This window comes from Coffea arabica, chromosome 6e, assembly GCF_036785885.1.
Source record: "Coffea arabica cultivar ET-39 chromosome 6e, Coffea Arabica ET-39 HiFi, whole genome shotgun sequence".
Lineage (NCBI taxonomy): Eukaryota > Viridiplantae > Streptophyta > Magnoliopsida > Gentianales > Rubiaceae > Coffea > Coffea arabica.
Window position 1 is genome coordinate 30,486,817 of NC_092321.1, and position 60,948 is coordinate 30,547,764.

Consider the following 60,948-nt stretch of genomic DNA (forward strand, 5'->3'; position numbering starts at 1 on the left):
CTTGCAAAGCTTGTCTCTCAATCCTTGTTGCCTCATTGTCCTTTCTGGCTTTCCTCACTAGTCATTGCTTCATAGGTAGTTCTAACTGTGCGTTGTCCTGTGCTGCTATGCCTCCAAAAGTAACTATTTGGTCTTCCTGCTAGGCTTGTAGGCATCTTCAGAATCTTACTTGCCTCATCTGCTTTGGAAGTCCTAAAAATGAGATTTTTTTTCCATCTGAAATTTGAGATCAGGTCTTCCACTTTGTTGAGTTTGCAATCCTGAGGCTTGGGCGTGGTTAGTTTTCCATCCCAACAATCCAGTATCCATGCATCCTCCCAAATTCTTGTACTCTTTCCATTGCCAATTTTCTTCCTTGCTCCCTTTTTGACCTCTTCTCTTGCTCTCATTAAACTTTGCCATATCCATGATGCATTCTTTTTCACCTTCCAGTTTAGGATTGAGTCCTTGGGGTAATATTTTGCTTTTAGGACTTTGCTTAGCATTAAGTTAGGACATGTCAGCAACCTCCACACCTATTTTCCTAGAAGGGCTTAATGAATTTTTGAAAGTCTCTGAATCCTCATCCTCTCTGCTCCTTCCCTATTGTTAACTTTTTCCATGAACACCAGTGGACTTTTCTTTTTCCATCCTCTTCCCCCTACCAGAAATTTGCCATCATTGAATTTATGTCCTTACATAGTCTTACTGGTAATTTGAAGCATGACATTGCATATGTAGGCATTGCCATAGTAATAGCTTTTAGGAGAATTTCTTTCCCTACCTGACTAAGCATTTTATTCCTCCAGCTGTTGACTATTCTTTGACAATTCTCTCTGATGAAGCCAAATATCTGCTCCTTTGTCCTTGTAATCACTATTGGCTGTCCTAAATATTTCCCTTGCTTCACTTCTTGAATGTTTTCTAGCCTTTTGCAGATATCTTGTCTCTTTTGCTAGTCCACATTCTTGCTGAAGATTATAGAAGATTTGTCCAAGTTAATCATTTGGCCTGACCCTTTTTCATACGTCTTTAGGATCCTCATAACCTCTTTTGCTTGTTTTGGTTTTGCTTTGCAGAAGATCAATGAGTCATCAGCAAAAAACAGATGAGTAACTGAGGGTCCATTTCTGACTAGTCTCATGCCATTCAGTTGCTGATTCCTTTTTGCTTGAGATAGTAGGTTTGAGAAACCTTCTGAAACTAGAAGAAATAAGTAAGGTGATAGGGGGTCGCCTTGTCTCATTCCCCTAATAGGAATAACATACCCTCTTGGCTCTCTATTGATGTTGAAAGAGTATGAAACTATTGAGATGCATGCAATGATCCATTTAATCCACTTCCCACAGAATCCCATTTTTGTCATTATTGCTTCCAGAAAGCTCCATTCCACCTTATCATAAGCCTTGGACATGTCTAGTTTTACAGCCTTAAAACCTTAAGATCCTTGCCTTTTATTTTTGAGGTAATGCATGTACTCATGAAACAATATGACATTATCTAAGATTTGTTTACCAGGCACAAAAGCTGTGTGACAGCCCCACCTTCCCCTAAGGCGAACCAAAGGGGTTAGCGGACTGCCTGCCCAGCTCTCGTCAAGACTAACGGTTCAGTTCAGAGCGATCTAATACGTTCCGGAACATACAAACGCGCGTAAACAAGTCAAAATCCCAAAATAAAAAAAAAATGAAATCGGAGCCGGTCATGAATAGTAACCGACTCGTCAGAACCCAACCAAATATCAAGCAAACATTCACATCTTGAAATTTAGCATTTACAAGCCAAAGTGGCATACAAAAGTATTCAAAAGTGGATACATGTCTGGTTTGCCAAATCAAAAGAGAAACGGTCCCAAAAGTACATTTAGGGTTTCAATAAATGAGCTATACAAAAGATATGTCCAACTAGCTCAATTCGGCAACCAATTATCAATTGCAGTCCAAGAGTATTTATTTTCCTGTAAGGAAAACAAAAGGAATAGGGTGAGCTTACGCCCAGTGAGATAATACCACTCAATCAGCAAAGTTCACATAAGCATAAAGCTTTTCATTTCAATTCATCAAAAGTAAGCAAAGACACACATTAATGGTGGAGATAAAAAGGATACGGGCGGCTCTCAAGAGCCCTTTTCCTCGTTTGCATTCTTGATCGAACCTCATTGACTCTCCGTCAATGTTTAAAAGTAACCAACCGTAGACTCCACTTTACTTCCATTCCTTCCACCCAACATACCCCTACCGGGCCCGAACTCCAAACACTTGCACTGTGGTATTACTCGAATATACCGGAACCGAGAGTCTCTCATAGTACAAGATTCCATATAACAGTCCCCAAGGTTCATTAATTGGCGCGATCAAGCCCTCGCCGGGTCGATTCAATCAATTACCAATGGGGTTGAGCTCAATGGTAACAATCATGGTCGTTGGATACTCGTCCAATCGACACCAAGTCAAGTACTTTTCATTTCATGTAACATTCCATGTAACATTCCAATAACATAAGAAATAAGTGAGAGTGATAAAGTACACCCTCACTTCAATCAATATCGATGGTGCAATAAACATTTAACTCATCAAGTTCAAGTATCAAAGCCATATAGTAACGCACAAGTGAGTAGTACACTCACCAAGCTTGAAAGTGATATTTCATGCACTTCCGTCAAAGGAACGTCGTGAACCACCGTCACGCCCTAACACACGCAAACAAGTACAATGAGACTCGATAACGAGTCATAAACCAAAGCCAAATATCACCAAAATAGGGTTCCCTAAGCATACATAAGCAATAGAGGAAACCAGAAAAATCCGGAAATGGAGTAAGTGTTAACCCGGAAAAAAACAGTTTTTGACGTCATTATGCGGTTTTGGTACCAATGGCACTACGATTATCGGATGAAGGTGAAAGACCCACTGTTTCGAAGCTATGAGATAGGGATACAATATTACAGAAGGCCACTCAGCCCAGTTTCGAGTTTAACTAGGTAAAAAATGCAAGATACTACACCAGAACCGCAAAAACAGGTTCACAGAATGTATTCTGGTGCAAACATCATAAATCAGGATACCTAAGTCCAAATCCAGAAATTCAAAAGCCATCCGAAAGCTAAGAAGTAGGGCTACAATTCATCAAAAGACCTCAACAACCAATTTGGAAGCATTCCCAACCAAAATAACCAATTACAGACGCAATTCTCAAATTCGGGTAAAACCAGGGCAGCAAGGGTAATTCCATCTTTTATCAAGCTACGCTACTCCGATTGACCTGAAATTTTGTAGGCATCTCTAAAATATCATTCCATACAACTTTCATGTTTTAACCCAAGGCCAATTCGGCCTCTAACTATAAGCTACAAAACCGGGCAGAATGTAATTCCCAAGAACCCTAATTTTCCAGTTTTCTTTCCAAAACAGAAATTGCTTGCAATTAACCACTTTTTCCACCTTCTAGCTTCCTTAAATACCATTTCCAATCATCATACATAACCACATAATCATATTCATATGAAAACAGAAAAATCCCCAAAAATTATAAAACTTCATCACTTCAACCAAAATCAAGATGTAATCCATAAAAGTGCATCTTATACTACCACCAATCATGATTTAAGCATCATTAGAGGGAGGAGAGGGGTCCTTCTCAACTTATCTTAGCAACACAAGAGGGAGAGCAACTAATTACTTGAGCCTTCCAAACAACTCCACAAAACAACTCACTATCACTCCCTTAAGAGTTTCTATGGAGCAAAAACAAGATTCAATGGTTGATTTGGTAGATTGGAGTAAGATTGAAGCCAAAAACTTGAAGAGTTTTCTTTCTTTTGTTGCTTGAAGAGGTCGGCCAAGATGAAGGAGAAAATGGTGAATTTTTGGTATTTTTTTTTGATTTATTTGGTCAATTGGTAAGAAAATGAATAGTGGTCATACAAGTCAATCCAACCAATGGTGACACTTGTCACCCTATTTAATGCAAGTCTATCACTTTGTTTCCTCTCACACCAATCCAAATTGCAACCTCTACTTATCTCTTAACACCCGGTAAATTAATTCCAGTATCCAAAACTTAACCTACTTAGCCGAATTTTTCCAAACTTTCCGCACTAGCGGGTCCCACGTCCGGTATACGCTCTTAATTTCTCAAAACCTAACCGATACTAGAAAAATCATCTAAAAACTATATTTACTCATAAAAATTATCTAGAAAATTTTCCGGATACAGAAAGTGCAAAAAACAAGCCATTGAATATAATAAACCCTAAAATGGAAAAATTACGGGCTCTCACAAGCTGCATGGTTTTTTCTAATGCACTTATCTAAGACAATTTTCAATCTATTTGCAAGGATTTTAGAGATGATCTTGTAAAGAACATTGCAAAGACTGATAGGCTTAAACTGTTTGACCTCAGTGGGGCTTTCAACTTTAGGGATTAGGAAGATGATTTGTGTGGTTAATAGCTCTCAAAATGATTCCTGAGTGAAAGAAACTTTTAATGGCATTGATGATGTCAGTTTTAACAATGTGCCAAATTTTTTTAAAAAACATGGGGGCCATTCCATCAGGATCAGGAGCTTGGTTTGCATTCATGGCTAGTAAGGTTTCTTTAATTTCTTTTTCGTCAATGGGTTTGGTGAGGTCATTATTCATTTGGTTTAAGATGGTACGTGGTACTCCTTCCAGAATCACATCTAGATGTCCTACTTGCTTACTATTCAACAGTTCTTTGAAATAGTTCCCTACCTCCTCAGCTATCTCCTCTTTAGTGTTTGCCCAAGACTTATCCTCTCTTAGTATTCTCTACAGCTTATTTCTTCTTCTCCTGCCTTTGACATTAGCATGGAAAATTTGTGTATTCTTGTGTCCCTTTTTCAACCATTGGATTCTTGACTTCTGACACCAGTAAAGTTCTTCCTCGCTATAAGCTTCTTTCAGTTGAAATTTTAGTTCCTGAATCTTTACTTTCTTATCTTGACAATCTATCTTCTTCACTCGTCTAGTTTCTTTTTGGTTGTATCTATCCTTTATCTAACATTTCCTTGGAAATTACTTTTCCATTTCAGGATAGCTGCCCTGCACTTTGCTACTTTTCTTGTTACTCTATACATATTTGATCCCTCCTGATCTTCTTCTTCCCAAGCGCTCTTTATTACCTGCTCCAATCCTTCATTTTTCATCCATCTCCTATCAAAAAAGAATCTTCTTTTCCTCTTTTCTAGTTGGGGGTTAGAGTCTATGAAAATCATGCTATGATCTGACCCAACATTATCTACATGCTTGATTTTAGTTCTATCAAAAACTTGGCTCCAGTCACTGTTTCCAAAGGCTTTTTCTAGTCTTTGTTTGATCTCTCCTTCATTAGACCAGTGATTTCTCCAGGTCCAGGGGTCATCCTCAAAGCCTAGGTCTATAATTGCATTCCTTTTTATGAAACCATTAAACTCTTTGAAGCTTCCTTCCTCTTTTCTTCTTCCCCCCAGTTTTTCTCATTTGAGGTGATGTCATTGAAGTCTCCTACAATTAACCATCTCATGCCCCATAGTTCCTTCCTTCTTTCAATCACTTTCCACTGGTTTCTCCTAGTTTGATCATCAATGCTAGCATATATCCCAATGAACCACCAGTCCATGAACTTTTCAAGATCCAGAATATGAACTTCCATAGTAAAAGATGTTGTTAACACCTCAGTCACTTTGAATTTATTGTTCCACATAACTGCCATACCTATAGAGCTGTTAAACGAACCGAACTGTTCGGTAACTTGGTTCGTTTTGACTCGTTCGTGTTTGTGAATTTAAACGAACTGAATTCGAACGAATTTTTTTGTTCGATTAATAATCGAGCGAACACGAGCATGTTCGCAAGTTTTAACGAACGTTCGCGAACACGAGTATGTTCGCGAGTTTTGACGAACGTTCGTGACCATGAACATAATTATCATTTGACAAATTTTAGGGTTAATTTTATGGCTGGACTTTTATATTTGGAGGGAAAATTGCTTTGTTTTATTTGTTGTTTTTATGTTAATGTTAGTTATATAGTTAATGAATAATAGAATTTAGTCACTTAGTGCTTTAATTGTTTTTTAGAATGATTAATAACGTGCATGGCATATTTAAGGCTTAAAATAATTTGGATTCGAGCATTTCGAGCATGTTCGCGAATGACTTGTTTATGTTAAATGAGCCGAACACGAACTCAAACTTGAATACGAACTTTGCTTAACGAGTCGAACACGAACATAGGTTTGGAGTTTGAAAATTAACGAACGAACACGAACGTTGTTCAAATTGCTTAACAAACAAAGCTCAAACATGAGATACTCGGTTCGATTTGGTTCGTTTACAGCTCTACATACCTCCCACCTTGTTCATAGATTCCACAATAACACATTCATCAAAATTCAGTTGTTTTCTTACTTTTTTCATAGCAGGTTTTCTGGTTTTCATTTCACATAGAAAAATCAGATTTGGAGAGAGGGGAATTGTCAAGGGGCTCCCTGCACCTTGACAATTCCACACTAGCCTCATTTATCCTTTGGAGACCAGTGCAGGTTGGTCTCCAACCCCTTTCCTATTGTTTCACATTCTCTTTGCACAGTCTCCACTCTTACTCTTTTATTAGTCCAGTCTCCCACCTCCACATCAACCATGTCATCATCCACAAGCTAAAATTTTCTTTTGCCAACTATGTCCACAAGGAATCCACTGTTTTGTATTTCTCTCAGTGGCTATCTAATGATGTGTGGGGATTTCAGCTATTTTTTGGATCTTCTTGTGTTTTTCTACTTATTCTTCTCCCCTTGCTCCTCTAGTCCTCCTTCTACTTGCATCTGATCCTCACACTCCTGTAACTTGTTATTTTGTTCCAACTTCCCTTCCTTTCCTTGACTGTTGATCCCCTCCATACCTTGCATTTCTGTCCCACTTGATCTTTTTTCCTCTTTTTCAATCAACTGCAGATGGCAGTTACTGGTCATGTCATCTTTTGTTTTTTCACTAACCATCTTAGTATTTCTCTCATTCCTGCCTTTATCACTTTTTTCTGAAGTACTAATATCTTCTCCCTTTTTGTTATTTTGTCCTGTTTTTGTCATCACCCTTCCACTAGGAATTTAAATTTGTTCCCCATCATTGCTTATTTGGAGATAAGTTTGAGGTTCTCTGTTCCCTCTGAACTTTTTGGGTTGACCCTTTGCCACTTCCTGCTCTAAGCCACGGTCCAAATTGATTATCCAATTGTCCTTTTTCCATGTGTACTATTTCCTTGCAATTCCTTTCATTATGTCTAATCGTACCACAATTGTAGCAAAAATCAGGACATCTTCCAAACTTAAAGCTCAACCATTTCATCTTTCCTTCTAGTTTGATAGTAGTTCCTCTCATCAAGGGCTAATAAGTATCCACCATAACCAATAACTTAATATGCCTGCCTTCCTTTCCCCCTCCTTGTGGCATAACTACCTCTCTAGTTCCCTAAAACACTAATGCTATTTTCTTTCCAACTTCCTTAGATATCCAGGGCACAGGGAGGTTCCATACTTGAATCCAAAGAGGGACAATATTGAATTCTGCCTCCTCCTCTTTTATACCTACAAACCATTGTCTCAACACCAGCATTTGGCTATCTATGAGCCATGGTTCTCCACTTAGAATCCTTTCTCTATCATCTTTCTTGGGGATGAAGAATTAGAATAGATTCACTCCTAGTTCCAATACCCTCAAACACTTTGGGTATCCCAAGCCAGTGTGACAAAATTTTTCATCCCCACAAAATTTATAACTTTTTCACCTTTTATTCTTCCCCCTAAGCTTTCCCCACATTCTTTAACACTGGTACCTACATCTCTAAAATCAATTTCTGCTCCATCCATCTCGTTGCTTGTTAGAGCAAATTTTTGTAAAATCTCAGTAAGCTCCTCAGCCATAGTTGCACCTATCAGTGATTACTAAGGGGAACCACATCCAAGAACAAGAGAAGGCTCTTAACGTCTCTAGGCTCAAAGCTTCAATAGGGGAATCTTAGAGTGCTAACAGTTGAAAAGGTAGATAAGCCCTACTAAGAGACAAACAATCTATAGGCGACAGAGAGATTCAAAGAAATGGAAAAGGAAAATCTAAGATTGAACAAAAACACAAATTAGGAAAGAAAATTTTTGTTTTTACCAGAGTAAACTCCAGCTCTTTTTTTTGGAATAAGGACAGTAGAGATCTAACTGTAATTGCTACTAAGAAAAAGGAAGTGTAAAAAACAAAACTAGAATAAAAGCGATTACTGCAATTACCAGGGTGGATCTTTTGGTAATATGTTTCTTTTACCTGTCTAGGCTAAAGCCAGAGTAAAACGGAGTTAATTGGAAGTCTTAGCTAGTTTATGTTTCCACCTTCTTGCCAGCTGGAGCTAATAGATGAAGAATCTTTGTCTTTGCCATTAATAAACCAATAAATCAAGTATGGACCATCAAGCTTTTGGTGCATAGATTCGATGCTTGTGGACTTCAGTGAGTTGGAAAGCTTTAGTTTTGAATGTTCTAGGTAGAAGCCAAATTTTCAGACAGAAAGTTTCAAAAACTCCCAAGGAAGGAGACAAGGCACAACTCCCAAGAGAGAGAAAATTTGAAACTCTCACGCAGGAGAGACCTGTCAAGAACATGTTGGCTCAGTTGGTAAGGTTGAACAATTTTCTCATAAAAAGTTATATATTTGAATTCTCCTATCAATGTGAGAGTTATGTTGATGGGTAATTTATTAGTATTCCTGTAAGTGACATATGGTCCTAGAAATATATATTGACCGTGCTCGTTACCAGAGTCAAAATCATCCAAAGTTTTTTTAACCCAAAAAAAAATCAATAAAATTTAAAAATAAAGAACATGATTAAAATGTAAAATTACATAAAGTATACTTTTTTGGAACAGGTCAAGTCTCAAAAATTATTCCAACATCTATTGACATTTTTAATAGTTAGTTACCTTGCCTTACAAATCAGAATTGGGGATAATACCAAAACCTCCCCCAAGATTTCTCTTAATATCACTTAATATTCCTGAAATTTAAAAAATATCACTTAACTCCCTCACTTTAGCTGTTTGTATTAAAAAATCTTTAAAAATCCTAAAATACCCTTTTGCTCATTTGCTAAATAAAAACACTCTTAAACCACTTTGTTTACTCCATTGAAAACCAGCACATAAAAAATAATTTTAAATATTACCACAACATTACAAAGCCACAGCTCCTAAAAATATAAATTTAAAAAATAAAAACATACTTGTAAAGAAATATGTTAGAACCAATTCAACATTATATGATCAAAACCAATTTTTTATGAACCATATTTTTTTACCACATCTTAGCCCATGATTGATGCCTTTAAGTTGTATTAAATTGCTACAAAAATCAAATCAAAATAACCAAAGACATCGTACCATATTTGTTGGTGTAGTGTATACCACTTATCGACAGACAGATAATTGGCCATATGGTACTGATAGGTATAATTTACAACTTATCGGTAGACAAGGTGATATTGATTAATCCAATTGGTAGGTTGAAACTTATGGGCTGCATCTATTTGAGGCCGATCAATAATCGAAATGGAAATAATTGGTTGTATCACAAGGAACTCATCAGCTGTGGTAGATGGAAATCACATAGAGGCTTGATTGGTAACCGATCTTCATAAATCAGCAACTAGGAATATATCAGCCACTGTGCTAGCTCAAGGTTGAGAAAGATGATAGGTGTGAGTGGCAAAGGTTACAGGAAAGTTCAACAATGATAGCTGATATTTACATACTCATCGGTGCATGCAAAGCTGTGCTAGCAAATGTTCATTGACATTGGTGCTGATACAAAAGGAGTTGATGTGGTCAATTAAGTATTGATAAAAATAGAGCCGATGAAGCTATTGGTAGAGGGAGTAAGTATGCATTAGCTAATGGCCCTACAAGTTAGGAAAGTGGTAGTTACATTATTCATAAAATATAGGAGCGGGTAGTTACCATTACCCATAATGGAGTTAAGGTGAATGACGTGGACTATGAAGATGGTGAGTTCAATAGAAGAAACTAGGGAACTTGCCATTATAAATATATGGAGAAGTGTCAGATTGAGAACACCACTTTCACTCCACAAAAATGACAAATTTGATGTTTCTTTCCTTTTAAAAGCTTTCTTAGAAGTCATAAGCTAGAGTTAGGATTTTCCAAGTTATTTTTCTAAAATCATTACGCTAAAAGTTCGGATTTCCGGAATTTTTATGCAATCATTCTGTTCTAACTTCATGTTTTTCCAGCAAATTGATGCTAGTCTTTGTACAAATCAATGAGTTTAGTTTGAAATTTATTCCCACTTTTAAGCAATCTTCATGAGTTCATCAGCATATTTTAGGTTTTCATAGTTCATCAGCTTTAGTCTACTCATCGATTAGCTTTTGATATCGGCTCTTGTTCTTTCTTCTTACCTTGTGATTAGTTATTCCTGCCACGAATTTTAAGTTTTTGAGGCTACTCAAGGCAAGATGAACAGCAATCATTTTAGGAGTCGAAAAGTCATTAATGCAATCTTATCTTCGCAAAACAGGCACGTTTATAAGTTTTTTCCTAGTTTTTCTCATACAAACTAGGTGGCACACCAACAAACATCATCCTATCGGCAATAGTTTGTTAGCCAAAAAAATCGACACAAACAGTAATCTACCACAATCATTCAAGAAAAAGAAAAAGATAAACAAAATTCAGTTTATAATAATTTACAAAAAATAAAAATTGCATAGTCATCCAAAAAAATGGACAAGATAGAATCTTGCAAAAAAGGGAAAGAGAAGAAAGTGACCATTATTTTTTTTTATTTTTTGAATTCCACTTATTTGATATATATGTTATGTATAAAGTGAGGGCTAATATAATCATTTTGCAATTATTAAAGAAGATATGTGATATTTTTGAAACTTCAAGGATGTTAAGTGCTATGAAGAGAAACCTTGTGGGAGGTTTTGGAAGTTATGATGTTATCGTATCAGAATTGACTATTGCATCTAAAATCTTGGATCATTATTGAAGAAAGGAAAGGAAATGAAATAGACGAAATGGTCAGTTTCGATGTTTGGGAAGCCACTGGAAAATGGAATTGTTCTCGATGAGGCCTTGGTTGCAAATCGCACTAGAGTAGAAGTTTTTATGCCTAACTTAGATAGTGGCTTAAATAGTGCAACGGTTCTTCTGTCCTACTCCATGTCCCACTCATTATCCTACTTCTTATTATATTGCCATTTTTTCTTTATAAACATTATATTTTAACTCTTTTTTGTTCCTTACTATTGAACAAGTACTAACACAATAAAAAAGAAATACAATAAGTCTAAACAAGTAGTATATAACAGAAAATCGCAAAATATGGCAGAAAATTCATAAAAATATCATTTTCCGTGTATCTTGATTTTTGAGTTTGTTAAATTTTGTGTATTACATAGTTAACAATGATTGAAACTTAAGGAAACAAAGAAAGAGTTAAAATATGGTATTTATAAAGGAAAAATAACAATATAGTGAAGAGTGGGACGGATAGTGAAATAGAAAGTGAGATTGAAAATCCTTTCGAATAGCTAGTAGCTTCAGCCAAGTTTTTTTTTTTCATGCACAATGAATCTTCTATTCCACATCCTCCTCCATTCTCTGTCCCACTTTTTATTATATTTCTATTTCATCTTTGTAAATATCATATTTTAATTCTTTTTTTCCATAGGTTCTAATAACTATTAACTAAGTAGTCTACAAAATTTGACAAACTCAAAAACTCAAACTAATAGAAAAATGTGATATTTTAATGAATTGTTTGCTATATTTTATCATTTTGTAATATATACTGCTTTTTGAGGCTATCGGTTTTATTTTTTATTGTGTTTATAGTAAGAAAATAAAAAATAATTAAAATATAATATTTATGAAAGACAAATAGTAATATACTAAAAAATGGAATAGAGAGTGCAACAGAGAGTGGAACAAAAGATCCATCACAAAATTATGCACTCAATAGCCAAAAGAATTGAGTTGGTAGCGATTTGTCAATTGAGTTAATTAGACAAGATAAATCCTGCAACGATCCATTCTCCATATAAATTTTAGGGTTAATTACATTGTCTTCATGAACTTGGCCTCTAGTAATACTTTGCCCCCATGAACTCTAAATATATACACATTAGCCCCTACATTGATAAAATGATGAACTTTGTATCCAAAATTTTGATAAAATGACATTAATGCCCATAAATAGTGGTTGTGGATATTGCTATATTTTAAGTTAGAATATAGAGCTCCTATTGGAAAAAAATATCGAGTCACATGACACAAAAAAGTAAAACATAAAAGATCGTGAAACACAAAAATGTTAAAAAAATTGTATTGGAGTTAAAATGTTATATAGATATCTCCAAAATTCTATGTTGTTCAGTGCTTCTCTTTTTTCCTATAAATTAAAAAGAATTGGTTTTAATATTTTTTGCTTATCTACAGTCTCACAACACTTTCACGAATCAATAAAATGTGAATTGGTGTTTTTATTCCATATTTGCATACTGTATTTACTAAAATGTTTGTGATTCTACAAACACGTTTTTCACTTTATTTTATTATTTAATCAATTTTTTATCCCACATAAATCACACAAAAAATATTGCACTAAAAAAAATTCTCAAATAATCTTTGTTCCAGATGTACTTATTAATTTTATTTCATCTAAAACTAAATACTATTATTAACATTGATATAAACACTTTGAGTTATGTAGATGATTTTTTTGCAAATATTTTAGTTTTCTCTATTATTGATAAAAGGTCAAATACATGATGTAGTTGTTTTCAAATGGATTTATCAATCATTAACAACAAGTCAGTTATCAGAATTACAATTGTTAGATATGTTCAAGAATTAGTGGGGTATTTTGATCATACAAAATATGCCTTTATCCTAGCTCTGTTAACAAGTTAACTTGATACAGAACAAGGAAAACCTGGTACTAAAAACTGTTGCTATAAAACAATAGGGCTACCCGAAATTTAATTAGGTTAAATAATTTGAATAATCAAAGTACTTTTAGTTGTATTTTTAATTTTTATTCATTATTTTAATGTATTTGTGTAAATAAATGATATGTGAAAAAAATGAATGAAAATTGGAAAAAATGTAGCATTGACTCGCAAAAGAGATCCGTGATCAAATCCCAAAAGTAGATCCCTCTCATGGATCCAAGTCTGAGAGCGACTGCCTCAGATTTGACCCTTGGTCTGTGGACCTCACTAATAGATCTGCGCGTGGGTCCTCATTGACGGCTAGTTGTGACTTTTGCTCGTTTTAGGGTTTTAGTGTATTTTTGTTTTCTATCTTAGTTTAACTTATTGTAGCATACAAATTGACATATCTAGGACCTTTTATATTCATTCTATTTTCAATTTTAATGAAATAAGCTCTTTGAGTGGTTGGGTTTTCCCATGTTTCTTGTGTGCACATAAGGTTAAGATCCATTGGATCTTGTATTTTTGGGATTCGTTCGTGTGACATTTCTTATATGAAAGGCATTTGTGTGACTCTTGCGCCATCTCACACTTCTGTATTGCATCATAACTATGAGGGATAAAGCGTATATATTTAGAGTTCAGGAGAGCAAAATTTTAGTAAGGGCCCAATTTATAGGGGATAAAGTGTAATTCACCCTAAATTTTATGCACACACCATATAATAGATGAGACTATAAATGAATTGAGCCTCAGTAAATGGAGTTAACAAATAGTTTGACCTCAATTTTTAATTCTCAACTCAAATTTGTATTTTAACAATTTAAGCACGCTTTAGGATTCAAGTAAATTTATCAAATCAAGTTTAAACTCCTAAATATATGTTTCATTAAGTCTCAAATATTCTATCCACAGTTAGGTGCAGGGTTTGAATCTTGGTTCTAACAATTGTAGGTAGGAAAAGTGCAGAGACATTGGGGAGGAGTGGGAGGTAGGTAAAAAATAAAATCAAATAATTTTGGGTAAATATGACAAACCTCCCTTCTCAGTTTTTGAAAAAGTTAGGAAAATATCGTCTTGTTTTAATAATAGTAAAAAAAGGCCTTTGTGTTCTTTATCCTCTATCCTCAATGATAAGTGCATGTGGGCAGATTATTTCCTCTTTATCTTTTTTTTTCATTCCTTATTTCTTCCTTAGGCCTCTAGTCATCTTTCCTAAAATATCCATGCCCCTTATTCTCTTGTAATACATTATAGAATCTGGCTTAAATATTAGTTTTGTTATTATCTTAGAAAAGCATAGCCTAACATGAGATGTATTACACCGCGATAGTTGTCAAGGCCAGAATACAAATGAAAACCTAAATGAACTAAGACAATACTTCTCTGAGTTTCTCTAATTGCTTAGAGCAATTGTTTTCTTATAGTAATTCCAAGACTGCTTTTTTAAAACAAATACTATTAAGAGGAGGTTACCAAGGTAAATTTAGTTGTGCACTTGTTTCATCAATCTACATACATGCTTAAACTTAAATTTACTGGTTTAAGTCTAATCTCACTCCATATTCGAGGTGACATACATTAATCAAAAAATATGGTAAAGATAAAATGATAGGATTTCTTGTTTCTTCTACGATTGGAAAGGGGATATGAGTAAACAAATGGAGATATTTATGCAATGTCAACTGATTTTGCTAAACTATGGCTAACAACTTTTAGTAAATGAAAAAGGCAAAAACTTGGGTAGACCTGGCCTATAGCCCCACCAGTAGACCAAGTGGTCTATATTGAGCCACATCATCAACTATAGTTTTCAATTCTAAATATATATTTCTCTATCATAAAAGCTGACCATGATTAAAAATTTCCAACTCCCAAAGTATTGAAGTTTTAATCTAACACCTCCATTATCATCCAGATTGAAGTCCACATGTACTCTCGATTCTGATCAAAGTTAGATGTCAAGTTTTAGGGTCCAAGACTTGCAAACTTGCGAGTGCCTAATAGAGTTTTGATTAAAGCCTCCCCTTCCCTTGAAGACTTGAAAGCATTTTTCCTCTTTAATGGCTTGGTCAGCATTAGCATTTTTTCCTCTTTTGAAGACTTGAAAGCATTTTTGCTCTTTAATGGTTTGATTGACATTAGCATTTTGGAAATTAACATTGTGTTACCAAACTCCAAAACAATCCATTTCAATTTCACTAGACCAACAAGTATGAAAATTATCATGTAAAAAAATTACAAATTTCACCAAGATTGGCACTAAAAAAAGCACTATTTACTGGGTAAGATCCAATGAAAAAAAATTAAAGATGTAGCTTGGAAATAAATGCAAAATTTGCCCAAACTAAATAATATAACCAAAAACCAAAAATAACTGGTGATGTCAAAAAAGAACAGCAAAGCATGGGTGGATGTAGGAGGAGTTGCAAACACGAGACAAGCAAGGCATAAAGCAGGATCGTTGGAATTGGAGAAGAAAGGAGAGATGAAGTTTTTTGGCCAAACATGAAAAATGGATTCGAGAAAAACCAATGGATTTTAGTCGCATTTGGGCAAAAGCATGAGGTAGAGGAGCTATGGTGTTGATGAAGAGAGAGAGAGAGAGAGAGAGAGAGAGAGAGAGAGAGAGAGGAGGCAATTGAGGTTCACAAATGGAGTTCACGTTGATGGGAGCCAAACCACATAGTGGAATGTGGATGAAGAACTAATATTTGAATTTTGAGATCCGACCAACATTAGAAATTTGAACTATTGTGGAATAGAAAAGAATTTCTTTTAACCATGGTTGGAATTTGGGATGGAGAAAGACACTTATGGAATTACATATCAAAAATCATGATACGATTTAAAGTAGACCAAAGGGTATATAGACCAGGTCTACCCAAGTTTTTGTTAAAGAGAAAGTAGGGACCTTTTGTTTGATTTTGCTAAACTATATACCACACATTCTCATTGTTTATCTTTTGTACAGTCGGAGCAGCTAGTAATACTATAAAGCAACTTAGTCAATCTTCTTCGATAAAATCACTAATAGGACTATTCAATAGTGACCACTGTTTCATCTAACTTACTCAGATTTAAGGATGCATGCACGCTAATAAAACCAATCATCTTAGGAGGGACTTCTAACTTCTGAAAGTTACATTCCTTTACCATCATGCTCTTAAAAAAGTACAACTACTTGGAAAAAAAGCCAAAGAACAAACACAATGTAGTACAAGTTGAGCCATGGAAGACCAAAAGCATGTAGCTTAGTTCCAGAGAGTCACAGGTCTCTGATTCCAACCTCAAATATATCTCCAAAGACTTCAATAGTTCTCATAAATAAAACATGGAAATCAGGGTTGACATAGGAAGCAAAATATGAGCAGCCTAGACCATATGGTTGAGCAAGCTTCTCCCACTTCTTTATTTGTCTCAAAAACTTGTACACAAAAACTAAAAGCAATTATACAATAATAATATATCTAAGTATAGATATATATGGTTTACATAGGTAATAGAGCATTTGGAAGAAAAATAGAGAGACAAAAATTTTAATTGTACATAATCCGACACAGATCATCAATTCTCTTTTAGTAAAAGAAAAGCAACATTTATCAATTTTTAAATATAACCTCTATTAAATAATAATTTTTTATTCCAATTTGGGCTAACGAGCTAAATTAATAATTTTGATAAAATAATGAGATAATAATTTTTTTTTTTTGAAAACCTTACCTAGCCCTTTGATTCTATTCATATCATAAATTAATAATTCACTAAAATTACATATATTATACTCACATAATAATTTATACATTTGATCAATTATTTATGAACAACTTGGGAAGCCATAGTTTAAAAATGAGATATATATAAGAAGATTTTGTGTTTGTTTAATATAAAAAGACTTCCTTATATAAATAATATTGTTAATTTGGTTCATTGTATGCATTTAACAAAATTGAAGTGGACATCTATCATTTAATATTCCTAACTCTTTTTGACATCTTGATGATAGAAAAATGATATCAGTTACGTACATTAATAGAATTAAATAATACTTGCAAATCAAATAGATATGAATTGGTTTATATCCGATAAACTTTTATCCTCCTTTTATTAATAGAATAATTCATATTCTTATAAAAATAAAATAAAACTTTAGTTGATTAAATGAGTGCTTCTTTGAATTGTAAGCACACTTGATAAATTAATAAATTATTAACTTATCGATTAATTAATACCTCTTTAAATTAATAGAATTTGTATGGTTCCAAAATTATTAATTTATAGAGGTTTTACTGTAATTTCTCAATATCCTGCATTACCATTGCAGTTATCATATCTTTCTCTAGGACTTCATTGATTCTGTTAAAGGCATTGAACAACAGAATGCAGACAGACTTAAAACAATAGCAAAAAGCAAATGAAGAAATATTCAATAGCAGATATGCTACTACTCAAAACATAAACATCAATATCTAGAAACCTCTAGAAATCAACATCAATAGAAACCCTAGAAAATTCCCACTAAACATCTTTTTTTTTTTTAAATTAAATTTTGGTCTTTTATTGGAAAAGAAAAATAAACACAGGAGGGGGACATGGACCTTACCTCCAAATAATACCAATAAGCAAATGCTAGAGAAGGAGTAGGGGAAGTATTCCCTTTACATCATTTGCTCTTACATTTTCTAATTGAAGGCAAGCCTATTTTATCTAACCGAAACGCTCCACGAGCTGTTATAGGGAGGTCTAAAAACTAAAGATACGTTGTATCGAAACCTTGATCACACCCCACGTTAGATAAACAATCAGCAACTTGATTAGTTTCTCGAAAGCAATGAGAAATTTCAACAAAATTAGACGATAACCTTAGAAGGTGCTTAACCTTTGTAAGAACACTCCATGGACAACTAGATATCTATTTTAGGATGTGAACAAGAACCAAAGAATCCACTTCAATGTGCAAGTTAATATAGCCACGAGAAAGACACAGCTTAACCCCAAAGAGAAGAGCATGCGTCTCAGCTTGAATGCTGGTTCCATTTCCATAAAATGAGGAAAAAGCGAGCAGGAAATTGCCTTCATCATCACGCAAAATCCCACCACCACCTGCCCTTCCTGGGTTACCTCTTGAGTAGCTATCAGTATTAAGCTTAAATACACCCAAAGGTGGCCGACACCACCTTACAATCTTAAATGAAGTTGTCCGATTAAGAGAAAAGAGCGAAGAATAAAACTGCATCCATGTTGAGGAAAGGAACGGGTGCTCAGGGAATTGCAACCTAAAGAGGTTTTTCACCTCTTCAAAAACAAACTCACAAATAGCAATGTGAGAAAGAATTTTCCCTTCGAAACGTGCTAAATTTCTGGATTTCCAAATATTCCAACAAATCAGAGAAGGTATAATAAAATGTACAAATGCAAGAAAACCATTCCTGCTTGCGCTATACCACCAACCCACAATATATGCACGAACCGAACAACCCAAATTCAGCACGCCTGAAGCAGAGCCAAAGAAATTCCAAACATATACCGCTACCTGTCCATTACAAAAAACATGGTCCATAGATTCAACATTTGCCTGAACACAACAGAAACACTTTGATGGTCCAGAAATTCCGAGTTTGCATATTGTCAAATCCAGTGGTAATCGATTTCTCAACAAGCGAAGGAGAAAAATAGACACCTTCAAAGGAAGTCGTGGATGCCAAATTTTTGTAAACATAAATGACCGTTGCATATGTGATCGCACCAGGTTAAACGCTGAGCATAGTGTGAAAGTTCCAAATTGAGAAGGAGCCCAAATCATCAAATCTTCCACTCCATGCTCAATTTGAGGGAGAGAGAGCGTTTGTATCTCATTGATGATAGATGAAGGGACCCACAAACTCAGTAACCGAAAATTCCACCCGCCATCAATAAAAAAATCAGACACTTTATGATCCGAAACACTCCCTAATCACAAAGCCAGAGGTCCTGATCCTAACCAATTATCGAACCAGAAATTGGAGCTCTCAGAATGAACAATGAAGGTGATATGTTGTTCAGCAATTTCCCGCACATGTAACATCCTGTGCCACGTATAAGAGGCCCCTGCCGAGTCAACAACCATACCGGGGTGCGCATTTGAACAATATTTGGCCATCAGAAAATTAGCCCAAAGAGACGCATTTGGTCGAAACCTCCACCATAACTTAATGGAAAAGGCATGAAAAACATCCTCGAGCGACCTAAAGCCAATCCCACCCTTCTCTTTTGGAACACATAGATCCTTTGAATGAATGCAATGATATTTTAAATCACCGTCTACTGAACCCAAAAAAAAATTAGCAAATAATCGCTCAAGATAAGCACAAACAGATTTTGGAGGTGACACAGTAGCTAGCAAATGCAATGGAATCGAGGACAGCACATTTTTAATAAGAACAATCTTACCTCCTAGCGTCAACAAACGATTTTCTCAAGAACTAATCCTAGCAGCCACTGTCGTGGCTAAATCCTAGAAATAGTTCTTCTTACGTCTCCCCATCATTAGAGGACAACCAAGATAGCGAGCAGGAAATTCCTTGGGAGAAAAACCCATTATAATCTGAATTAATGCCTTCCTACGCCGAGGAAGACGCGGGTGAACCATGAAACAACTTTTAGAAGCATTTATCCTCTACCCTGAAACACTTTCATACCTTTCCAACGTTTCCATTAAAAGCTTCAGGGATACTGCTGAGGCACTAGAAAAAATAAGAATATCATCTGCATACCCCAAGTGACTAACTAGAGGACACCCTCGAGGAGCCTTGAAACCATTAAATTGCGGATGCAGCAGAAGTTGATTCAAAAGCCGTGAAAGAACCTCTGCGCCAATAATAAACAAAGAAGGAGACAAAGGGTCCCCTTGACAAATGCCCCGAGACGATGGAAAAAAATCACATGGTACTCTATTAATCAAAACAAAAAACCATGGATGAGATATATGACGCCAAACCAGATCAATACATCTTTTGCCAAACCCAAAAGCACGTAACACATTGATCAAAAACATCCAAGAAACCCTATCATAAGCTTTAATCATATCCAATTTGAGAGCCACATTCCCTCCCCTATTCTTCTTACCAATACCCAGAATAATTTCTTGAGCAAGTAAGAAATTATCAGATATTAACCTCCCACGAACAAATCCACTTTGATTTGGAGATATAATTTGAGGGAGCAACGGAGACAACCTATCAGCCAGAAGCTTCGAAAATACCTTATTTATAAAATTGCATAGGCTAATTGGACGAAACTGAGAAAAATCCTTTGGGTTCTTCACCTTGGGAATTAAGGCCAGTAGTGTAGATGTCACTTGTTTCGGCAACTCAGCACCACAAAAAAAAACTAACAACAGCCTTATACAAATCTTGAGCAATTATATCCCAAGCAAAAGTGAAAAACTTTCCAGTATACCCATCAGGACCTGCCGCACTATCACCATCCATATCAGAAACCACTCGCCGCACCTCCTCCATTGTAGGAATTTCTTCTAATTTTGCATTATCAGCTGGCTGAATTAATTGTGGGATAATGGCAGATAAATCCCAACAAGATGTAGTCTCGGCAGCAAATAAGGAAGAAAAAAACCTGATAGCTTCATGCCCTATATTAGCTTCAGAGCATAACCAGCTCCTTGTCTCATCTTGGACTCGGTGAATAATTGACTGTAATCTCTTTTGCTTTATCACTGAATGAAAAAACTTAGTAATTTTATCTCCTAAATCTAACCAACGAACTCTTGCTTTTTGCTTCCAGAAGCTTTCTTCCACTAGCAAGCTCTGACGAAATTTCGCTTGGGCTCTTGTAAGGATTCCTGAGGTCCAACCGAGATATCCTCCTCCACCCATTTTTCAGCTATAAAGACCTCTTTTCAGCTATAAAGACCTCCTCCTCAGCCCTTTTCACATTATTAAAAATATTACCAAAACAATGTTTATTCCAAACTTTAATATCTGCCTTTAAACGTTTAAGTTTGGAACAAAGCACTTGAATAGGAGCACCAACACACTCTTGCTGCCAAGATGTTCTAATGACTTCCAAGAAGCCACAATGAGTAGTCCAAGCATTAAGAAAATGGAAAGGCTAAGGTTTATCATTCAAACGGGTAGTAAACGAAAGCAAAAGAGGCGAGTGATCTGAAGGATCCCTAACTAGATGAGTGACAGAAACCCCAAGACCCGCATCATAGCAAGAATTATTAATCAAAAGGCGATCCAAACGTTTCCAAATTCGCGCCCTTCCAAATCGATTATTACACCAAGTGAATGAAGATCCAGAAAAGCCAGCATCAAATAACTCAGCAAAAGACATGAAATCCAAAAAATCAACCGCCTCAGACAATCGAAAAGGCCGTCCCCCTTTTTTTTCCCCAGCATTTATCACCACATTAAAATCCCCACAAACCAACCATGGTCCTTGAAGAGACTTATCTCGCAACAACCCACTCCACAAATCCTTTCTCTCCTCAACCGTACACAGTGCATGAACAAAAGAGACAGAAAAAGGGACTGCATAGAAATTATGATGAACGAGAAAAGAAAAATGTTGTTCCCCCTCACCCACCAACAAAAGATGAAATGGAGCATTATAAAAAATCCAAAGAGAACCATACGTATTACACAGGACATGTTCAAAACCAAGCTTTAGCCGAAAGCTTTCAGCAAGGATGACATTAACATGAGCTTCACAAATCACTAGGAATTGAATACGTTGTTGAAAAATAATTTTCTTTAAACATCTAAAATGAGAAGGTTTAGACAAACCTCTTATATTCAAGAAAAGTGACTTAATCATCGGATAAAAGCTAGACAGAATCATGTGATTTGGTTGTAGAATAGCGTAGCTGCCTATCGGAAGGAGTAATAACCCGAGGTCCCTTGTGTTTGTTGCCAACCTGGAGTGAATCATCTTGAACACCCCGGCCAGCTTCAGGAATAGATGGCAAAACCACTGCCAAGACTGCTCGCGGAGAAAGATTACCCGCAGATGAAGGTAACTTGTCACGTACATCATCATCCAACCCCTCCTGCTGCTTATCAAGGTCAGGTTGAAAATCATCGATAGACTGAAATTCGGCAGCCATGACATCTGCTTGACCCACAGACGTAGGCTTAGGGGGTTCTACAGGCTGCTTTTCTTGCACCAGCAACACAGTATGTTGATGATTATTTTCTGTCTCATCACAAGCTAGAGGAGCGCTAGGATCCGCAGCCTTAGCAACTTCAAATGGCCGCTGAGCTGGCAACTCAGAAGACTCCTTGTCATTACCAGTATCAGCAACCTGCAACGTCGCAGCCACTGCTACCATTGCAGGTTGCTGTTCTTGAGGCGAAGAAATCACCGAGTGTGATATATTTTTCGAAACTAGAACCCAGCGTGTATCTATGTTTTGGCCACCATCCAAGCCTAATGTGTCTTTTCTTAAAGGTTGATTAGAAGCCTCCTCCAAAGGCTGAAGATCCTTTCCCACCTGCTGCAACGGATTTCCAGAATGCACATCCTTATTACAATCATTACTAGAGTACCCCAAATGCCAGCAGTTGGAGCAACATTGGGGCAAATTTTCAGCTTGCAACGGCTGCCAAAAACCATCATTAGAATTCTCAGTCCCAATCCAAACCCGAGAAGGTAATGGGCGGAGTAAATCTACTTCCACACAAACCTGTGCCACACTTGGCCTGGACATATTTGTAGTTGCAACATCTATAAACATTGGTTTCCCCAATGGATTCACAATGGAGAAAAGGGAATATTTATCGAATAGATGAATGGGCAAACACGGGAGAGAGAACCACACCGGAACCAATGAAGATTCTTTATTCACATGAAACGAGGTAGTCCACTTGAATACTCTCATAGGAAATTTACCAATGTACCAAATTCCCCTAGTCCAAAGGCGATGAAAATTTGATTCCGAATCACAGCGGATGAGAACATGTCGAGCATCCATGTGTCCAACAGAGCATGCATCCTTTAAATCAAGAGAAAGAATGAACTTTCTGATCTCCTCCAATTTAGGACGACCACGAGAGAATTTTCCAACCAAGGCCATACGAAAAGGAGAAGCTAACCTATTAATATCCTCAGGTGAAAAAAACACCACAACTTCTCCTTTATGAGTGGAGGGGGATTTAATGGAGATGGGAGATGAAAAGGAGGAGGGGCAAACAATTGAGCAAAAGACTTTTTTTCCCCCATTAAGAACTTAATATTCAATGAGGCATATTAACAAACATAAAGACGGCAAAACTAAAGCTCATACGGTTAATGAAATTGGATAGATAAGAATTCCCAAATATAACCAACAACCAAACGGTGGAAAGGGGACATGATTTTAGTTGGGTGTTGCTATAGTTGCTTCGAAGACATGCAAAGGCTCAAACACAAAAGGAGTCTGCTTAATATTCAATGAGGCATATTAACAAACATAAAGACGGCAAAACTAAAGCTTATACGGTTAATGAAATTGGAAAGATAAGAATTCCCAAATTTTACCAACAACCAGAAGATAAAACAAGGTATGAGAAGAAGAAGAAAGGGATCAATCAATACTAAGCATTTTATTTTCTTCTCATTTTTCAATTTCTTAAATTTAAAAATTATCCCACGATTAAGTACTTAAATCTCCTCTAGTAAATACTCCAATGAATGAGAAAAGAAACAATTTTATATTTTTCAGTTTCCAATTACAAGAGAGTATCCGAAAAGTTACAACATGCAAAATGCTTTTATGATACAAAAGATTGGGTGCACATTTCACTGGCCAAAGTGCATTGATGGTACTAAACATCAACATAATACAATTAACAACTAACTAGGTATCAGAAAATTCCCTCCTTCCCCAAGACATAACCACAGAACCTAAAATAACTCAACTAGTCTCCTTCTACTTCTTCACCTTCTTCTTCTTCTTAGATACCCGAAGTTTAGAACGCCTAAAAGTAACAAACGACAAAAATGTGACTGCTTCATGCAAATACTCTATGGAGGTCTTTTTTTTTTGTCAAATCTAATGAGGTCTCCTCAGTCGATTGGAGAATGAGCTTTGGGTTCCAATCTAGAAATCTCTACACCACTTGGCTCACCATTGTGACCACCTTGACTGAAGATGCCAAGAGACATTTGTGATTAACCAAATGCTTCATTGCTTCAAAATTTGCTTTGGTACATTCATAGAGACTTTGATTAGCAGCAGCTACTAGATCTAAAGTTGTAAACACCTTTAACAATGCTTGATGAGGGTTGTCAACGGATTGGGCCTAGGCTCAGACCCAACCCGAACTTGGTCCATTTTTCTGGATACAGAATAATTCATAGATCCATTTACTTGAATCGATCTTGGTCCATTTTATTTATAAACTAAACAGGCCAAATATGGATTTACATGTTCCAACCCGTTTTGGATCCAGATCTGGATAGTATAATTATTTTAATAAAAAATTATATGTTTCATTAAAATTTTTTACTAATCTACTTATTTTAAATTAAAAAAGATTTTCTATAAATCAAATGATTGTTAGAATTAATTTAGGGATAATTTCAAAAACCTCCCTTGAGGTTTCTAACTATTGCACTGGCTTCCCTTCAAGTTTAAAAAATTACACTAACCTCTCTTGAGGTTAATTATTTTGTAACATTTAGATCCAACCAATAATTCAAAAGTGAAATTAGGAGAGAGAAGATAACATGATTTCATCATTATCCCTCATCTACTATATTATTTAATTAATTTAATACTAACTCACACATTAAAGAAAAACACTAAAATGTGTTACTTATCATTAGAGATCAAATCATATATAGTATCAAAAAATAGTATATTATTTTATATTTTTCACTTAATACAAGATGCAAATTACTCTTTTCAATTACATACCCATTGTCAAATATGATCAACAATAAATAATCAAAAAATTGTAACTAAAATATTACAGAGAACAAACTTTAACATCATAAATATTCTTGTCAATATATTAACATTAGTTGTTGAGATTTTTATGGTATTAAAGTTCACTCCTTGTATTGTTTGACAATGGATTCATAACAGAGAAGACTAATTTGGATCTTACATTAAGTAAAATATTTAAAATGATATACTATTTTTAATGCCATATGTGATTTAAACCCTGATGATAAACAACAAATTCTAATATTTTCTTTAATGTTTGGGCTGGTATTAGATTAATTAAACAATTTAGTAGATGAGGGGCAATGGTGAAATCATATTATCTTCTCTCTCCTAATATCATTTTTTAATTGTTGATTTTATTTAGATGTTACAAGATAATGAATCTCAAGAAAGGTTAATGTAATTTTCAAAACTTGAAGAGAGATCAGTAAAATAGTCAAAAACCTCAGGAGAGGTTTATGAAATTATCCTATTAATTTAATTATATTGTTAATATTGCATTGATAAAATTTGTGTATAAATAAAAATTATCATACTCAATTAAATTTTTTTAAAAATGAATATACCCGACCCGGATTCGGATTCGACTAAATTTGGATCCAAACTTATATATTGAGACCTATGCAGATATGGATCCGAATCTAGATCCGAAATTACCAATCCAAGAATGGATTCGACCTGTTGACACCACTATGCTTGATGACTGAGTAGATCTTCAGACATTGGTAAACAAGGGTGTTTCCTCTCTACCACCATGGCTAGCTTTGCGAAAAGACGGAAAGGAGGGTTGGGAAAGTAGGGTTGGTGGCACTATCTCTATAAAACATTTTCTTTAGTATTGTCAATGATTTAGGGTTAGGATTATGCATTTGTAGGGAGGAAAGGCTAATGGAGGAGAGGTAAAATGGTAATAAACCTCATAGTTTGATCAAATTAAATTTAAACCCCACCTTTTGTAAATACACAACTAACAGATCTAGTAAAATGACAATGATGCCCTTTGTATAAAATTGAAAATAAAAACTAAACAAAATTATATATAGCATTTAGTTGCAAAAAAGAAAAGCCAAAGGAAAAAATAATAAATTATGAAATAAATAAGCACCATAATATGAATGTCCAAAAACAAAATGTGCATACAGCATAACCTGAAGGAAAAAGATGGCAAGAAAGAGGGACTAAATAAATTGAAAAGAAATTAAACAAATTAAACAAAAACCACCTTAAAAAAAATGTAAAAAAAATCTCAAGGAAAAAAAAGGAAAAGAACGATCGCCTCTACTGTCTAAGCCTCTATATTCCCTTTTTCCTTCCATTGCAGGCTCCAACTTCTTCTCCACCATCAACACCACTACCATGTTCTTCCTAATTCATTATAAAAGAAATTAGATAGTTTGCGAGTCGATGGTTACCCTACCAAAAACTTCAATCTCAAGACACTAGATTGCAAAAGCCATTTACAATAAAGAAACAAGCTGCATTCCATGGCCGATATTTCCCGAAACGAAAGATCAAGAAAAGAGATTTGGAGTAAGAATTCATATAAAAGATTGGGCTAATTTTAAAAACCTCAAGAGCTCTTGAGGTTCTGATAATTACACAAAAATACTTGCTAATATTTGTAATTATACAAACCTTCCCTTGATGGACAGGTTTGGTAACAAAACAAGTCCCTATCAGAAGAAGTGGTTTGAAAAGTGGGAAAAAAATGTTCTAACGCAAATTTTTATTCCAAATCTACCCTCAATGTATAAACAAAGAATAAAGTAACCAATTGCTGGTAAGAAGAAGACCAATTAAAATGGAAAAAAAATGCCAGAAAAATGAATCTCTCAGTCAACTAAGGAAACAATAAAATAATGCTCTTTTGACCGTAGGCTAAAAAGAACAGCTTGCATGGCAACGGGCCTTTGTGAAACTTGAGCAGCATAAAAGCCGGTGTAGTTGCAAACGACATTTGCATTTGCTATTGAATTGGTGACCAGCAAAGCCATTTGTAACAGTAACAAGTAGCATAACAAATGGGCACAGCCAGAAGCACAACAACTGAAGCAATTACACCAATCCAAAAGCTAAAAATGTTGAACCCAAGTTTATTAGATATATACATATTTATCCAAATTGTAAAATCCATTTGATCAATGGTTATGTTGACCTTGGTCGATCAATCCTTGGTTTTGATGATTAACAAACTAAAATGTAGATTTGGGCTAATGTTTTTATGTGAGCAATTTGTTAGAACAGATTCTTGTGGCACAAAAGAAGAAGCAAAAATAGGGCACTCATGTGGGACGTCCGAAAGGAAGCTATCGGACGTCCGAAAGGATGAAGAACATCAAGAAGGAAACTCTGTCGGACGCTCGTGAGGAAGCATCGGACGTCCGAGAAATTTCGCAAAGATTTGATGACTCTCTGACGACATTCGGACGCATGGTTCGGACGTCCGACAGGTGGTTTGGACGCAGGGTTCGGACGTTCGACAGGTGGTTCGGACGTCCGACAGGCCAACGGCTAGTTTTGACAGCATTTAATATTTGACCGTTGGAGAGCCTTTTGGAGCCATTTCTCACCTTTTATAAACACCCCAAAGCACAAGAAGACACAAGACTTTTGCCAACACAAAATACAAGCTTACAAGTGAGATTTTTGAGTAGAAAGATTCTTTGTTGGTTGTATAAGGGGTTGGGGAAGTTGGGTTGTGAGGTTGCTCAAGTGAAGGTTATTCTCTAGGAGGAGTAAAACCTTGGTGAAGGTGAACCTATCACTTGAAGTGGTAAAACCTTGGTGAAGGTTGCCTCATTTGTATAAAATAGTTCTTAATTGGGTGAGTGATCTTTCAAGTGTAGGCTGTTGAGGGTTAACTAGAATTGTTGTAAAACTCCTTGGCTCAACCAAAGTGTGTTTGGGGTGAGGAAGGAGTGAGCCTTCACTTGTACATCTTGGTTAGCATCGCCATCTATTGAAGAGGCTATTGGATTGATATTTGGTTTGCATTTCTTATCTTTTCTCTTTAATTAAGTTTTCTTTATTGTGCTTAAATTTGATATATCTTTGTGCATCATTGTGAAATTGTTTGTACTCATTGGGTTGCACTAGTCTATTGATAGACCACCTATTGAAATTTCTTTGTATGTTGGCATTTTTTAAGGGGGAGTTTTATTTGAACTTATTTGATCAAAGAAATCTTCATTTTGTTTGTCATCATCAAAAAGGGGGAGATTGTTGACCTTGGTCGATCAATCCTTGGTTTTGATGATTAACAAACTAAAATGTAGATTTGGGCTAATGTTTTTATGTGAGCAATTTGTTAGAACAGATTCTTGTGGCACAAAAGAAGAAGCAAAAACAGGGCACTCATGTGGGACGTCCGAAAGGAAGCTATCGGACGTCCGAAAGGATGAAGAACATCAAGAAGGAAACTCTGTCGGACGCTCGTGAGGAAGCATCGGACGTCCGAGAAATTTCGCAAAGATTTGATGACTTTCTGACGACATTCGGACGCATGGTTCGGACGTCCGACAGGTGGTTTGGACGCAGGGTTCGGACGTTCGACAGGTGGTTCGGACGTCCGACAGGCCAACGGCTAGTTTTGACAGCATTTAATATTTGACCGTTGGAGAGCCTTTTGGAGCCATTTCTCACCTTCTATAAACACCCCAAAGCACAAGAAGACACAAGACTTTTGCCAACACAAAATACAAGCTTACAAGTGAGATTTTTGAGTAGAAAGATTCTTTGTTGGTTGTATAAGGGGTTGGGGAAGTTGGGTTGTGAGGTTGCTCAAGTGAAGGTTATTCTCTAGGAGGAGTAAAACCTTGGTGAAGGTGAACCTATCACTTGAAGTGGTAAAACCTTGGTGAAGGTTGCCTCATTTGTATAAAATAGTTCTTAATTGGGTGAGTGATCTTTCAAGTGTAGGCTGTTGAGGGTTAACTAGAATTGTTGTAAAACTCCTTGGCTCAACCAAAGTGTGTTTGGGGTGAGGAAGGAGTGAGCCTTCACTTGTACATCTTGGTTAGCATCGCCATCTATTGAAGAGGCTATTGGATTGATATTTGGTTTGCATTTCTTATCTTTTCTCTTTAATTAAGTTTTCTTTATTGTGCTTAAATTTGATATATCTTTGTGCATCATTGTGAAATTGTTTGTACTCATTGGGTTGCACTAGGCCTTACAGGTTAGTTTAGTAAGAATCACCACCAAAAACTCAAGTCTTGTTAGTTATGTAGTGGCAAAACCACAAGGCAAATATATGGTGGATTTAGTGCAATATCGCTGTTACAATATGTAAACTAGAAGTAAGATATTTTATGAACAACAATGTCATAATAAGCAGTCCATGCATAAAAGAAACCATCTCAACAGCGTTGCAGATGGTTAGCATTGTACAATTTGCACATGTACAATCTAAATATCATAGTTGTGACAGCCCCACCTTCCCCTAAGGCGTACCAAAGGGGTTAGCGGACTGCCTGCCCAGCTCTCGCCAGGACTACTAGCGCGATGATGTACAGTCTAAATCATTCCGGAAGGTATTAGCGCGCTCAAACGAAACAAAAGCATGAAATGAAAATGAAATATCGGAGCCACACATGAACAGTGCCAATCACATTTTACAGTTGCCTGTAAAATTTCAGCCCAATCCGAGCTCGGTAGCCTGTGAAAAGACGAAAATACCCAGACTGCCCTAGGTAGGAGTTCGGCGGTCAGGGTTGGCAGTTCACCCAAACTGATCGCGACCATTCACCCTGATGTGTACTGAGTTTGATTTTGTCCAAAACACAAAAGTTGTAGTGCTGTGTCTTAGCTTTCTAACGGCCTTGGAAACACCTTAATTGAAATTCGGTAGCCTGAGTTATGGTCATTTAACTAGAATACGGTTAGCTAACCTGTTTGTGCGATTCTAGTTTGGTACATTGAAATTTTGACCTAGTTACACTACAAACTGGACTGAGTGGCCTTCTTCAACATTGTATCCCTTTCTCTTAGCTTTGAAATGGTGTAAATTTCACCTCAATCCGACAAGTGTAGCTTCAGTTGTGTTAGTTCCGCTAAGTAACAGCAAATCTGCCTTTTATTTTCCAACCTAAACTTCATTTCCGCACATGTCCTAGTTTGATTTTGCACTTATACGTTCTATTTGATTTACTCTAGTAGTATGTGTATTTGGTTTATGACTCGTATTCGAGTCTCATTGTGTTTACTTGAATGTTTTAGGGCGTGCCGGTGACCCAAGGCACTCATTGGACGGAAATTTGTGAAATTCCTTTTGTTTGATTGGTGAGTGTATTACTCACATACTTGTTACTTCATGGCTTCGTTATACTTGAAATCTATGGCTTGAATGCTTGTATGTATTGATGAGCTTGGTTGAGTTAAGGGTGTACTTTATCACTCTTACACTCAAGGGCTTATGTGACTGGCTTATGTGACTGTTACTGTATCAATTGAATGTCTTTGAATATACCTGAATTGGTGTCGTTTGGACATGTATCCAACGACTCTTACTGTTTACTCTGAGCTCAACCCCATTGGCGGTCGATTGACTTGAGCCAGCAAGGGCATGGTCGAGAAGATTGATAAGCCGTGGGGACTGTTTCTATGGAATCATTGGGTATGAGACCCTTGATTCCGGTATACTCGAGTATTACCATTGTAAACTGAATGGAGTTCGGCTCGGTAGGGGTATGTGAGATGGATGGAAATTGGAGAAAGTGGGGTCCACGGTATTGGTTACTTCTTTAAGCGTTGACGGAGGGTCAACGGAGCGAGATCAAGTACGGCAAGTGAGGAAAAGGGCTCTTAAGAGCCGCCCGTATCCTTTTATTGAATTTAAATGTATTGTTAGTTCAGATTACTTGTTGAACGTTGGACTGAGCAACTTTGTACTTATGTGAACTTTACTGATCTGCATGAGTGTACCTCATTGGACGAAAGCTCACTCCATTGCCTTTGTTTTCCTTACAGGGATGTGAATACCTTTTGAAAACTGTGAATTTGAAGCCGAGTTGAGCTAGTGTAATATACTTTTGTATAGCTCCTCGATAGTTGGAAAAATCCTAAATGTATTTTGATCTAATTATCTTCCTTTTGAGTTGTAAGTTGGGAACCTTACATGTATAAATGTGATTGGCACTGTTCTTGTGTGGCTTCGATATTCCGTTTTCATTTCATGATTTTGTTTCGTTTGAGCGCGCTAATACCTTCCGGAACGATTTAGACTGTACATCATCACTCTAGTAGTCCTGGCGAGAGTTGGGCAGGCAGTCCGCTAACCCCTTTGGTACGCCTTAGGGGAAGGTGGAGCTGTCACAGGTGGTATCAGAGCCTAGGTTAGAAATGACCTAGGCAAGTTTGACTTTTGTTCCTTAGGACCTGTGTGAGGGAAGTGTTAAGATACCGTTAAGTGTGACTATGCTTACGTTGTCTAAGATATGAATCTTTTTGCTATCCTTGTAGGACATGGCTGGAGCAAGCGAAGAGGGTGGAGGTGAGCCTCCTCAGAGGCGGCCACGAGTCATTGATTACCAGGAGAGGTCGAGAGGCCCGATCCGGCTTTGGTATACCGCTAGTCGGGCTCGTCGTTGTGACCGTTGCCGAAACCACTCCTACGTCGATCATGTGGTCGTGGCGGTGTTAGGCGAAAGGAGGAGACTTAGGCATGCCGCCGCCAGGGATCACGCGGAGCTACTTAGGCTGAGGGGCATCACGAGGATGCAAGCCGACCGGATAGGGGAGCTCCGGGAGAACATAGCTATGGAACAGGAACGCACTAACGCTCTTAGAGAGCAGTTGCAGGGGGTTAACCATCGTCTTACCAACGTCGTCCGGGAGGTTAGAGACCGTTCCGGCAGCATTATTAATGAGTGTGAGGCGCTGATCCAAGATGTGATTGGCGCCAATGCGCAGGTGGAGGCTCCTAGTGATGGAACCTCTGATGAGGGGAGCACCCCTAGTTCTAGCCACGGGGGAGAGTCGGCGGCCTCGGTAGGGAATTAGGCTAGACCGCTTTTGAACCACTTTTGATTCCATGGGAACTGTTCGGGGAAAGAACCCTTAGCTAGCCATTTTTGTATGTTTGGACTAGTTTTGTATATATAACTTTTGGTGACGCCGTTTTCTCATGGACTTCCTTATTTGTACTTGATTGACTGTTAATATGTGACTTGTTTGACACTGATGTGTGATATGTGAATATGTTTTGAATGTGCACACCTTTTGGTTCCTTATCTAAATTTACCGTTTCCTTTAATGTTATATCTACGTTTTACCCTATATCTACGTTTTACCCTAGATCTACTAGATTTTATGGAAGGCACTCGTAGTGATCGAGGCCGCGGACGCGGGAGTAGGCAACCCACGTCTGAAAGGGGCGCTGGGAAAATTTCATCCGGACCAGACCCTGAACCTAGGGTTGACCTTAACGTTCAAATAGCTGCCGCCATGCAGCAAATGACTAATTTATTGACCCAAGTGGTGCAGCAGCAGGGTCAAAACCCTAATCCTAACCCTGGAAACCCTGGCAACCACGTGGAGAGCGAGGACAGGGCTTTCGAGAGATTCCAGAAGTTTGCCCCACCAAAGTTCCTTGGGGGGCCCGATCCAGATGTAGCCGAAAGGTGGCTAGAGAAAATGGTGGATATTTTTGCTGCCCTGCACTACACTGAGGAAAGGCAGGTGACCTTCGCCGTCTTTCAGCTTGAAGGGGCGGCCCGTTCCTGGTGGAACGTCATTCGGCAGAAGTGGGAACGGGAGCAAACGTCCCGGACCTGGGTGAACTTTATGCGAGAGTTCAACGCTAAATTCTTCTTTCCTCTAGTGCAGGAACGGAAGGAAGATGAATTTATTCGGCTGCGTCAGGGAGCTCAGTCCGTAGCAGAGTACGAGAGCCAGTTCACCCGCCTATCCAAATTTGTCCCCGAGCTAATCATGACCGAGCAACGGATGATAAGGCGCTTTGTTCAGGGTCTGAATGTAGAAATAGAAAAGGACCTCGCGGTGGCCCAGATTAACGCTTTTAGCGAGGCCGTGGAAAAAGCCCAGCAGATGGAAAGCGCTAGGCTACAAGTGAGAAACTTCCAGGCAAAGAAGCGAGGCTTTCCTAGGAGCAGTTCAGGGCAGGGGGATAAGAGTGCCCCTCCCAAGTACGGACGGGGAGCCGAAGATGGAAGGCAGACGGGCGCAGGTAGAGGGGCTCAGTCTAGGGGTGGCCCGGCTGGGAGAGGCCAGGGAGGAAGTTTCTAGAGAGGTTCGGGTTCGGCATCCCGTGGACCCTGTGGGTATTGCGGAAAGCCAAATCACTCGGAGGATAACTGCTAGAAGAAGGAGGGAAAGTGTCTGCGTTGCGGAAGCGCAGACCATCAGCTTGCCACCTACCCAATCCTAAAACCAGATGGAAAGGGAAGTCAACAACCACCGAGGACCAACGCTGGACCAGCTAAGGGAGACGGGATGAAACCCAAGGTCGCGGCTCGAGTGTACTCGCTAGAGCCCCAACAGGTCCCAGACTCTTCCGAGGTCGTAGAAGGTACGATCCCTATATTTCACCGATTTGCGAAGGTCTTAGTAGATCCCGTTGCCACCCATTCCTTCGTTAACCCTAATTTTATATGTGGCATGGATATAAAACTTGCTAGTTTACCTTACGACCTAGAAGTTAGTACGCCTACGGGGGATCATCGTTTGATTACTAGCCTAGTTTATAAGGACTGCGAGGTTTGGGTAGGAGAGAGAAAATTGTTAGGGGAATTGATAAGCCTGTCCATTAAGGGGTACGATGTGATTTTGGGCATGGACTGGTTAGTCAGGTATAATGCCCAACTAGATTGTAAGAAGAAAGTGGTAGAGTTCTGTATTCCTGGTGAGGCAACCTTAAGGTTAGATATAAGGGGCAGGTTAGCCTCATCCGCCTTGATTTCGGGCATCCGGATTAGGAAACTGCTAAGTAGAGGGGCGCAAGGGTTCTTAGCCTTTCTAATCAATATCCCCACCGATAAATTGAAGGTAGAGGATGTGCACATAGTAAAGGAATATCCTGACGTATTCCCTGATGAGTTAGTAGCTCTGCCTCCGGAAAGAGAGATCGAATTCAAAATCGACCTGCTATCGGGAACGTCGCCCATCTCGAAAACCCCATATCGGATGGCCCCTGCGGAACTTAAGGAGCTGAAATTGCAGTTACAAGATCTTTTGGAGCGGGGGTTCATCCAAGAGAGTGGGTCTCCTTGAGGAGCCCCCGTACTGTTTGTGAAGAAGAAGGACGGGAGTCTGCGGATGTGTATAGACTATCGGGGGCTAAATAATGTGATGATTAAAAATAAGTATCCACTGCCCCATATTGATGAGTTGTTCGACCAATTGCAAGGAGCAGTGGTCTTCTCGAAATTAGATCTTCGACAGGGGTATTACCAGTTGTTGATTAGGAAAGAGGATATTCCGAAAACTGCTTTCAATTCGAGATATGGGCACTACGAATTCGCAGTTATGCCCTTTGAACTGACCAATGCCCCTGCCGCCTTCATGGATCTAATGCATAGGGTTTTTAAGCCCTACTTGGATCGATTTGTCATTGTTTTCATTGATGACATCTTGGTCTACTCCAAGACTAGCGAGGAGCATGAACAGCATCTAAAAATTGTTCTGCAAACCCTAAAAGAGCATGGGTTATACGCCAAGTTCAGTAAGTGCGAGTTTTGCCTGGAGAAAATTTTTTTCTTAGGGCACGTAATTTCCCAAGAGGGAATCTCAGTTGACCCAGCAAAGGTAGAGGCCGTGACGGATTGGAAGAGGCCAGAAAATCCCACGGAGGTCCGTAGTTTCCTAGGATTGGCTGGGTACTATAGGCGTTTCATTAAAGACTTTTCCAGACTGGCCGGTCCATTAACCGATCTGACGAAGAAGCATGGTCGGTTTGTGTGGGATGCCAAATGCAAAAGGAGTTTTCAGGAGCTAAAGAAAAGATTAACTATGGCGCCAGTTCTAGTTTTGCCTAACGGAGTAGACGGGTTTACTTTCTATACCGACGCGTCGCGGGAAGGTCTGGGGTGTGTGCTGATGCAGAACCGGAATGTGATATCTTTTACCTCTAGGAAATTGAAACCTCACGAGCAGAACTACCCAACCCACGATCTCCAGTTAGCCGCGGTTGTTTTCGCTCTGAAAAAGTGGAGACACTACCTATACGGGGTGACCTTCGAGGTTTACTCAGACCACAAGAGCCTTAGGTACCTCTTTTCATAAAAGGAATTGATTATGAGGCAGCGACGGTGGTTGGAATTTCTGGAGGATTATGACTGCACTATCAACTACCATCCGGGGAAGGCGAACGTGGTGGCTGATGCCTTAAGTCGCAAGGCTTAGGTAGCAGGGTTAATGATCAAAGAGTGGGATTTGTTAGAATCCGTTTGCGAGTGGAAACCCTGCCTTGGGAGTCATAAGGTGGTTTTTGGTAATATTAAGGTAATATCCACCCTACTGGAGCGAATTAAAGAAGCACAAAAGGAGGATTCGATGGTGCGAAAGTGGGGAGAGAAGGTGGAAAAAGGGGAATCAACCGACTTCAACTTCAGTCCCGAGGGTATTCTAAAATACCGAAACCAAGTGGTGGTGCCTAAAGATGAAGCGGTAAGAACGGAGATCTTAGAGGAAGCTCATCAGTCCAGATACACGATCCATCCGGGTAGTAGCAAGATGTATCAAGACCTAAAAGGAACATATTGGTGGGATAACATGAAGAAGGAGATTGCTCTGTACGTGCAAAATGTCTCGTTTGCCAATAGGTTAAGGCGGAGCATAAAAAACCATCGGGTTTGTTACAACCCCTTGAGATACCCGAATGGAAATGGGAAAACATCACAATGGATTTCGTTTCAGGTTTGCCACGAACGCAACGAGGACACGATGCCGTTTGGGTGATCGTCGATCGATTAACCAAATCGGCCCATTTCTTACCGGTAAACGTGAAATACTCCATGGAGAAATTGGCTCAGGTGTACATGGACGAGATCGTAAGGCTACATGGCGTTCCTGTGAGCATCGTTTCAGACAGAGATCCCCGCTTCGTAGCTAAATTTTGGCAGAAATTCCAAGAGACTCTGGGGACCAAACTCAACTTAAGCACCACCTATCACCCTCAGACGGATGGACAATCAGAGCGAACAATTCAAACTCTAGAGGATATGTTAAGGACCTGCATTCTGGATTTTGGGGGTAACTGGGGTCAACACATGACCTTAGTAGAGTTTGCGTACAATAACAACTACTATTCATCAATTCAAATGGCTCCATACGAAGCACTTTATGGGAGAAAATGTCGGTCACCGATCTACTGGGATGAAGTCGGCGAGAGGAAAGCCCTAGATCCAACGACTATTCCATGGATGGAGGAGGCACGAGAAAAAGTCAAGTTAATACGACAAAAACTCCAAACAGCTCAAAGTCAGCAAAAGAGCTATGCGGACAATCAAAGAAAAGACTTGGAGTTCAAAGTCGGGTACCGCGTTTTCCTCAAGATCACACCGTTACGGAGCGTCACAGCAAGCAGAGGAAAGAAGCTTCAACCGAGGTTCGTTGGACCTTTCAAGATTCTCCAAAGGGTTGGTAAGGTAGCGTATCGCCTTGAGTTACCGTCCAGTCTATCCAGAATTCACGGCGTCTTCTACGTCTCGATGCTTAAGAAGTACTATCCTGACCCGTCTCATATCTTACAATCGGAGGAAATCGAAATAGACGAATCGCTTACTTACGAAGAAAAATCGGTACAATTGCTTGACCGGAAAGTTAAGGAACTAAGAACAAACAGATTCCTTTGGTAAAGATATTGTGGAGAAACCATGGAGTCGAAGAGGCTACCTAGAAGGTGGAAGAAGAAATGCAAAAGAAATACCCTGAACTTTTCGTGAATCAAGGTGAGGAAATTTCGAGGGCGAAATTCTTTTAAGAGGGAGAGAGTGTGAGAACCCGTAATTTTCTTAATTTCTAGGTTTTATTTTCTTTTAATTGCACGCTTTTCCATATTTTCTTTAATCCGAAAGTTTTAAAAATAATTTTTATGAGTAAATATGGTTTTTAAATTATTTTTCTAGTATTAGTTAGTTTTTGAGAAATTAAGAGCGTATACCGGATGTGGGACCCACTAGTGCGGTAAGTTTGATAAAATTCGGCCAATTAGGTTAAGTTGTGTATACCGGATTTAATTTATCAGGTATTAAGAGATAATTGGAAGTTACCTAGATGGATTATCATTGGAGAGAAAAAGGATAAGTTTTAAGCCAAAAGGTGACAAGTGTCACCATTCAATTCACCCTTGGACTTTGACCTTTGACTCTACCATTACTTTACCTTTCCTACATATTAAAAATTCACCACAAAGTCATCACCATACTCATCCTCTTGGCCTAGACTTCTTGGAGAGAGAAGAAAAAAAAAAACCCTTCAACTAGTTGATCCAATTTCTTGCAGAAATCTTGTGATTCAACCGGAAAATCTCGAATTCCCTCCGTAGAAAGCCTTTGATAGGTGGTAGTGACTAAGTTGGTGGAGTGGTTTGGAAAGAGGAGGTGTTAAGTTGCTTGTTTTCTTGAGGTTACAAGGTGAGTTGTTAAGAACTTTTCCCTTTAGCCTTGATAATGTTCAATTGGTGGCTTTGGTGGCTTAATATGATGACATATGGTGTGATTATGGTTTGTTTATGGTTGGAAGTGAAGTTATGATGGATTTTGATTTATTATTGTTATTTTTCTGTTTTGTATGATAATCATGGTTTGGTCATGGATTGAGGGCTTATTATAGTGTAATTTGGAGCTAATATATATTGGATACGATTGGTTGCGGAAATTTCTGGTTAGCACAGAAAATGACAGTTTAGGGTTGTAAATTTTTCCTGTTCTGCTCGGTACTGTTAGACCTAGTTAGAGGCCGAATTAGCCTTAGGTTAAAACATGAAAGTTGTAGAAAATCATGTTTTATAGTTTTCTGTACAATTTCAGCCCAATCTGAACTCGGTAGCCTGTGAAAAGATGGAAATACCCAGACTGCCCTAGGTAGGAGCTCGGCGGTCAGGGTTGGCAGTTCACCCAAACTGATCGCGACCGTTCACCCTGATGTGTACTGAGTTTGATTTAGGCCAAAACATGAAAGTTGTCGTGCTATGTCTTAGCTTTCTAACGGCCCTAGAAACACCTTAATTGGACTTCGGTAGCCTGAGTTATGGTCATTTAACCAGAATACAATTAGCTAACCTGTTTGTGCGATTCTGGTTTGGTACATTGAAATTTTGACCTAGTTACACTACAAACTGGACTAAGTGGCCTTCTTCAACATTGTAGCCCTTTCTCTTAGTTTCGAAACTGTGTAAATTTCACCTCAATCTGACAAGTGTAGCTTCAGTTGTGTTAGTTCCGCTAAGCAATAGCAAATCTACCTTTTGTTTTTCAACCTAAATTTCATTTCCGCACATGTCCTAGTTTGATTTTGCACTTATACGTTCTATTTTATTTTACTCTAGTAGTGTGTGGATTCGGTTTATGACTCGTATTCGAGTCTCATTGTGTTTACTTGAATGTTTTAGGGCGTGCTGGTGACCTAAGGCGCTCATTGGACGGAAATTTGTGAAATTTCTTTTGTTTGATTGGTGAGTGTATTACTCACATACTTGTTACTTCATGGCTTCGCTATACTGGAAATCTATGGCTTGAATGCTTGTGTGTATTGATGAGTTTGGTTGAGTTAAGAGTCTACTTTATCACTCTTACAATCAAGGGCTTATGTGACTGGCTTATGTGACTGTTACTGTATCAATTGAATGTCTTTGAATATACCTGAATTGGTGTCGTTTGGACATGTATCCAATGACTCTTACTGTCTACTCTGAGCTCAACCCCATTGGCGGTCAATTGACTCGAGCCAGCAAGGGCATGGTCGAGGAGATTGATAAGCCATGGGGACTGTTTCTATGGAATCATTGGGTATGAGACCTTTGATTCCGGTATACTCGAGTATTACCATTGTAAACTGAATGGAGTTCGGGCCCGGTAGGGGTATGTGAGATGGATGAAAATTGGAGAAAGTAGGGTCTACGGTATTGGTTACTTCTTTAAGCGTTGACGGAGGGTCAACGGAGCGAGATCAAGTACGGCAAGCGAGGAAAAGGGCTCTTGAGAGCCGCCCGTATCCTTTTATTGAATTTAAATGTAATGTTAGTTCGGATCTCCAATGATAATCCATCTAGGTAACTTTCAATTATCTCTTAACACCTGATAAATTAAACCCGGTATACACAACTTAACCTAATTGACCGAATTTTAACAAACTTACCATACTAGTGGGTCCCACATCCCGTATACGCTCTTAATTTCTCAAAAACTAACTAATACTAGAAAAATGATTTAAAAACCATATTTACTCGTAAAAATTATTTTTAAAACTTTTCGATTAAAGAAAATATGAAAAAGCGTGCAATTAAAAGAAAATAAAACCTAGAAATTAAGAAAATTACGGGTTCTCACAACAGTCCTAATGAATTATATGCTAAGCAATCCACAGAAAACAAAAACACCATTTTAAACATGTTGTATATATGGTGGGATTGCCAATTAAGCCTAAAGAAACCTACATTAAAAGTTCCAGCAACTATAGTTTGATTCACAAAAAATTAAGAGTAGGCACTTAAAATTGCCATTCAACACAATAAAGCACCACTCAAACATGAAACTTAGTGGAATACTTCATAACCTACTAATTAGAAGGCACAAAGCCTACTAACCACAAAAAATTAATGTTAGCTGTAGACCTTCAAACCACATGCTAAAGCTGCTTCCACCATTGTGTGAGTTAAGAATTGGTTGCAGCATTGGTAGTAACAGGTATTGATGCTTGAGAAACTTCATTATTGATTTGTGGACTAGCATTTTGTCTAGAAGCTCTTTGTGAATGAATGGAGGTAGTACTAGTCCCTCTTGCTGCATTATTCTCTTTGTTTGATGGTCTAGCCTTTGCTCTCCTTTCTCTCTAAAGCAAAACAATGTGAAGTAATAGTGAATTTGCAAAACATTTGCTGAAATTACATGAAAACTTGGTGATCATGCCAATATCATAGTGATGGAGGACAAGTTGATACCTTTTTATTTCCACTTGGTCTAGTTTTAAATTGAATTTGAACATTGGCAGCATCAGAAGAAGTTTGAGCACCCATTCGAACCTCAGAAGAAATAGGAATTGTGTTTCCCGAGATTATCCCACCATTTTAGCGACTTGAGGTAAAAAAAAAAGGAGCGGATAATCCCTTTAACGCAAATAGAATTGGATATTCTTGATCAGGAGTAGAATTGCTTCCTTGGCTTGAGAAAACAACAGGCACGTTGTCAGTAGCATGATCCTGAATTTTAAAATATAATGAGGAAATGCAATATGATAATTTAATATATATCCTATTAATAAAGTGTTAAATTAAGCAATTAGTAGGAGCCTTACCCATAGCACAACACCAGACAAACCTGTATTGGCAACTCCCCTGCCTGGTTTCCCTCTTCTCTGATATATTTGTAATCATGAAACTTGTTAGAATGTCACACTAGCTTCAGTAATTCAGCAACAAAGCAGCATTAGTAGTAGTAAATATGCAACTTCTATTCTAACCTTGCAACTAGATGCATTACCCCCTTTTGTTGCTGTAACTGGAGATCTTTGACAAGTCCTTTTGTTGTGCCCATAAGACTGAAAAAGAGAGCATTTGAAAGCTGTTGACCTTCCTGTCTGAGTTGAAGGAGGTCCCTCATCTTTGGTCTGCTTCCCTTCTCCTTTTCTTCTTTGGTCTACCACGTGCCCTTCTCAATAGAGGTGGTAAGAGTGTAGCAGGGGATATATCAGGCATATCATGTGAGGACTCATGTTTTATTCTTAAAATAATTATTTTTATAATTATTTACCCTAATATTAGTTAATTATATTATCGTTACATGAATTTCTTTTAAAATTTGTCTTATTGCGCACGAATCGGAAGTTCGTGTATTTCGCGTCGAAACGACTAAGTGGATATTTAAGAAACTTATATTAGACTACTAAGAGTGAATAATTATAGTGTTAAAGGAATTACATTTGAGAATTAGTGCACAAGTGAAACAAACAAGAGAGAAAAGTGGTAGTTCGGGACACTATTCGCGCACTATTCATAGTTGACTTTTACATAGCTTTTGGCTACAAATTCTTAAAGCTTCCAAGAGAAGCTTCACACAGCAAACCCTTCTCTCTTCTCTCTCCTTGGAGTTAGCCGAAACTAGAAGAAAAGAAGAGAAGAAAGCTCCACTTCACTTGCTCAATTCTTGCTTCCATTTCACTTCCAAATTTGCACCCAACTTCAAAACTACTTGGAGATTAACTTTAGCTTGGAGGAAGACATCATCTAGTGGAAATTCTTGGAGGTTTTTGTGACGACCGCACCGCACCCAAAGGCGTACCAAAGGGCTTAGCGGACCGTCTGCCTAACTCGCGCCAGGACTCAAAAACGCAAAGCAATGAAAGCCATATAAACCAAAAGAGTATTATTCACAATATATACATTGGCAAAAGAGTTCTATTTACACCCTCAAAAGTAGATATCCAGACCACTACATCACCTTGTGATAACAACCAAAATCAGAAAGTAGACCCGAAGAAGGGTCCTTACACAGATCACTATAACAAGAAGGACCAGCTTAATTGTCCGGTTACTACAAACTAAACCTAGCTATACTAGTGACAGTGCCAAAGAGTCTCCCGCGTCGGCCCCTTACCAAGGAAAAGGGGTAAGCTATACGCTTAGTAAGTAAATAGGGGTAAAAACGTAAATGGCACATCAAGACGAACAATTACGTCACAAAGACGTCAAGTCAAAAGCAAAAGAAATAACAGCACAAGTTAAGGATACAGGTTGGCTCCAAAGTCAAGTCATTTGCCACGTGTGACCTCCTGTCGACACTCCGTCGACCACAAATAAGGGTCCGTAAAACTCCACTTGTACTCCCACCATACCTCTTATCACCCTCACTGGCCAGTCAACCGCACAAAATGGCTCAAGCAATCAAAACGAAATCGAACTTGGTTCACAAATGTGGTGACCTCAAGACTAGGTTGGACTGATTTCGACCAAACCCCGGCCGACTCAAATAGTCCATCTAGGTCTTGAGATTGGGCCCCAAACTCATCATATTTCAAAAAGTCACCCCGAGCGACAAGCTCCAGGGGTTCAGTCCCAAAACAATTCATATACGCATGTCATGTACAAATACAGGTGCAAATTAGGGTTTAGGTCGAGTATGATAAAGTACACCCTCGCCTAAGTACCATTTCATTCACATCAACGCACATAAGCAACTTATACATAGAAACGGCCTGAATACTTACGTAAAGAGCAAGTATAGCAAAAGTATGAAAATCACGTCGCGTGCGACAGCTAGTAGGTCCCACTGGTTCCGCCTAGCCTGCTACCGTCTGCAATAGAAGGTTTGTGACGACCCCACCTTCCCCTAAGGCGTACCAAAGGGTTCGGCGGACCGCCTGCCCAGCTCTCGCCAGGACTCACTCACTCGTATCACGTGCATACATCCGTGGACCATAAATAACATCGTAATTCAAGCTTATAACTTACATTGATGCACAATCAAGATACAAAACCTCAATATACCCAAACTGGTTCAAAGTATATACAATCCAGATACAAAACATTCTATTCGAGTAATAGCGCGAGTACAAGTCAAAAGTCAAAACAACTAGACTACGCTAGTCTTTACACGTCTCACGTCTCGCTCGTACCCCTGTAAGGAAAACAAAACTAACGGAGTGAGCCGAAGCTCAGTGAAGTTTCAAATATCAAATTGGCCATCAAACAAAGTAATAACAGTGTAATAGTGAAATAGCGAGCAAACAAGTCCAATCAAAGAAATAATACTTCAGGTAATCAAGAATATATGGATCATATTCACATATAAGGATACAGTGGCTCATGTCTCGGCTCCATCCCAGCTTGATCGATTGGTAGTTGACACTCCGTCAACTTTCAAGTAATAGCTAGTCCAGAAAGAAAACCCCACTTCACTTCAGTTTCCGTCCACCGATCAACCCCCTTATCCGGGCCCGCACGCCACACGAAACACGGGTGGTAATACTCGAGTATACCGAGGAGATAACACTCCGCTCAACATTACTAGTTACCCAGGGTTTGTTATCTAATCGACTAGACCCTTGCCGGCTCGACTCGATTAACTAGCCACAAGGTTTCTGGAATTTCAGGCAAGATATAATTCATACACATGTAAAGCAAGTCAATTGAAATCGATGAACAAGTACAAGTCTCATTAGGGCAAGTGCGATAAAGTACACCCTTGCCCTGTTAAATCACTGATATATCATGTAATCACATTTGTCAAAGAGAAATCACAAATATCAAGTTCAATCAGATATTTGGAAGCACACACCAAAAGTAGTGCCTCTAGTGTTCGCGTCGGGTGGTACTCCGGGTTTGGAGTCCAAATCTGCGATAAAACTTGATTTAAGAACTTTGAAAAGCAACTAAGGTTCGAAACTTAGACGTTTCGTTCAATAAGAATCAAGAAATTGAAATTCACTTGGAGAATAGTCGTGAAACAGTTGCTCGCTTTTCAAACTGAAGAATTTTGTAAGATGTATACTTGGAAATAACTTTTGAGTCGAAAGTACAAGGAAAACAGATTTATAGTGATTATTACCGCTTTTCCTTAGGGTACAAGTTCGGCTAGGTTCTAATGTATAACCCTCAATAACCAAAGTAGCAAAAGTCCTAGATGGTTCAAGTGATATTCAATTATCAACTTTACCCAAGTCGCAAGTGTATTCTCTAGTCCTCGAGCGTAAATTTGGGCAGCATGCCTTTTGTATTTTCCTATTTCCAGCAATTTATGGCTTCATTATTTTCCTCATTCAAACCCAAAGGTACACACACAACAATCTAATTTCAATAGCCGTTCAATAGGTTCAAGACAATACAAGGACAAAATCAAGCTAACAACAAGTGTGGAAATGAAGTTTAACAAGAGACAGATTTGATAGAGTTTTGCGTAACGGACATAACCGAAGCTACACTTATCAGATTGGGGTGTAACTTATACCGTTTCGAAGCTAAGACAAAGGCCTACAACTTTTATGAAGATCACTTAGTCAAATTTCCAGTGTAACCCAGTCAAATTCCCAATTCACAGAACCAACTTCCAACTAACCGGCTAGTTAACCGTACTACATTTAAATGGCCATATCTCAGGTTACCAAAGTTCGTTTAAGGCGTTCTTGGAGGCGTTGAAAAGATAAGACAGAGTACTAAAACTTTAATGTTTTGAAAAATGGCTAAATCAGTACGGATCATAGTGAATATACACGGTCAACTAGATGAACTGAAAAACGGATCACTGGATACATCCTAGGGCAGTGAGGGTATTTTGGTCTTTTCACAGGATACGTTGCTCCAATTGGGTTGAAATTTTGTAGGCAACTATAAAACATCATACTATACAACTTTCATGTTTTGTACCAAGTCTAATTTGGCCTCTAACATAGGGTACTGAAACCGGACAGAACTGAAGCATACAATTCCAGAAATCTGGAATTTTGGGATTTCAAGGGCAATCTCTTCATTTTCTTGATTCAATCACTACCACAACCTCTTATACAAGCTTATATACATCATATACCACTCCTACAACAAGTATAAGAAGGAAATCAGTCAAACCCTAGCTTACATACATCACCCCAAAATCATCACAACAACTTGTATAGTTACTAATCTAACCAAAACATGAGTTATATAACAATTTAAACAAAAATAAAAGAACCAAAGCCATGGGTCAGACCTTATACCTCAACAAAAGGGCTTGCAAGAGTAATACTTCGCCTCCTCTTGAAATTTTTGGTTCCCTTAGCTTCCCAAGTTCACAACTCACAAGTTAATCGGTTTAGAATCTTGTTTCTTTCACTCAAATGGTGCAAATCAAGATGAAAGAAGGTTGTTTATCTTGCTCTCTCTTTCTCTCTCTCTTGTCTCGCCCAAACCAGAAAAAAAAATGAGGAAGAATGAGCTAATTTGCAAGATAAGAAGGTAAGAAAATTAAGTTTAGTCAAAGCCACAAATTGCCAACACTTGGCACTACTAAAACCATCCAAAAATTTTTTTTCTTTCCTTGCATTTTGAGTCCAATTTTTCGGCCAAGAGGATAGCTATGAGGGGGGATATTTTCCACCAATATCAAGGTTATGTGCTGGTAAGGAAATGGTAGTCAAGTGGGGTGTTCAATCGGTAGTGCACGGTACACGTCGGTTCGCACCGTTTTTCCTTAAATCACACGTACTAAGGTTTTTACTTCCTATTCACTAACTTTTTATCATTGCTTCTAATCACATATTATTTCTCACCTAAAAGTCACTCTTAAGCACCAAATTTGATCCTTACTCCATACCGGATAATTACACTACGGATACACGAAAAATCCTATTTTACTTCGAATTGAAATCGGAAAGGAAAACCCTAATTTCCTATGATCATTGGCACTTTTCTAGAGTGATTGAGTAGTAGGATAGTGTAGAATAATAATTTCCAAATAATTTTCAAATAAAAGGGAATTTTCAAGAAATATATAAGGAATTTACAAGTCCTCACAAGGTTGTACCACATTATTCCACAAACGGCTACTAAACTGTATAAATCAAGTAAAAACAGTAAAACGGACATGCGCGCGGGTGGAAACGGCGAACGGAAACGGAAACGGCCGTCGAAAATGGAAACGGCAGATTTGCTACCCCGAACCGTTTTGACCATACGTTGGGCTATGACTATCGTATTATGGTGTATGAGACACCATTTCGAAGCTAATGGAATGAGTCACACTTTCATGAAGACATCAAGAGCTAGAGTGGGACTCATCATCCTCAAAAGAGGCAGAAACAATAGCCAACAGAAACTGTCTTAGGCAATCCAGATAGTTTAGAGTGTTTGGGTCGGTTTGTATGCTACCAAGGTCCAAATGCTCTGAAATTTAACAGTTAGACAGATCACTCAAAGCTCTAAAACTTTCATGAAGGTGCTTCAACCCAGATCTCAACGGAACTTGGACAAAAATACACGAGACAGTCCCAGCCGTTTAGGTTCAGGTTGCCGAACAGGCCCTGTTTGAACAACCATAACTCAGGACTCGTAGATCCGAATCAAGGAATTCCAAAGGCGTTGGAAATCGCAGTTACAAGGCTATAACTTGTATGTTTTGGCCAAGAGCTGAATCATCACGGATCCCAATGAAAATGGAACCGAAGCTGCAGGATAGCACTGTCCTGTTTTTCTGGTTCAGTCCATTTCCGTGGCGCAAACGCACGGTCGAAATGCAAACACCGCATGCAAGTTTTCTAACCATTTTCACACCAATACAACACACACATACCATCTCCTATTTGCTCTACAAGAGACCCGAAATTCTTGCCCCAACTTAACCTCAAAACCTAGCAAACACTAACCATTTTCTATGCTCTAATCTTACCAACCCAACTAACTTCAAAACCTAACCAATCAAACCCTAACCATCTAAGCCCTAGCTAAACCAAACTAACTTCCCTTTAAACTAGGGTTTCATGACCAAACTGGATTTTGTTAATAAACAACCATACAAGTGAAATTATCACACCCAAGATTCCATTAACAAGCCAAATAACCAACCAAATCAACTTAAAGAACCATGAAGCAAGAAACCCTACTTTCCCTAGCCTTGACCGAAATTTATGCAGCAAAATACCATCAAAATAAACCATTAAACTACGCTATACTCACCATATAAACCATAAGAGTTCACAACCACAACAAGAACATCACTTTCATAGCTTCAAGATTCAATCACCAAAAGTTAACTTCCAAGTGAGATGGTTTACCTTCAAGCAAGTCTTGCAAGTGATGAAACTACAACAATCAAGTGCCAAAGTTGCTGCCCTAAGCTCCAAGATCAAGATGGATGGCTAAACTTGGATGAACTTGGAAGAAATTTTCTCTTCTCCCTTGGCTTCAAGTCTCGGCCCTCTCTCTCTCTCTCCTTTGATGTTTGTTTGCTCAAAGACTTATGGTTAGCTTGTATTTACTATGGTGTAATATAAGTCAAGACCCTTAGGAGATATTTTCACCTCAACCAATCACGCAAAAGCTTATATTTTGCTTCTTAGCCCTTACCACTTTACTTTATCTTTCTTACTCTCTTGCCCACAAACATATGGAAACCTTTCATTTAACTCCATAGGTTACATCCTTAATCTAGTCTAAAACACTTAATCATACTTAATTGCTTCACAAATCACCCTCCTATCTCAACCACCTATACTTAATCATCCCTTATCCTACATAAAAAGCAACCAACCAACAACCTTTTAGTCATGGGAAAAAGTAAGGGTTTTAAACCCAACTTAGGATTTCTAATAGATGATAACACTAGAGGTTTTACTAGTTTAGGATTTTCTAACTTTTTAAACCTACCTAACCTTTGTAAAATAAATCCAATCCTATACTGATACAAAAACATACATTAGTATGCCTAATATGAACTCCAGCATAAACTTGTGATTAATACGAAAATTAGGGTTTTAGTAATAACCCAAATTAGGATTTTCTAAATTTTTAGAACAAAATAATAGTTAAAGGATTACCACCAATCCTAAAACCAAATTTTGCAGCAAAAATGATGCTAATGCTCTTTATTTCACATAATAGCAAAATTAAGAACTAACCGGGGTCTCACAGTTTTTGTGGTGAAAATTTCTGGTTTCAACAAGGGTTAGAGGTAAACCCATCAACTCTTCTAATCTTTCCATTTAATCGAAGTTTAGTGATTGGATTTGCATGGGTTTGAAACCCTAAGCATGTAATAGGCTAGCAGATTTGAGGTATTTTATTTCTTGCTTTAATTGTTAGGCTAGCAGTCTTGATGTGGATTATAGGTAGCTGGATTGAGGTATAATCATTTGATTGTGGTTGTTTATGCGTTATTTGAGGTGAATACGGTTAGAAAATGAAGGAAAAATCGAAGGAAAATTGGAAGTGCAAGCTGGCCGAATTTCTAGTTGTGATGTTCTATTTTGATTTTGAATTTTTGATGGTTATTTGATTGTGAAATTGAGTGATATATGTTGTATATTGTGTTTACAAAGTGTCTTTCCAAAATCGTTTCAATTGGTTACTCAAAACTAGAATTTTCGAAATTGAAGGAAATCTGGAAATGGTAATCTGGGCAGCCGAACAGTACCTCTTTGTTTGAACGTATCTCTCTGTACAAATTTGAAATTGAGTGTTGTTTGCAGCATTCAAAACTAGACATCCATAGTTTTCTTACGGTATAAAAATCATCCACTAGTTCATTTTGAGTCATCCGTAGTGATTCGGCAAAGTTTGCTGTCCTGTTCTGATTGCCTGTCCGAGAGGAATGGAGGAGCTGCATCTTTTGGCTCTATTTTCTCTCACTTGTGAACTGATCTTGTAAATGATTTCTTCTGATGAAATGTATCATATTGAATCTAGTTTCCAACGCCACCAACCATTCCCAATTTGAACTTGTATTGAGTGAGATGTGGTCTGATTTCAAAAGTGCAACAAAGCTGGGAAACTGGAAAGCTTTTCCTTTCTTGTTGGCCGAATGGTCAAACTAGTTTTGGGATGTATTGTCTTGAAAATTTTGATGACAATTACTTGTCAATTGTTTATTAAATTCTTATGGGACCTTGGTTTAAAAAATGGATCGAATTGGGGCTGATTTCATTGTGCAAAACGTTTGGAAAAGAAAGAAAAGCATGAGGGCAGATTGGCCTTGAAATATTTTTCAAACTTTGGTAGTTTTGTTAACTGCCTTCCCATTTGAGTTTTTGCATGAAATTTGATAGAGAGGTAGTCTACATATGGAAGTTTAAGTGCACCAAATTTGGTGTAATTTGAATACCATTTCGATATCCAAATAATGTCTGAAAGTTTGCTCTTCAAATCTAGAAAATTTCTGATCAGTGTTCAAATTTCAGCCAACTTTAAGCTGCTATATCTCGATGCCCAAAACTTCGATGAGAGTCCAGTGTGTATTTTATAGCACTCGTTCTCCCTTAAGTGAATTATATTGAATTGTTTGAAGTGAATTACTAAGTGAATTAAGTGAAGTGTTGCAGTAGTGAATTATGCTATGGTTTCATATATCGATTGGAGTGAATTTTCCCGACTTAAATTTATAATAGTGGGGGACGGCCAAACTCATCGGCCGACCTTGTGACTCGAGCCGGCCTGAACTTGGTCGTAAAGCTTGGTGAGCCATGAGATAAATTTATAAGCTTGATCCATTGGAGAGATCTCGCTTGGCATACTCGAGTAGTATCGCCTTATAAAAAAGAAGTGCGGGCCCTGAGCAGGGGGTGTAATGGTGAACGGGGAAGAGTAAGTGAAGTTCTACGGACATAATACTCACCCGGTTGATGGAGTGTCATCGCGGGGAAGTATTTGACCGAGCCTTGGTGAAGCAAGTGGAATATAGTTCTTGAGAGTTCCTGTATCCTTATCAAGTGTGTTTTATTGTTAATTGTGAACTACTTGAATGTTATAGCTTTCATTCTCGAATAAGTGCTATTGTTATTTGAACTACGTGATTGCATAAGTGTTCTTGACCTCACGAGCATTCGCTCACCCCATTAGATTTGTTTTCCTTATCAGGAGCTGGAATGGAAGGAATTATGGAGAAGCCGACTTGAGGCACTTTTGATTAGGGTTTGAATGTAATTGATTAGATGACTTTTGAATGTTGTATATTTTGGGGAAAGTGATGTACTTGGTATCTTGAAATGTAAGAATTGAATACTTATTAAGGGAGCAACTTTTCTTTATACTTTCGACTTTTATTATTCGGTTATTTATCCTTAAGCTTAAATCGAAATTGTATCGAGTCCTGGCGAGAGCTGGGCAGGCATCCTGCCGATACCCTTTGGTTCGCCTTAGGGAGAAGTAGGGACGTCACAGTTGTTATCAGAGCATTAGGTTTAGAGATCTATTGGGAGATATATTAGAGACTTTACTTTTGAGATTAGGAATGAGATAGTTTGGTTATACCTTAAGTAATGTTTGAGCGAGTTAGTGACTTCAAGTTTCTAACCCGGAAATTGTGGTTGTTTTGCAGGGATGGAGAATGGTAATGGAGGACACGCTGCTAATGGTAATGGTAATGCTAATGGCCACATGGAACCCCTTAGGCCTATTTACTATCGAGCACTCGGTGGAGGAGCTCGTATACGTTGCTCACCTTCTACTAGGTTTCCCCGATGTCCTTATATGGCGACATACACGTATCCTAATGACCTAGTACTGTCCCTTGACGACGAGCGTCGTCAGTTGGTGAATACTAAACGAGCATTACTTCAGGAGGTCGAGGAACTGAACATTATGGTAAACGCTCAGGGTGATAGGATTGCAGAGTTAGAGGGGACAGTGGTGGACAAGATGGCTAGGGCTGAGGCTGCTCGTGATGAGTTTCAGAGGGCTAGAGCTTAATTTACTAGGATAGGCGAGGAGATCCGGGATCGGGCTTCTGGGATCTTGGCAGACGCTACTATGTTGATTGATGAGGTCATGGAGGTTGTACAGAGTCCAGTTCAGGAGGGCATTGAGGAGGAGCCTTTCGAGGAGGACCCTGAGGAGGAGATTCCGTCTGATAGTCTTGCTGAGGATTAGATTAGGAGTGATGACTCTCTTTTGACTTTTGTAGTTAGAATTAGCTAGGGTGGTGCTAGTTCAAAGGCCATTGTATTTTGCTTGACTGTGTGACCTACTTTTGAGGCACTTGAACTAACTTTTGCCGTGCCTGACTAATTGCACTTTTGTGACACCCGTATGACATATTTTTGCAAATGCCCCATGACTCGCTAATTGTATGAATTTTAAAGTGTTAATACATACTAATTATTGTTATTTCCAATATTTTCGTATTGGCTCTTATTTTAAGTATTTTCTCGCGTAATTACTCTATTTCTTGCATAAGGCATAACTAAGATTATGGACGAACGAAGGAGTGGTCGAGGTCGTGGGCGTGGGACTAGGCAAATCCAACCTCAAGGGGATGATCAGGAATCGGCAACTGGGCCGACCTAGGAACAAGGAAATGTAGAGGGTAATCAAATGGCTACTGCCATTAATAAGATGACTAATATCCTAGAATGATTAGCAGAGCAACAGGGTCCAAGGTCACTCAACCAACCCAGGGCCTAGGATAGAGGTGATGATAGGGCTTTGGAGAGGTTTTTGATGTTTGCTCTGCTTAAGTTTATTGGAGGCCCTGATCCTGAATTAGCAGAGAACTGGCTAGAGCGGATGACTAATATTTTCGCTGCTTTAGATTATACTAAAGAGAGAAGAGTGAACTTTGCTACCTTTCAGATTGAGGGCGTTACACGTGCTTGGTGGGATGTGATAAGGGGAAAGTGGGAAAGAACGCAGACCTCTTGGACTTGAGAAAACTTCGTGAGAGAGTTTAATGAGAAGTTTCTTCTGCCTCTGATCCAAAAGAAGCGGGAGGATGAATTTATAAAGTTGAGACAGGGAACTCTTAGCATGGCTGAGTATGAAGGGAAGTTCACTAAGCTTTCTAAATATGCTCTAGAATTGGTGGTTAATGAGCAAAAAAGAATTAGACGTTTTGTGCAATGATTTAATGTGGAGATTCAGGAGGGGTTGGCAGCAACCCAAATCTCTACATTCACGGAAGCCCCGGAGAAAGCGCAAAGGGTTGAAAGTGCAAGATTGCAAGTTAGGGATTTTCATACTAAGAAAAGGAGCATTCCTAGTTACTCTTCTGGACAGACTAGTAAAAATGCCCCACCTTCCAAGGTGGGAAGGGAAACGGGAGGAATAAGGGTCGCTGAAACTCCAAGAGGGGCTTTATCAAGAGGAGATCGTAGTGGGTAACGTCGAGCGAGAGGAACACCTTCTGGTGGTCAGACCATAACTCCTCAAATTAGTTGTGGCTACTATGGCAAGTCTAATCATACGGAGAATGATTGTTGGAGGAAATTGGAAAAATGCTTGTTTTGTGGTAGTACCGAACATCAGATATCGAAATGCCCAACTGTACCAAAGGTAGGAGGTAGTAACCAAAGACCAGAAAAGTCAACCTCTAAACAGACTAGTGCTGGAGGGAGTCGACCAAAGATACCTACTAGGGTTTACGCATTGGACTATCAGCAGATTCCCGATGCTGCTGAGGTAGTCGAAGGTACGATCCCTATTTTCCACCGTTTAGCTAGGGTTTTAATTGATCCGGGTGCAACACACTCTTTTGTGAACCCTAACTTTATGAGTGGAATAGATATGAAATCAATTAAATTACCTTATGATTGCATCATAGTGCGTGGGCACGATAATAATGGCTCGAGTGATTGTGGGGCCGAGGACCGCGTGCAAGCTCCAAACGGGCCCATCACTAGGGCTTGTGCAAAGAGACTTCATGAGCAACTCAATGTACTTGTACAGGCCATACACAAGTCCTTTGAGGGATTCGTACGCCCTGGTGAAGGTGATCGATGTCCGTTATTGCGCATTGAAGCGGCACCCGAGGTTTAGGGTTTTGCCAAACCCTCATTTTCCATTTTAGTAGTTTCATTTATTTACGTGTTAGTTCGATTAACTTGAATAATTGGCTAAGTGCATGTTGCACATAGAATCGCCAAGGGTAGGATTGCTATTTTGTTCATCATTATATGTTAAGGTAGGTTGCCTAGGAAGGAAAGCCCGCATGAAGCCCTATCCACCGAGGGTTGAGGCCGTAGCTTCCTTTTCCTTGTTCTTCACTTGTTAGGGCCCATACCAGCCGTACCTTTGGTTTTCTTTTCCTTATTAGATTAGGTTTTACTTGTAGCCTATTTAAGGCACCACATTACATCAATAAAGGATGGATGTTTTTATCATAAAAAAAACCTAGTGAGATAATTTTCTCTATAGCTTTCGAGCATCCCTTGAACAACTTAGAGTCATACTCTAGTGTTCTTGTTGGCTTATCAATTCAAGAATCGCACTTGAATTGTGGTGCCTTCTACACTTGCCTGAGGTTCGCTAATTCGTTTGATTACGGGTTGAGATAGTATCAATAGGTTCGTAGTCACGGGGATTAGAGGGGTCGTAGGGTTTCCGCTGCTATCGTTTCTTGCGTCTGAAGACAAATCTGACAAGCGATCTTGGGTCGCGAATCTTCTTTACCAACGAGATTTGTATCAGCTGGCATCAGAGCTAGTTTGTTGGTAACATCATTTCTTTCTCGTTTCTTTCTCATTTCATGTCTTAATTCGTGTCTGTCTCGTTAGTTAAAAAAAAAAAAAATTTGGTTGCACGTTGCAATCTGTCCGCGAGTTCCTGTCTGCGAGTCTCCCTTGTTTTCAAGTTCTGGCCATCATTGTTTGATTCTATCTTGGTGTCGTTTTAATTTCTGGGAGTTAATTGTGTTGTGTTTGGTCTAGTTGTGTGCTAATTTCGTCGTTGTTAACAGAAAAAGAAGGACAAAAAAACTTTGCTCGCTGTCTTCTTCCAAGTCACAAAGTGTAGTTTTGAAGTTTTCAAATTCTGTTCGTGTCTAATTGTTGAGTATTGGTTGTTTCTAAATCTGTTCTTGTGCCGTTGCTAAGTTGTTTGTTATCTAGGAAAGTAGTGGTACCTTGTTCCTAAATTTTGTGAGCAAACTTCACGATTTCTTGGAGTTCTTGAAGAGATTCTTGACACCTTGAAATCTGGAAATTGTAGCGATCTTCCTGAAGTTCTTTGCTGGACATTCTTTTGTGTTTGGTGTATGATTCTTGATTGTTAAAGACTGGTCGAGACCTGGAGCTACTCCTTGACCCGTTTGTGAACCAAACCTAGAATACCCAATTGCAAAAAAAAAAAAAAAAACCACCAAACAGACCTGGACAAAACTCGACACAGACCTGGAAAAATTCTGGGTAACCTAAGCCTGTGTTCATCCGAAGTTGCTGCTGTACAAAAAAAAAACAAAACAAACACAGCAAGCAAATTCGAAACAAGAGTGTCTTGAATACTTTTATTGAATTGGGGAACTCAAACAAGAAACTAGAGCTTTGTTGGGAATCAATTTCAGGTTACATTGTGCCTAGTCTACCTTCAAAAATTCTGATCAACAACTTCTTGGGTTTCTTGAGATTCTTGAACCTTGAAAACTTGAGCCTTGCGTTTCTTGAACAACTTGAAATACCCTCGAGCATCTGTAAAAGGGTCTTCGAGGAGCTCTTGTACTTTTCTTGGGAGGTTCTTGAGTAACCCGAAGAGGGGAAGCCCGTGGAGGAACTAGCGCGTCACCTTGTTTATGTACTTTCATTCAAATTGTTGTTCTTGCTCCTTGTGAGTTGAACAGCCAAGAGGGTCTGAATTTAAGCCACCAAATATCCCAGTCTTTGTGCACTTCTCCAGCGCTTAGGAAGAGGAGCCCACTTGGCTACACATCTAGAAAAGAAAAAGGGACAGCTGCTAGAGGACTTCCAACCCTGATTGGTTTCTAAAACCAAAGGAGTTCCAAATTCTTATTGCTTCCTGATTTGTAGCCCCCACTTGCCCATATTGAAACCCAGGCTTTCCCGCACCTCTGCAAAACAAACAGACCTAGCACCTATAGTCGACTAGAACAAGAATTACACGGACCAAGAAATCCAGCAAGGCACAAGGACCGACTTCCTTGTCGGTTAGAGCCTTCGAGTGTCATTCTTAATTTTTTGTAGCTTTTGTGTCAAGTCTTTTTCCGATTTTATTCTTAAATATATTGTACCACTCCATTCTTAGTGTCTTAATTTTGTTTACCAAGAAAATTTCTACTCTTACGAACCTCAAATTCTTGCGTGAACTTGATTTTTAAGCTTAATTTGAGCACTTGAGGAACTCTAATTTTCTCAAGGTTTGCAAGGGGCTGTGAGAAAATTTTGGTGAGCTCATTAGAGTGATCTGAGTGACCATATATGAGCATGAGAGTATACACTTAGGGAGTGAAGACAAAAAAAAAACAAAAAAAAAGAGAGGACAAAAAAAGGCAAAGGCCAAACGTTTCTTTTTCCTTTTCTTTGCTACTAACTCTTGCAGGTACACTCGAAATTCCATGTCTAGTGGAAACGAAGGAGTATCCCACCCCATGGATTTTGAAAAGATGATAGAGCAAATGGAAAGACGTTTCCAACGCATGCGAGAACCAATTCAAGATGAATTGCTGCAACTCCGGGCGCCTGGAACACCAAAACTTCTAAGTCCACGCAAAGGCGAAGGGACGTGAAGGAATCTGATGGTTCCAATCATGATGATGACGACGAGGAACCTCGCTTTCGACCAAGGCAAAGGGACCAAACTGGACCTACCGATGTGTTCAAGGGGATCAAAATGAAAATCTATGAATTCAAAGGACGGTCCGATCTCGAGACCTTTCTCGAATGGTTATCCAAGATCGAAATGGTCTTTTCTTGACAAAACTACACCGAGGTGCAAAAGGTGCAGTTGACAACCATGGAATTCACTGAGTACGCTGTGGTTTGGTGAGACCAATTCAAGAAGTCTAGAAGGAGAAATAGGCTACTCGAGCTCATTCCATGGCCCAAGCTTCGAGCCATGATGCGCACCCGATTTGTTCCTGGACACTATACTAGGGATTTGTACCACTGATTACAAACCCTAGTCCAAGGCAACCGGAGTGTGGATGAGTACCATAAGGAGATGGAGATCCTGATGCTCAGAGCGGATGTACAAGAGGATCCCGAGGCCACCATGGCTAGATTCTTGAACGGGTTAAGACCCGATATTGCTGAACGAGTGGAACTTCAACACTATATGGAGTTGCATGAGCTTGTAGACAAGGCCATTAAGGTTGAGCAAAGGATCAAGAGGAGGGGTACTACTCGACCGAATTTTGGCAATACCACCTACTCTACCAACTGCCCATTCTGACCACGGAATGATTCTCGGCCTTCGCCAAATGCTCCTACTTGGAGCCGAGATTCGAGGGAGGTAAGGTGGGCAATTCTAATGTTGGTAAACCACCCTCTTCTACTCCAAAATTTGAGGAGTCTAGAGCACAAACTAGAGTTCGTGATACTCGATACTTCAAATGCCAAGGTAGAGGCCATATTGCTAGTCAATGTCCCAATCAAAGAACTATGATTATGATGCAAAATGGCGAGATCATGAGTGAGGATGAAACCGAGTACGAAGGCATGCCATCTCTTGAAGGAGATAGTGATGGTGGGTCACCAAATGAAGAGGAGTTTAGTGCACCCGAGGGTCATTTTGGGACTGCATTGGTTGCAAGGAGAGCATTAACTGCACGTGTCAAGGAGGACGAGGTTCAACGGGAGAACATCTTTTATACCAGGTGCTTCGTCAACCAAGCACTTTGTAGTGTGATTATTGATAGTGGGTGCTGCACAAGTGTAGCTAGTTCACTCATGGTGGACAACTTGAACCTGCCTAGAAGGGATCACCCGCGACCCTATAAACTCCAATGGCTCAACAATTCTGGGGAGGTTCGAGTAACCAAACAGGTTCTTATGTCCTTCCAAATTCATAAATATTCTGATGATGGGTTATGTGATATAGTTCCTATGCAGGCTAGTCACATTATACTAGGTAGGCCGTGGCAGTTTGACAAGCAGGTAACTTTTGATGGTGTGACTAATAAGTATAGTTTCTTGTACAATAGTAAGAAAGTCACCCTAACTCCCCTTTCCCCAAAACAAGTGCATAAAAATCAATTGAAATTGCAACAGGAGTATGAGAAGTATTGTGCAAAAAAGAAAGAAAATGTGAGCATCGAAGCAAAAAGAGAGAGGAAAAAGGCTATAGATAGCTTGGTAAGTAAGGTAAAATTCGAGGGAAAATGAATGCTCCTGATAAAAGCTAAGAAAGTGAGGAAGTTAATGAGAGATGAGCAGCCGCTTCTTATGCTTGTTAGCAAAGAAGTAGCTCTGAATGTCCATGAACTTGATACTGACATACCTCTTGAGGTCAAGTCTCTTTTGCAGGAATATGCTGATATCTTCCCCGAGAACGTACCAAGTGGATTGCCACCGTTTAGAGGCATTGAGCATCAAATTAATTTCATCCCTGGAGCTTCATTGCCAAATCGACCGGCTTACAAGAGCAACCTAGAAGAGACCAAGGAGTTGCAAAGACAGGTGAATGAGTTGCTTGGCAAAGGATGGGCATGTGAGAGTTTAACCCCGTGTGCTGTTCCAGTTATTTTAGTACCCAAGAAAGATGGTACGTGGAGAATGTGCACCGATTGTAGAGCTGTAAATGCCATTACGGTAAAGTTTCGCCACCCTATAGCTCGCTTAGATGATATGCTTGATGAGTTATATGGGGCTGTGTTCTTTACCAAAATTGATCTCAAAAGTGGGTACCATCAAATTAGGATTAAAGAGGGGAACGAATGGAAAACTGCCTTCAAAACTAAGTATGGATTGTATGAATGGTTAGTGATGCCTTTTGGGCTAACGAATGCACCTAGTACTTTCATGAAATTAATGAATCATGTGCTGCGTCCATTCTTAGGAAAATTTGTGGTAGTTTACTTTGATGATATCCTAATTTATAGCAAGTCTTATGATGAACACCTAGAGCATATTAGGGCTGTTATGGATGTACTTCGACGAGAGAAGCTTTATGCCAATCTCAAGAAGTGCAATTTTTGCACTAATGAGTTTGTGTTTCTAGGGTTTGTTATAAGTGCGTAGGGAATGAAGGTGGACGATCAAAAGGTGAAAACTATTCAAGAGTGGCCCACACCAAGGTCTGTGGGCGATGTTCGAAACTTCCTTGGACTTGCAGATTTCTATAGGAGATTCATGAGGGACTTTAGCACTATCGCTGCACCCTTGACCGAATTGATTAAGAAGAATGAGAATTTTCATTGGGGAGATTCTCAAGAAAAGGTTTTTGTGCTTTAAAACACAAACTCACACATGCACCTGCACTTACCTTACCTGATTTTTTTAAAACATTTGAAATTGATTGTGATGCTTTAGGTATTGGAGTTGGAGCTGTATTGAACCAAGGTGGAAAGCCTATTGCCTACTTTAGTGAGAAACTCAATGGGGCTGCACTGAATTACTCAACTTATGATAAAGAGTTGTACGCCCTCATTCGAGCACTACAAGTGTGGCAGCATTACTTAAAGTCTAAGGAATTCGTGATACACACTGATCATGAGTCCTTTAAGTACCTTAAGGCCCAACACAACTTGAGCAAGAAGCATGCACGGTGGATTGCATTCGTGAAGTCCTTTCCATACGTTATTAAGTACAAGGCTGGTAAGTCCATGTGGTCACGGATGCACTCTCACGAAGGTACTCTCTAATCACTTCTTTAGATGCTAAGTTGTTAGGATTTGAGCTAATTAAAGAACTCTATGCATAAGATAGTGACTTCGGTGAGCTATACATTTCTTGCAAACACACCGGGTAAGTTAAGTTCTTCATTTATGATGGTTACTTGTTTTGTGCCAATCAACTTTGCATCCTACATGGCTCAATCCGTGAGCTTTTGGTAAGGGAATCCCATTCGGGTGGCCTTATGGGACACTTTGAGGTTGATAAGACTCTTGCCATACTGTAGGAACACTTCTACTGGCCGCACATGAGGAGAGATGTTGCACGGGTGATGGAGCGCTGCTTAGCGTGTAAGAAAGCTAAATCTAAGATATACCCTTATGGCCTTTACACCCCATTACATATTTCTAGTACACCATGGGTTGATATTTCTATGAATTTTATACTTGGTTTGCCTAGATCCAAGTATGGCTATGACTCCATCTATGTGGTAGTCGATAAATTCTCTAAGATGGTACATTTCATTGCTTGTCATAAAACGGATGATGCATCTCACATTGCCACCTTGTTCTTTAAAGAGATTGTGAGATTGCATGGCGTACCTAGAACCATTGTATCTGCTAGAGATGTCAAATTCCTGAGCTATTTTTGGAAGACACTATGGTCTAAGCTAGGCACCAAGTTGCTTTTCTCTACTGCTAGTCACCCCCAAACTAATGGTCAAACTGAGGTAGTGAATCGTACATTAGGTATCTTGTTGCATGCCATCATCAAAAAGAACTTGAAATCCTGGGAAGAGTGTTTACCTCATGTTGAGTTTGCTTATAATAGAGTTGTCCATTCTACTACTGGTTTCTCTCCATTTGAATGTGTTTATGGTTTTAATCCGCTAACACCTCTGGATCTAGTGCCATTACCTAGTAATGTGCGCGCACATTTGCATGGTAAGAAACGTGCAAATTTTGTTAAGCAACTTCATGAGAAAGTCAGGGCCAACATTGAGAGGAGAACTGCTCAATATGTCAAGCAAGCTAACAAGGGTCGCCATCAGTTGATTTTCGAACCCGGCGATTGAGTGTGGTTGCACCTGCGCAAGGAACATTTTCCTGTGCAAAGACGAAACAAACTACAACCACGGGGTGATGGACCTTTTCAAGTGTTGGAGCGCATCAATAACAACGCTTACAAACTTGATCTTCCGGGTGAGTATAGAGTTAGTGCTACATTTAATGTTTCTGACCTTGCCCCTTTTGATGCAGACGAAGCTTTTGATTTGAGGGCAAATCCTTCTCAAGAGGAGGGGAATGATAGCATCATAGTGCGTGGGCACGCCAACAATGGCTCGAGTGATGGAGGGGCCGAGGACCGCGTGCAAGCTCCAAACGGGCCCATCTAGGGCTCGTGCAAAGAGACTTCGTACGCAACTCAATGTACTTGTACAGGCCATACACAAGTCCTTTGAGGGATTCATACACCCTGGTGAAGGTGATTGAGGTCCGGTATTGCGCATTGAAGCGGCACCTGAGGTTTAGGGTTTTGCCAAACCTTCATTTTCCATTTTAGTAGTTTCATTTATTTACGTGTTAGTTCGATTAGCTTGAATAATTGGCTAAGTGCATGTTGCACATAGAATCGCCAAGGGTAGGATTGCTATTTTGTTCATCATTATATGTTAAGGTGGGCTGCCTAGGAACGAAAGCCCGCATGATGCCCTATCCGCCGAGGGTTGAGGCCGTAGCTTTCTTTTCCTTGTTCTTCACTTGTTAGGGCCCATACCAGCCGCGCCTTTGATTTTCTTTTTCTTATTAGATTAGGTGTTACTTGTAACCTAGATAACGCACCACATTACATCAATAAAGGGTGGATGTTTTTATCATAAAAAAAACCTAGTGAGATAATTTTCTCTATAACTTTCAAGCATCCCTTGAACAACTTAGAGTCATACTCTAGTGTTCTTGTTGGCTTATCAATTCAAGAATCACACTTGAATTGTGGCGCCTTCTACACTTGCCTGAGGTTCGCTAATTCGTTTGATTATGGGTTGAGATAGTATCAATAGGTTCGTAGTCACGTGGATTAGAGGGGTCGTAGGGTTTCCGCTGCTATCGTTTCTTGCGTCCGAAGACAAATCCAACAAACGATCTTAGGTCGCGAATCTTCTTCACCAACGAGATTCATATCACCTTATGATTTGGAGGTTAGAACACCTATTGGGGAACAAAGTTTACTTGCTAATTTAGTGAATAGAAATTTTGAGATATGGGTTGGAGAACGGAAGTTACTAGCCGATTTAATGGGTTTAGCTATTAAGGGGTATGATGTCATCTTAGAAATGGACTGGTTAGCTCGCTGTCATGCTCAGTTGAACTGTAAGACGAAAATGGTAGAGTTGTGCATTCCGGGAGAGGCAACCCTAAAATTGGATGTAAGGGGTAGATTAGTCTCATCTACTCTTATTTTAGGAATTCGAACTAGAAAGATGTTTAGTAAGGGAACATCAGTTGTATGCTAAATTTAGCAAATGTGAATTTTGGTTGAAAGAAGTGACTTTCTTAGGTCATATAATTTTCAAGGAAGGAATTAAAGTGGATCCAGCCAAAGTTGAAGCAGTTTCTAAGTGAAAGTAACCGGAAAACCCAACTGAAGTTCAAAATTTTATAGGGTTAACCGGGTATTACCGGAGATTCATCAAG

The 60,948-nt window shown here is 38.8% G+C and overlaps 2 protein-coding genes across 2 annotated transcripts; both read left to right on the top strand.

The window, feature by feature from the left end:
- The first annotated feature begins 32,353 nt into the window (after window positions 1-32,353).
- LOC113696705 (uncharacterized) lies at window positions 32,354-33,154 on the top strand. The gene is made up of 2 exons (XM_027216083.2): window positions 32,354-32,587; window positions 32,735-33,154. Exons 1-2 carry the CDS (start codon window positions 32,354-32,356, stop codon window positions 33,152-33,154), a joined length of 654 nt encoding a protein of 217 aa, XP_027071884.1.
- A 22,489-nt stretch (window positions 33,155-55,643) lies between these two features.
- On the top strand, window positions 55,644-59,330 carry LOC140009851 (uncharacterized). Its single transcript, XM_072056187.1, has 7 exons — window positions 55,644-55,818; window positions 56,043-56,578; window positions 56,693-56,776; window positions 56,948-57,320; window positions 57,953-58,237; window positions 58,542-58,605; window positions 58,715-59,330. The coding sequence occupies exons 1-7, from the start codon at window positions 55,644-55,646 to the stop codon at window positions 59,328-59,330; spliced, it is 2,133 nt and encodes a 710-aa protein (XP_071912288.1).
- Window positions 59,331-60,948: the final 1,618 nt, after the last annotated feature.

Bases quoted from the DNA above. Each gene is read 5' to 3' on its own strand.
- LOC113696705 (XM_027216083.2), top strand. From the start codon at position 32,354: ATGCAGCAAATGACTAATTTATTGACCCAAGTGGTGCAGCAGCAGGGT. The intron at 32,588-32,734 runs GTGACCTTCGCC...CCTCTAGTGCAG, and splicing joins ACTACACTGAGGAAAGGCAG to GAACGGAAGGAAGATGAATT.
- LOC140009851 (XM_072056187.1), top strand. From the start codon at position 55,644: ATGGAGATCCTGATGCTCAGAGCGGATGTACAAGAGGATCCCGAGGCC. The intron at 56,579-56,692 runs GTAACTTTTGAT...AAATTGCAACAG, and splicing joins CGTGGCAGTTTGACAAGCAG to GAGTATGAGAAGTATTGTGC. The intron at 58,606-58,714 runs GTAAGAAAGCTA...TGGTTTGCCTAG, and splicing joins GATGGAGCGCTGCTTAGCGT to ATCCAAGTATGGCTATGACT.